The following is a 66,353-nucleotide window of genomic DNA, read 5'->3' on the forward strand; positions in this document are numbered from 1 at the left end:
TTATTTACTATCCAAAACCACCAGTGAAGCTACACGCGTCTTCTGCGTTTTATATGTAATGTTATATGTAATCTTTTATATGTAATAATAATATAATAATATAATATGTAATAATGGTAAAGTAGTCATGAATCTGAAAATAATCATTTTTCTCTGGAGTTTATTTGCCTTACAACGTACCCCTCTGCCATGAATGGATTAATATAAACTGATTAAAATACATTTTAAGCCACAATTTTATCACAAAACTATCATAAAACAAACCGAACAGATATCAAGCAGCACATATCTACGGAGCCCTGCTGGTGACATCCTCTATAAATAAAAATAATGCGTGGCCACACCTTCTTAACACGTGAGAACGAGATCCTAATGCGTGGCCACGACTTAGCAAGGCGTGTGAATGAGATGATTAAGTCGTGGCCATGACTTAGTACGGCGTGGGAACAAGATCACGGCTTACCAAGTCGTGGCCACGCATTAGGATCTCGTTCCCAAGCTTTACTAAGTCGTGGCCACGACTTAATCATCTCATTCTTACGCCTTACTAAGTCGTGGCCACGCATTATTTTTATTTATATGGGATGTCACCAGCGGGGCTCCGTACATATCGAACTACTTATGTAATAATTTTCTGTGAGGGAGCTTTTAGAGGTGGACGTCTGGTTCCTGAACAATTCTGACTGTGTAAGTTTCTCTAGAACGAGGCGTTTCACACCAAACCACTCTGGATGAGTCTGTTCACATCTCAACCATTTAATCATGCAGAATGTTCGTAAAATCGGTAGAGTTTCCCTTCAAAAATTGATCATCCGTTGTTTCCCACTAGCTGGCGCTGCAACGGACGCGCAACACAAACTCTCCAGCGGAAGTAAACGCGGCACCATTCAAATGCAGCAGGTGGGCTTTAAGAAAACTGTCAGTTAGTCGAGCTTCGCACCTGATTTAACATTTAAGAAGACGAAACTTTCTTTCGTCAGCGGTTTTAAAGAAGTGGCATCCGAACAACAGCTTAATTCAAAGCGAGCCGTCTGTAAACCCGCAGTATTTGAACAGCTCGACTGTTTCTGAAGAAGAAGCTGAGCTAGCTCACCGTTAGCTGACTTAGCTACCCGGCTAACTTACTGAAAATGAACGTGGCGCCGAACACAGACCTGTTTTCGCTTTTTCATGACGACGACGAGGCAGCCGAGGTGGAGACAGCCGTGCGGGCAGCGGTTATATCCATCATGAAGGTTTTCCTGGAGCTGAGCGACAAGAGAGCTAAGAGCTACCAGCTGAAGCTGGCGGAGGTGGAGAGGGAGAACCTGCAGCTCAGGCTCAAGTTAAAGGCGGCTGAACGGCAGCTTCACAGCGGCCAGCGCTCAGCATCCTCTGGGGAAAGCTACGAAATCTCAGCTAACCTGACCTTCTCACCAGAGTCCAGCCAGAGTTTCAGCACAGGCGTGGACGGAGAAGGAGAAGGAGAAGCAGGGTTTTCTCAACGTGTGTCCGAGCAGGAGGCTTGTCTGGAGGGTTCAGACTGCAGGCTGTACAAGGAAGAGCCCGCTTATGAAGACACGTTTTGGATCAAGAATGAAATTACAGAAGAGAACCCTGCAGTGGACTTTGAGTACCATGTTCTAGCACACGTGGGCAGGACAGTTAGTGGTCAACCACAGCAGCAGACCATGCCTGTGGAGAGATGTGGGGCATGCAACAGCTTCAACCACTGTGTTCAGGAGGGTGATGCAGCCCTGACAAGCCTGGAGAGAAGTATGCAGTTGGATTGTTTTGGAAAAAAACAAACAAAACCAAAAAAAAAAACATATATGTACACATATGTACACCGATCAGGCATAACATTGTGACCACCTCCTTGTTTCTACGCTCATTGTCCATTTTATCAGCTCCACTTACTATATAGGTGCACTTTGTAGTTCTACAGTTACAGACTGTGGTCCATCTGTTTCTCTGCATACTTTGTTAGCCCCCTTTTACCCTGTTCTTCAGTGGTCAGGACCCCCATGGACCCTCATAGAGCAGGTACTATTTGGGTGGTGGATCATTCTCAGCACTGCAGTAACACTGACGTGGTGGTGGTGTGTTAGTGTGTGTTGCGCTGGTCTGAGTGGATCAGACACAGCAGTGCTGCTGGAGTTTTTAAACACCTCAGTGTCACTGCTGGACTGAGAATAGTCCACCAACCAAAATATCCAGCCAACAGCGTCCTGTGGGCAGCGTCCTGTGACCACTGATGAAGGACTGGAGGATGACCAACACAAACTGTGCAGCAGCAGATGAGCTATCGTCTCTGACGTTATGTGGACTGACAAGGTAGAAGTGTCTAATAGAGTGGACAGTGAGTGGACACAGTGTTTAAAAACTCCAGCAGCACTGTGTGTGTGTGTGTGTGTAAGTATATATGCATATATGTATGTATATTTTTCTATCACCCAGACAATTTATGTGAATTAATTTTACATTAAAATACCAAAGGTTCTGACATTAATTGAAAAATTACAGTTAGGGATGCATCAGTCATAAATTTTATGGCCGAGTCCAGTTTCACAGTCAAATTGGCATTACAGCCAAATTCTATTAGCCTTTTAAACCCAGAGCTCCTGTTTCCGTGACTTTTTTATATTTAGATATGCCATTCTTTGCATGGGCTATTCAGCAAAATAAGCACAACTATGCTGTAACTTTTTGGTACAATTGTAGCAGCAGCATCGAAATACAGCACGAGCGCACTTACCTTCTTCAGGTCATTAACAGCATTAAAAAGCAACAAAATCAAATTAATACAGTCAATTACTTGTTTGGGGGAAAAATAATCTGCCTGTTTAAAAATCTTGGCCGATTTCGAATCGTGCATCCCTGTTGGAAATGTCTTGGTGAAATTGCTCGCCGTTCTGGTTGGACAGCAGCAGTCTGAGGGAAGAAATCCAGCAAACGTCTTTTTAGTGACCCGTTATTTCTCACAGCACTGTAGGATTCCAATAGGTCACTCACTACTTTATGGTTCTGCTCTATGGCTTCCCAAAGGGTCAGCCGTGCTGCCTTTTCTGCTTGACTTGCCTTGTTTTCAAAACGCCACATATTATTTTACTTCTCTAATCCGAGGGCCATCAAACATCCATTCTTTGATCTTAGCATTACTCATCTTGGGAAATGTATTCTACTGATAGATAAATCTAAATCCAGTGCTAATTTGATCCATCATCTTGACAACGTTCTTCATCAGGAAAAATGTAAACGCACATTCTCCTGACCAAAGGCACACTTAAGTATAAATGGATTAGCATAAGATAAAATAAAAACAAAACCACCACTCAAAATCTGACTGTACATTTATATTTGTGGGTATATGAATTCAGCAGCCATATAGACTGAAATATGCTTGCTAATGTAGTTTCTGACACACACAAAAATGACAAAATACAGTTTTCTGAATGGCTGCTATTACTGTTTCAAACAATCTGATATTTTTTGTGAACTTTAGATACCAAACATGCCTTAGCTGAATTATTCCTTTGACCTGTACACTGTAAAATGTGGAACAGGCCAGAAGTTGGTTTGAAGTGTTTTTGAGTTTTGAATTGATGTAAAATATATATTTTTTTTAATCTGAACTTAAATCTTGCTCTGCATTGTTTCATTCAAAGTAACTGAGTTGAAGAAAAAATCAGTTAAATTGTTTGTTACCACATTCATTTTTTCAGGTTGAATGCACACACCATTTTTTTTTACTTTCCGTTTTTTAACTTTTTCCGATTTCATGCTTCACTTTCGCAGTCACCCAGCTTTATATGTTCAGAGCAACCTGTGTCACAACCTGAAGGTGACTGGAACATACTAAGCTTGGGGATTGCAGTGAGAAGGCAGTCCCAGTCCTTTTTTGATCAAAGTACAAACGAGGGTGACCATAACAAAACACACTGGTAGTTTTTGTAATTCCTGTAATGAAGGTTCAACTGTAAGTGAATTTAATGATGATTTGTGATTGTGCTCACAGGGAGGCTGAACAGCAGCGAGAGAGTGAGGCAGTATAGAGCACGGATCCGTGCCGACCCCGAGAGGTACCTTATCTTGAAGGAGAAGGAGCGCTTGAGGTATTGATGTCATTACATAACACCAGTGGTTCTCAGTCTTGGTCCTGGAGGTGGGCCTGTCACCATCATGATATCTCAGCTGATAATTAACTGACATAGAAATAATTTAACCATTTAATTGTCTCTTTTTTGTTTTTTATTAGAGTACAAGCCAGTAGAGGCCAGATTGTCTTGCTTCCTAGCTATGGATACTGCCCTCTAAAGGCGTTATTAACAAACATTACTCACTACTGCTCTCTAAAGGCATTAGAGCACCAGTCAGAAATGAGAAGTTTGTTTTTGTAAAACCCTTGATGAGTCTCCATGTATGTGTTTTCTGTCTTTAATTTGCATGTATATCGTTGCTGTTGGGACAAAACCTTGTATCTCTTTTTGTCATTTGTCCTTTACATTGTGTGTAAATTTTATGATGAATGGACCAGAAGAAATGGCCCAAAATTATGTGAAATAAAAGTCTGGTTCCTTTGACTTACTTTAAAAGTAAAGTACGTTTTTTTCCTTCTGTAAAGTTACCATTTTGGAGATATGAGGTTTTGTTTCGACAGCAGTGATATGTTTATATGTATTTGTGTCAAACCACCTAATGCACACAGTTCACATTCTGTGACGTAGACATATAATTTCTGTATAACAACTGTGGAAAATAATTGCGAACAGGCAGTGATGTAATAATTGTAACAAACCTACCTAGAGTGCTACAGCCCTGAAAGACCCCCTGCAGTCCTCCTCTAAGAGTGCACGCAAGTGACATCATCATTGTGCAGATACATGCATATGACTGGATAAACTAACACAGGACTGTTCCAGAAGCCACGCTACTATGCATATAGTGCTCGGTTTCGCCAGATGACGACCCTCTGCTCTTTAGCTTTGCGCAAATGAGGACTGTAAGACCACGTGAGCCGATTGAGACAGGCCTTTGTAGTGTTTTTCCTGTTCTAACTCATTTGGTTCACCTCAAGAACGGCTTTATAATTAGTTCATTGGTTGCATCAGGTGTGTTTGGAGCAGGACAATCTGTAGAACGTGCAGGGCAGAGTTACTCTGTTACTCCAGCACCAGGACTGAGAACCATAGATTTGAACGAGAGTCATGGCAAACTGGCATGTTCAATCACATTTTAAGTAAACTAAACAACAACAAAAATCTATTATACTTTGTGGAAAAATAATTGATGCCAAGTGTCAAAAAGTAAGTAGTGGCTCTGTGATGTGCTGGGTGTTTGATGGTCTGCTTACTGTCCAGATATCTACAACGGAGAAAGACCATTGCAGATCTGTCTGAACCCATGAAGAAGCTGAAGAGGAAGGCTTGGAGAGAGGCTGCAAGGCGGCACCGTGCCAGGAAGCTAGCCCAGGCTACTCTCACTCATACCCATGTGACAGTGCAAAACAATATGTGACAGAGACACTTTATTTATTAACACTTTTTCTACACTGTAAAGACGAACTGTGCTTAATATGTCCAGGAATACAAACGAACAAGGTCAGTTTTTATTTCAGGTTGACTTCAGTGTGTTTCAGATGCTGCAGTGTAGACTGTTTTTGTGGAGTCTGTACCCTTTGGGCAAAAGTGCACAAGCATATTGTTGCTGTTGAGACAAAACCTTGTATCTTGTAGAACCATTCATAGGTAGGAAATGGTGAAATGAAGTGATTGAGGTGAAAGTCAAACAGTGAATCTCTTTCTCTGTCGCTCTCTCTCAAACAGTATTGACTAAACCGTGAAAACTTCAGTTTTAGCGCGAGACATTTCCAGTTGTTAATTTCAGTTCTTTGTCCATTTTAACACAACAGTAAGACACATGTAATCAGTATTATACAGAAGCACTTAATGGAACTAAATCTAGTACAAGATGATATGATGATATAGAACATTTGAATCTCGAAACATTCAAGATTGACTCGCTTGTTTCTAGCAACTGTTTACATTGACTTCCTTCATAATTTAGGGTTTCTTTTCTTTCTCCTTCCCCTGAGTAGTTTTGTTCCGACAGCAATGATAAATAAACTAGTAAAGATATTCCCAATAATTAGGTTGTACATAATCATTCATACTTGCTGTGTGAAACCTACCTGCATATGACATTGTTTAATGGAAGCCTTTGGACCCCCAACTCCCAACATGCATGATTTTCAAGCACAAACCTGTTTGATTTTGATACTGTGCTGTAGTTTGTGTCCTCTGACGAAAAAATGTTTCCTTATTTAAAATATATAGCAAATCATCCTTTTATTATTCCTGTTGGTATGATGAGAGGATTTATGATTTTGTTTGCCAGCACGTCGACAAGGTTTGTCAACTGGAACCGGAAATTAACACATTTTTCTTCCATGCCGTGATGTATTTCACAGTGAAACACAGTACACTGCAAAAAAATGATATCTTGTCAAGTAATTTCTTGTAAATATAGTCAATGAATCTTTCTCCTGTTGAGGTTGTTGTAAAGGTAAGATTATTTACCTTCTTACTAGACATTTTTACTTTTATTTTTATTAAGTAAAATTATCTCACTACAGAGTGATTTAGAAAAGATTCATCTGATTTCAAAATGATTTATTTCACTTGTAAATCATTACAGAACAATGCTGTAAATTGTAAATGGTTTAGTTTAGCATAAAGTTTATTATGTAATTTTATAAGTGCTCAGTATGAACCTCCTCCAGCTGTTCGGACAACATCAACACCATAGTCAAATTCATCCCTACTCAATTGAGCATGTCGGGTGTCGCTGTACTCACAGCTCTTTCAGTGCGATTTCGGAGATCATCCAGCGTTGTGGAACCAACGCTGAACGCTCTGAGCTGTTGGAGGTTCACTGCCAATGAAAATCACGTTGCACAGTTATGACGGATTCACTCTTATTGAAGTGGAGAACGCAAAATGCTTTCTGTTCAGGGGTCTCCATCTCCTTGCAGACTGAAGGGAACCATCTTGACAGTCAGAAATTCTATGACCCCCTCTTTCAATTGGTATGTGATTGGTTCCTAGGCGCATCACGGTTGTAAAAATATGGCACTTTGAAATCGGATGAATCTTTTTGAATCACCCTGTATAGTGGCAGGTAATATTGCTTGTTCTAAGAAATGTGCTTAAAACCAGCAAAATTATCTGCCAGTATAGTGAGGTAATTTTACTTAATACAATTACCTAAAACAAGTGAAAAATGACTAGAAATAAGCTAGATAATTTTATAATAAGTGCACAACCATCTCAAAATGGGAAATATTAGATATATTGACTAGATTTAAGATCATTTCACTTGACGATTCCATTTTTTGCAGTGTAATAACAAGGCTCTCTGAGATAGCTGATTGTCTTTTAATGATAGGGTGGGAAGGGAGCATGTAAAACATTTTACTGGTTAATATTATTTTACCCTGCCCGCTGCTGTATGGTGATGCAATCAAAACTCAGGAGGTATTTTTAAAGGCGGGACAAACACCATTACATTTTGTCTCAACTGATTCATGATGAGTTGTTAATCTAACCAGGGACTAAAAAGCTAAAAAGTCCACTTTGATTTTGGGTGTACATTTAATGTTTCAGATGATAGTTCTGCAGTGTAGACAGTGTGATAGTTTGGATAACATGCCAGTATCAGCAATGAAATTACCCAACACTGAACATGAAATAAAGCTTTATTGATAAGTTCTGATATCTTTGTTGTTGCTGTATGAAAACCTCATAACTGTTTTTAACACAATTTATAAGGTGCAATTGTGTGAATGAATGGACCTATATATATATATATATATATATATATATATATATATATATATAGGTCCATTCATTCACACAATATATATGTATGTATATATATATACACACACACACACACACCACCAATCAGGCATAACATTGTGACCACCTCCTTGTTTCTACGCTCACTGTCCATTTTATCAGCTCTACTTACTATATAGGAGCACTTTGTAGTTCTACAGTTACAGACTGTAGTCCATCTGTTTCTCTGCATACTTTGTTAGCCCCCGGGTATTATTAGAGCAGGTATTATTTGGGTGGTGGATTTTCAGCACTGCAGTGACACTGACGTGGTGGTGGTGTGTTAGTGTGTGTTGTGCTGGTACAAGTGGATCAGACACAGCAGTGCTGCTGGAGTTTTTAAACACTGTGTCCACTCACTGTCCACTCTAATAGACACTCCTACCTTGTCAGTCCACCTTGTAGATGTAAAGTCAGAGACGATAGCTCATCTGCTGCTGCACAGTTTGTGTTGGTCATCCTCCAGTCCTGGTCACAGGACACTGCCCACAGGACACTTGCTGGCTGGATATTTTTGGTTGGTAGACTATTCTCAGTCCAGCAGTGACACTGAGGTGTTTAAAAACTCCAGCAGCACTGCTGTGTCTGATCCACTCAGACCAGCACAACACACTAACACACCACCACCATGTCAGTGTTACTGCAGTGCTGAGAATGATCCACCACCCAAATAGTACCTGCTCTGTGAGGGTCCATGGGGGTCCTGACCACTGAAGAACAAGGTAAAAGGGGGCTAACAAAGTATGCAGAGAAACAGATGGACTACAGTCTGTAACTGTAGAACTACAAAGTGCACCTATATAGTAAGTGGAGCTGATAAAATGGACAATGAGCGTAGAAACAAGGAGGTGGTCATAATGTTATGCCTGATTGGTGTGTGTGTGTGTATATATATATATACACACACATACACACACAGATATTTAACAGTAACGTTCTCACTGTCTGTGCAGTTGTTTTGATCAAAATAAAGTACCAAACTGCACCATATAATGTTGCCTTCTGTCGTTCACCCAGTTTAACTTAATCTAACTTACTGTAGGTGGACAGTTTTTCCAGCATGTTTTATTTCAAAGATGCCGTCAAATACGTCTTAAAGACCACCTGTACAACCCCCAAATTAGTACTAAATAACTGTAATACTAAAGTAATTTGTGACATGATAAAAGTACAACCCAAAAGGCAAAACAAATGCAAATAGATGCCAACTTCGGTCCACTTTTTGCTGTGTAGAAAACTAAGCCACAAAAGTAAGTAGGTGCTACTCCCCAAAACTGTAGTTCTATATTGAGCTGCATGATGATACAATATGAGAAATACAGCTTCAGTTTCTAAATGTAGTTTTGTTATAACCGAAGTTTGGGAGGAGGGACATTCCTGAAACCCCTCCTTCTTCCAATCTAACACCCTATAAATTCACACGCTCACCTTCCGTTCCGTGACAAAGTGTTCACAGTCCCCAGTGCCACCCCCATCTTCTTGTTCCTCAGTCCTGCATCAGCTATGAGGGGGTCTGGCCTTCTAGCTACAGACAGAAGCGGCCCAGAACTCCTGTTCAAGTTCTCAGAGTTCTTCACCCTCCCTCAGTCAGTCTTCTCTCATACTACCACCACATGTAGAAGGCCTGGTCTGAACTCACAAATGATCATTTTACCTGAACCCACTGCACCTCAAAGTGACCGTCAGTCAAATCTCTCTTTTTAGGTACCTGAATGCAAATGAAATAAGAAAGAAATGGCTCAACACGTCTCCTCCAACAACCTTTAAATCTGTGGTGTCCAGACTTTTTGTCTTGTGGTGAACTGAGGGCCAAAAGACAGAACAATGCACAAGGAAAGAAGGCAGGTAGGATTACGGGTATTTTATAACATTACACCACTGGTCACCAACCCTGGTCCTGGAGATCTGCCTTCCTGTGGGCTGCAGTTTAAACCACACCTGCTCCAGCTAATTAACTTCTTCAGAAGTCCTTGATCGGCTGGATCAGACCTAAGAGAGCAGGAATAGGGTGGAGCAGCATATTAAATACAGGTAGGAGCTAAACTTTGCAAGGAAACAGATTTACAGGAGGAGCATTGGTGACTTTGTTACTAAAATTTGTGACAAATACATTATTTAAAAGACAAATTTAATAAGTTACATACAGTATAGGAGAGGGTTGGGGTTAGGGCACATGTGTGAAGTTCCAGTCCTCACAGGCCAGCACTCTGCCTTATTAAACACACCTGATTCAGCTCATCTGCTAGTTAGCAAGACCTTTATGAACTGAATTCAGAGCGTTAGATAAGAGTAAATGTTAATCTCTGCAGCAGTTTGGCCCGGAAGGTGCCCAGTGTAACATGCCTGGGTTAGGGTAACTTTCTGGCAAAAGTTCAAGCATCCCCACAGGCCAGTTTTGACCCAGACAGTCCTGACTTAAAGTGTAGGTGGGATTTTAGTGATGTCAGCTTAATGAACTTCACCATAAATAATAGTCAATTTTAACATCTTGTCAAAAGTAAAAGCTAAAATCAAGACAGGTTTATTGTAGTGTGGATTCAAGCTATCTTTAATTATACACTGTCATTTGGATTTGATTTGAGCTTTAAAAATACAAAGCTGGTTTTTCACTGGGCAGTGTGATGCAGTGTGGTACAGTTACAAATCATGATTGCTTTTTAGACAAAAATTAAACATTTGATACTTGTGTAATTGAATTACATGTCAATCAGTAACAACCCTACCAGGCACTCTAGAGGCTACCCGTAAATACAGATTAAGAGTAACTTTACTTTGGTAATAGGATTGTATATTTTCCCTGAAGTGCATTTATAATATTTGTGTGGTTTTATGTACCAAAAAACATTTTTTTACACGACCATTGACAATCTTAACAGGCTGGTTTTGTTACTGTGCCTGTATGACTGGTGTATGTAAAATAGCTCTGTTCTATTTTTATTTTTCTATTTTTCAATTTATATTATATTTACAGTGTCTGTGCATGACTTCTATTCTAATTGTGAGTCTGAAACCCTCCTGCAGCACGAATGGGTGGAGTAAAGAAATTGCAGTTTTCCACGATATGGGCCCTTTAACTGTTCATAAACGCACAGTGAAGTGAACCCTGTTGAGATATGTTAATATGTGTAGCCACTCAAGTTCTATATTTTCCAGTTTTAAAACAAAACACTTCCACTTGTCATCATTTTACTTCCCTCTGGGCTGAAAATTCAAATCAGAAGTGTTAAAGCAGGAAAAACACAAGGACAAAGACTGGAAACAGTGTTCAAAACTGTGGTTTTATATGTCTTTGACTAATGTCATTTACAGTTTTATGCAAAATTTTAGGTGCTCCTTGTTGAATTACACCTTTTGTTGATTTTCTAAGTGAAATAACACGTTCTACAAAGAACACACTTCTGCACATTTTAATACACAATTACTCTGTATTTGCTGCATTTAACATACTGGAAAAAATATATAATATAGTCTGTGCAAACGTTATGACACATTCTGTATGTATTTTTTTAAGTTAATAAATAGAAATTGTGCACTAAAATATGTTCTCTGTAGAGGATGTGTGACTTATTCTCACTTAGAAAGCCAACAAAACGTCACTTAGCCCGGCGTGGTCAAACTTTGGCACACAACTGTACAGTGGCATTACTTATGACTGACCTACACATCTATACTAGAAATACACACATCCATGTCACCTTTCATGTCAAATGAAAGCAACACTGTTTAAAGCCCATATCTGAATAAATGGGTCAGTATACTTTATTTTGTGATTATTATTTTACCATTGAGAGCAGAATTCACAATCTTAATGGGACAAGTATACGAGGACAGATTTTATTTACATTTTTTTATTGAAAAAGTTGGAAGAAAAATACAAGCTCCACTTTCAAGATTCAAAAACATGTAGAAAAAAAGAGTTTTATATATATATAATCCAAATTATCTATATTTCAGTAATGCACATGTATGCATGTACAATCATGCATTTTTAATACATTTTTGAGAAAGTATTCATTTAATAAAATAAGCTGCTTATGGGAGATGTGGATTTGATTAAGTTTAAATGATAAAAATATATTTGTTGCATTTTTAGGCTGTAAAAATAAAAAATAAAATAGTAACAAATGGTTGTTTCATCAGTTTAATTATATATAAATACATAAATATATGTGTATGTATGTGTAAATGACAAGTATAATAATAATAATAATAATAATATAATAATAAAATAAATAGTTTAAAAAAACTAATCACTGTTAATAAAAACAATATACTAAACTATGTATGTGTGTATGTGTGTATACACATATGTATGTGTGTGTATATATATATATATATAATTTACATATGTATAGTTCATGTTGTTGATCCTGGTTGTTAAAGCTCTCTGCTCTGCTGCTGTTGATGTTAATGACAGTGGATGCTAACTGCTAATGGCGCAACTCTCCTGGTAATGCGCGTCTTACACAAGCCTTTATGGCTGAACGTAAACAGGGATTTGCGCTAAGCACAGGCAATGCAGCGCACCAGACCGGCGGGTGGGCGGGGGACCGTGTGGGGGGTGTTTTTCTGGGGACACATGTTTGCTGTGTAGCGTCTGGTCCTCTTTCTTTCAGTGAAACATGAGCCGCACGGTCAGTTAGTCAGGCTGCACACACAGCATCTGCTGTCAGCGGCGCTCAGAGCACCACCTGCCCGCCTGCTCATCGGTCTCTGCGCTCTGGGCTCCTTTGTGCTGAGGCACTGAGCGCCGCTATGGGACTCCATATGGACTGTGAGGATTACACCAGTCACGCATGTTGTTTTTAGCCTATTTTGCGCACGATAGCGTCCATTTGGCTGTATTTTTTGCCTGTGCACGACCACGAGCCTGGGTTTAAGGTGGGCTGAGCGCAGGGGGCGAAGAAGTGGAGGTGGACACGCTCAGACTCGCATCCCAGACTTGGGCCATTGCTTCTGGCATTTAAGTTGTTTTGCCTGCTGCCTTCTGAATTTTGAATTCAGAGAATCAGAATTGTGAGTTTTTTTTCTTTTCTTTTTTTTCCAAACATCAGGAAAAAGAGGTGTTAGATGAGGAAGTGTGTCATAATGTGTTAAGATAGCTGTTGAGCTGCTATGCTGTTTTCTGGCTCTATATTCATAAATAGCCCTCAGATGAATACAGATATCTGTCTATAACCTCTTAATCTGGGCTACAGAAATAGCCTGTAAAGTATATTATCCTAAAACACTTTATTACCATTGCAAGTAACAGGCAGGTGGTGCTCTGCTAGCTTTAAGTGCACTAACCTTGGCTGCAATATGACCACAATTGATCCAAACCTTCTGCTCTTTGGGCTTAAGTAAGCTTACCTAAGTACTGCTAGTTGGTATTTTATTAGAATATGACTAAATAATTTTTTTTCTGGCATAAAATTGTTTTTAAAATGTATTCAGAACGGCTTGCAGGGTGCACTCCATAGTGTGCCTTCAAAACTCAGACATTGCAAAATTGTCATATTTAAAACATTAATATATATAAATAATTTCGGTTTTGCACAGGTCAGCTCTGACTTGTAAATTTTCACAAATGTTGAATCCAAATGTACTTTCCTGTTATAAATGAGAGTCTTTGTTGCTCTAATGTAGTGCAATAATAAGCTCTTTTCCTATGGATACCCACCTGCACCCTTACAGAGTCCCTTTCGTTCAGTTAGACCCAGCACTCCCAGTGGATGCCTCATATTTTCAGTGCCTTTTTTTCCGTTTTTTTTGGTTTATTCCTACAGAATAATCTCAATTTTGACTCCAAATTGCCTTATAGTATAAATTCTGACCTTTTGGAGCAAGTGGCACTGTCTGGCAAGCTCTCAAAGGCTCTTTGGAGACTCTGTGCGCCTCCAGCTGTCTCCAGAGTGACAGTTGCCTTGCTGTATAGGCTATTTGACTGTTGGGAGGCTGGAATATTTGAATGTCATTGGGGGAGGACGAGGGTAGCTTGAGGAAGGGGCTGCTCAATAGAGGGTTGCATGCATACCATTTGACAGGAGCAAGTGGAGGCTTGTGCATAGTGTGGTGCCTAATGGGCCCTTTTTGAGCCACCAGGGCCTTCTATATGGCTCCAAAATGGTATGGTCCATTATGAACACCCCTGTTTTGAGAGCTAACATGGAAGTGGCCTTGTTGCAGGGATTGCTGGGAAGAAGAAGTACAGTCGAGATTGGGAATTTGGAGAGGGAGGTAGCTCTCTGAAGAGGTAAGAAAGGCTATGATGTCCAATGGCTAGGCTGCCAATGGATGGATGGGGTGCATTGTGAGACACTGTGGGTTACATCCATGCCAGTGGATGCATGTTTAGAGGTGGTATATTGGGTTTATACTGGGTTGAAAAAAGGATATTGAGCTGAGCATGAGTAAGGAAACATGGAGAGGCTGCTAGGGGGAGCTAGAGCTAAGCTGGCCAGGCAGGCTTGACTGTGATCTGCTTTAGAGGGGTTGTGGACCCTCTGAGATACTCACATTGTTAGATAAACACAGGAAAAGGTGTGCATTGTTGTCTTATGGCTGTAAGAAGTAGTTTTTCTGTTGTTGTGTCTTGGTCCCAGGGCTGCAGTCCAAGGGGAGTGCCAAGATTAGCAAGCAGGCTAAGATCTGTAGAAGAAAGACAGGAAACTGTTACAAAAGTGGAAAATGAGGAAGGAGAGCCATTCAAAGTAAATACATCTATGCAAATGAGCCCCTCTAGTATGTTTTTGTGTGCATTTTGTTAGTCAAATTGGACAGATTAACTCCCCCTATGTGTATTGACAGAGAGTTTTAAAGATGGCCGCTCCTCACGTAGAGTGAGTGCAGTTGAAGTTGCTCACTTCCTGACTCAAACCCCATTCTGCTGTGTTTACCACCGTACTGAACCTTTCTGACATGTAAACATGTTAAAAACATATATTTGATTGACAAATTTTTGATTTTTGTACATTTGTAAAGCTCATTAGCCAGTGGGAGGCTGTACTGTGGCCTAATCTGGCTCTTTTTTTAGAGTAGAAGCCTCAGCCCTCGTGGTTCACTTGTTGTGGAGGGATCGTGTGTGTGGATAGTCGGAGTAGGCAGAGCTGGAAGCAGTTTAACCGTTTAACCGTTTGATTGTGTGTAAACAAAGACTAGTTTACAGTGTCTCTTATCACCAGGACTACTGTTTTAGACTGCTGGTGGCTCATATGAGCTGACAGGATTATACTCAAGTATTATTCATTCCTAACAATGCCTTGTCGATGAAGGGGACGTGGGTGCGTTAGTCCGTTAACCCACCTAAAGGGTTAAAATAGGTTCACGATACTTATTATTACATACAAATTTAGGCTAAGTACTCTTTGTTTGCTTAATTGATTGAATTACCATCATTTAGAAATATTACTTTCATTTTCTACATTTATTTATTGTTCATCAATAAAATTTCACCTATTAACCCTTTCATTGCCTACAGTCCTAATTGTTTTAAAAAGGAGCCCATCTCTGGAAACTGGATGTACAATTGCAAAGAGGCCTCTGATTTAATTGAGCACATTTTCTGTTTACAAAAGTTCAGTTTAGCCTCCAATTCCACCATGAATACCACATTTCACATCCTGATGAATTCACTTCAAATGGAGCATCAAAATGATCTCTCATATATATAGTCTAAAGCAGATCTGATGTAATGAAAAGCCTAACCAGACATTGAAAATGCAGCTGTAAGAAGTAAATGAAGGAAAACATGAAAAACCTGAAAAACCTTCTTTTTAAAATATCCCATTTTGTAGCTTAGTATTTTATTATTCACACTTAAACAGAGTGCTTATAATGCTTTTAAAGGAATCACATCCCTAAAGGCTGTTGTGTACGCCTTTGAGGCTCAGTGCCTAAAAGTGTCTGGGATGTAAAGGGTTAAAATTGAACTCCTTTGGTGGCCTCCCAGTCAGGTTGTCTCAGCATTCAGTGTGACAGATTTTGGACATAAATGTAAAAAATGTAAATCACTGCCCCCTCTGGTGAGTTTAGGGAACAGGCGTGGTAATTTTGAAAGCTGCCAACATGTATGTTATTGCAAAGTACAGCTCTTGGCTACATAAACCCATAGAAAAGCCACAGGCCTGTTTGGAGCAGCCCTGAGGGGAGCTTTACTGTAGAAATCTCACTGCAGGCAGAGGCGCACTGTGGGTCAAAGGCCTACCCCAGTGGTATGTAAGTATGTGTGAACTACATGTGTCTGAGTTGGAGTCAAGTGCAAGTCCTGTGCGCTCAGTTTGGCATCTGTGATTTTTCTGCTTCACTTCCTGAGCCTTGGTTTGGATAGTGGGTTGATAAGACCTCTAGAAAGTATGACATATATATAGCCAACACTGTTATCTCTACAGTGCATGTTTGACAAGCATGGACGATATTTCAGGGTTTTCCTCCATGCTTGAATTAAATTTCTCTAGTATTTTTAATGTAGCTATGTAGAACTTCCTGATCTGTCAGTCTTTTTATAATTCTTTGTAAAAACTCTGAACACGCCCATCCCAAACATCTCGTTGCCTGACGTATCATTAATTCCATTCTCATATAGCATCCGCCTATAGTCCATAAACCCCTTCATAAGGGCTTAGGGTTTGTTTTTTCCTAGTAACAGTTGTTATCTTCACTGCTGGAGATCAGTAATGTGATGCCTGGTTAAATTTTAATGAGAACTGTTCCTGCATTCTTTAAGCACAGTTCAATATTGGCCCTGATCAAAGCTGTGTATCAAATTTACCATCTGTTTTCTTGAAGACGACTTCTTGTAGGTACTTCATGTGGGACGTACTGCAGTTAAACCTCATTGAGATCAAAGCTTTAGTGTTTGAAGCAATTACAGCCTGTTGTTCCTTAATTCAGAACAATGCCGCAGGACATATCCCCAATACCTTGCCTCAATAAATTTCAAGATCTAGACTGCTAAACTGAAATGCTTTTGGCCCGAAAGTGGCATTCTGTAAGGTTGCATTATTTCAATATATTTTAAAGCAAGATTTCCCTGATCATCAACTTGAACAAGAGGTCTCTGAGGCCCAAATGAAGCCTTAATTCTGCTCAACCTGCATCTTTTCACAAGTCTCACAAAGGAAAGCTAAAAAGGCAGTTGGGTGGGATTACACAACTTCTGTCGTCTCTCCGTCTTTTATGCTAGTTCATGGTACATAATGGAGGACAACTCTGATCTTCTCCTTTTTGTCTTAATGTAGTGTCAGACCACACTCAGCATGGTGGTTTGAAGGCTTTTATCCATTAACTCTGAAGTCTCATGAACTCCTAACCTCCTTGTTCCTCTTGCATTGAGAGGAACAGGAACTGAACTGCATTATTGAGACATGTATTGGTTTTAATTATGCTTTCATTTTGGAGAAACAAAGTGAAACATTGACCCAAAATCTGCCAGAAATAAGTTTGAGTTCTGTGCTGTTGCTTTTACCAACTAGTTGAGCTTATCCACCCTATGCTCTGGTCTCCACGGGAGAACTGATAAGAAACTACACTGCGCGTTGTTCTTCTTATATGGTCAAATGTTGTGCAGTTCTGTGAAGCATGTTTATGTTAATTAAAGGCCTTAAAGTGATTCCTTACAATCTCTTATTTTTCGCAGGAATTCTTGTGACCTCAGAAGTAAGATTTCCAGGGAAGCGCTTGGAGGAAGGTGTCCTGTGTACACGCCCCAGAGAGGACTGCAACGTAAGACTCAACTTTGCGCTAACCCTGTTTGAACCCATGCAACTGGTGGTGGTGACATCCACTTACGTTTAACAGAAACTGAAACTGTTCCCATGCAACAGCATGTAAAAACATCTGTGCCACTAGTTTGAAGATTACTGGTTCAAAAAAAACCAATAGTTTTTATGTGAATGTGTAGTGAGTAGGTGGTGCATATGCCTTATTGCAATCACAGTCTGGCTTTTTGTTCATTGAGTGTTTTTTTTGTTTTGTTTAAGAATTTCACGAAAGTCAGGCCAAGAAATGACTTCTAAAAAGCATCATTTATGATGATAAATGTCAGTCATTAACTCTTGTAGCAATTCCAAATATATTCTGATGAGGCTTTATGAATTTAATTCTCAACCCCCTGTACACTCTTATGGAAACAGTTCGGCAAAGAAAAACAAATTTACTCAATTTCCCATTTACGATGTAGTCGATCAGCCAAGACAGCCAAGAGTCCAAATTCTGCTTCTTTAGTTTACAGCTGGAGCTGCAAGTCTAATGTTGCTAACAAACACTAGAACTCAATAGTCACCCAAACAGCCCAAATCGTTTCTGTAAAAAATACATCCTCAAAAACATCTGCAGACTTGCTAGTGTTGGTTAGAGCACAGTAAGACTTAGTATGGGCTATAAAATGAAGAAAACCACACGGCTATAGGAAGCCATTTCAGGCAACGCCAGGGCTGCTATTCAAATGGCAGCACTGATCTTGGATCAGATTCCTGAATATTTATGACAGCCATTGTCACAAATACTGATTCCAGATCAGCATTCCTTCTCCTGAGGTGGTCTGCAAATACAGACCCTGTTGTCTAAAGTCGCTGCCCGCAGTTTTGTTCATTTTCATAGTTCACAAAAAAATATAGGTTAAAATAAGCTGTGGTGAAATTTTTTTTCTTTTTTTTGTGATCAACTATTAATTGCATTTTTCATCATGTTTTTCCACAAGGGTGGGGAGAGGTTAGGGGAGGGGAAGACAGGACACTGTCATACATTTATACACATCAATACACACGTCAAAAATAAAGCAAAGACATTATATAAACAACTACACAACTAAACAACATCACATAAATTAATTGAAACCTAAAGTTCTTGAATAGAGTCATATAAATTCTCCCAGTTTCTTATTGTTGACTGTTTTGCCTTGTTAAGCTTAGCTGTAAGATATTCCATCCAAACTATATTTTGAAAACTAGATATCCAGAATTTCATAGCTGAATGATATTTTTTTTAAAAAATGGTTAGAGCTATTTAGGTGACTGCTGAGTTCTAGTGTTTATTAGCAATGTTAGCCTCGCTGCTCCAATTCTAAACTAAAGAAGCAAAAGTTGGATTCCAAACTCCAACTAAATCTGGGGAAAGTGGAAAATTGAGTAAATTAGATTTTTCTAATTTAAAACACACTAATGATTCTTAACTTAAATGTATGGCTCTACAGAAAACCGTACATTAGTACAGAACCTTTACATTATGTGTAGGTTCTAAACTATAAAAAGGTTCTTCACATTCACATTTACAAAAATGATTATTTTAAAGAACCAGCAGTCAGAAGGTTCTTTAGGGAATCAAGTGTTCTTTTTGTATTGCTGCATCTTTATTTGTAAGTTTTGTTAGTCGACTCTTACTGGCGGTATCGCTGCCTTTCTTCTGACCTCTGCTGTGGCGCCTTTGCGGAAAGTATTTAACCACAAGCTCTTTGCTGCAACGTGGTCCCTTTTGTCACCTCTTAACACTCACCCAAACATAGCAACCTTGAAAAAGAGCAAGGGATGCTCAGTGGTTTCATTGTGATTAAGATTCAAAAAGCGGTATAATAATTGATCGTCTCGACACATGAATGAAGCAAAACTTGATTATCAAGCTCAGACATATTTTGTCTAGACTATGTAGCAAAACTTGACTGTCAGAACAGACCAGACGGTCAAAGAATGTGATGTCCCTCACAGCTGTTTAGGAAGCAGCTGAAAACAGTTGTATGACAGCTGCATAACACTTGCGAAAGCTTTAAAAACGCATTTCAGATTGCTAATGCTTTGTTTCCCAGTGGATCTTATACATGTCTTTACATTCTTTACATATCATTTAATCTGGAAATCATAGTTTCACTTAACTTCAATGTAAACACTTCAGACAGCAATGCTCTTCTTTGGACTGCTTGTTTCTTGTTGTGCCTAAATGTAATATTTGTGCTAATTAAGTAAGTACATACTCTGCAGTTGCTGATTTATGGCCAATTGAGGCAAAGCGCGTTGCAGCCATTTTCTGTGCAGTGAGAGGGATTGCGGAACAGCTGCATTTTTTTCCCTCCCTAACCCAATCAGCATTGCTCAGACATGAGTCACTCCCACACCCTGCCCTTATATGGCACAGCTTTCTCTCTAGCCGGAGACTGAAATGGTGGCTGCCTGTACAAAAACAGGAGCAGCACCATTAGGAAGGGAACAGCTACAGACGTAAAGCAGGTAAGATCCATAGATTAGCCCCCTTTTTTATACAGTTTCAATCAGCATGCCTCATGTGAAGTCATTTTGTGGTAATCTTGCTGTTTAATGTCGTTAGTTAGGCTGCATTTGGTTTGTTTTTCCTTTTAAGCTAACCAGTTTAGCCTGACAGCAGGCAGTGCTTCATTGCTTGCCCCACTCCCTACACTGTACAATGTATCGGCTGACTTATGTGAAGAAATACGTTGAGTCTTTTTTGTCTGTACACGTTTTCTGCTTCTAAATAAATGCAGTACCAGATTTTTGACTAATGTAAACACACTGGGTACAAAACAGAGAGAGTAGACTTTAGTTAAATTGGTTTAGTCTGGGAATAACAGGCAGTTTCATGTCTTTTGATACATGTTTGCTTGAAAATTGATCCTTACTGGCAACTGTAACAACAGCCACTGTGGGAATGGGAAATAAGTTCCTGCCTTTTTTCTGTTCCTCAACACTTCAGGAAATGGTACAAGCTTCCTCTCACAATTCAAAGCATTACTTAAATCCAGCATTTGAAGAGAACTTGTAGTGGTGAAACAGGTTAAGCTAAGATTGTTAATGGGTGAATTGCATTACTACCTCAACTTGAGTCCGATACAAGATGTAATCTATTCCGGGGAAAGTGTGGCCGTAACGATATTAGGAGGAGATAAACCTCTTTCAAAGGGACATACCATATTTCTCGTCTCCGCTAATTCAGAACTGGACAGCAACCTACTGCACCCATGGGGGGTGTGGGGTAGGCCAGGTTATACTGGACTGCTTTTCTTCTAAAGTGATGTTTAAGTGTTTGCTAATGGAAAACCCTAAGACAGCAAAAAAGAAGAGGAACCGAGATCAAACTAAAACATAGTGGCTCTGGAGAACATGGATAATGAATTTTCTTACTTTAGTGGTTGGGGATAAAGAAAAAATATCATTTCGTTTTTCTGATTTCTGAGTTGCAACAGACAAAAAAGACATTTAAAAAAAACCTTTACCAAAAACTATAAATGCAATTTCTATTCAGTGTTTGTATTGAAACATGCAGTTGGTTGGTTATATCCAACATATGCTCAGAAAAGTATATTGTGTAAGTAATTTATCACAATAAAAATAAATATTGTCATACTGCCCATATCTGCCTTATCACAGTGATGGCTCTGTTCATATATGTTTTTATTAACCATCTACTTTTCCTTCTTTCAGAATCGCAGGGGACCAAAGACTACCTGAATGAAAGGCCGCTGACCCTCTGCATTCATGGCGGACAAGGAGCAAATCAAACAGACTGCAGTCAAGGTGCTGGGCTATGTGGAGAAAATCTCCTCCTTCGCCTCCTCCATAGACCCCCTTTTCGGCATAGTCACCTCCCTGGTCGGGGTTGTGAGGAAGGGTCTGGTGGAAGAAGAAGTTCATGAAGTGGACAAGGACTTCCGTCAGATCCATGACAAGCTGGAGAGCATCTCGGAGAAGAACAAGCAGACCCTGCGACAGATCCGCATAGACGAGGTAAACGAGACCTTTGGCAAGTACGAGGAATACATCAAGCACCAGTATGGCGCCTTCAACACTATGGTGGAGAGGGTCAAGGTGGATCCTGAAAACGTAAGGCGTTACATGCAAGACTTTGAGAAGATCTACGAAAGGGACAAGAGCGACTTAAGCTTGGATGTCTACTATCGTGGCGTTATGGGAACTGGCACAGTGTTTGGGAGGCCCCTGCTGAATGTTTACTTGGAGAACTGCGACAAGAACAGGAAGGTGATGGAGGCCAGGTGCTCTCACCTGGCTCATCTCTTCCATATCGGCCTCATAGCGTTGATGGCCTACACCTCAGTCACTGAGGATGACGAGGATGAGGTCAGGGAGAAATGGGCCCAAAGGGTCATTGACATTCAGACCAAGATGCAAGAGATCCTGGACCAGTGTCAGGAGGAGGACTGATATCAAATGCACTGAACCATTACTGAAATATAATCATCTCATTTTCTGCAGGTTTGTAGTGAAACAAGCAATCAAAGAATGGAACAAGCAATCAAAGAAGCCAAAGTAACTTATATGGGTAATGAGGAACCTTCTGTTTTCTTTCTGTGGTCTTTCCTATACAGTTTGTGTCCTTTTTGTATAGCACTTACACATTCTTTACTTTTTTTTTATTTACTTTAAACAAGATTATGTGTGCAAAAAATCAAGTAGGCTGAAATGCTGAATCTTAAAGTGTGGCTGAATGTATAGTAAAGTTTGAAGCTTTGCTTTGACATATTTGTGTATTTTATTTCACATTGCTGTTACTCATTTTTGCTGAATATTGAGATTTTGCAACTGTGTACCACACTGTTTGACTTGTTTGCACAAAAATAAATATTTTCCGTTTCCAGTACATACTCTGATTTTAGCCTTTTTCGCTATTAGCTTTAGTTTGGAAATGAGATTTGCTACACTTATCTGATCAACATACAGTGTTGAAATAATTTTAAACATTATTATTTCAGACAACATCAGCTGTTATCAGTATGGCTGAAATCTCTGAATGCGTTCAGGTATCTTTTTAGCTTATTCCTAGTCGCTGGGCTACTCACCCTAGCTGCATATGCAAATAGGTATGCTTTGCATTCAGTTGGGAACCAACCACTGCAGGCACCACAGAGGATTAGACATTACCATATCAACTACTCCCACTTCGAAGTCTATGATAAACTGCCATGGGATTCTTCCAAGCAAAATGACATTGCTATGAATGGTATAATGTGGCTAACCTCTCCTCATAGTGATGGATTTGACCTCATACAAGGTGGCTATTCTCTTATTTGTAAATGAAAGAAGCCAGACTGGATTGTGTTAAGGTATACCAGTATTACTTTGTGCTTTTCCTATATGATTTAATGCATACAATATGATGTTTCTGCCAAAATTAAGTCATATATCTCATTACATGCTTTCAGATAAGATGGCTGACTTTATAATATGACTCAAATTATCCTTTTCTTCCATTTAAGGCCTTCATTTCTTTGAAAAGAGCCTCTGTCTGTTTGCCATGGCTGACATTGAGATCTTAGAGGACCGAGACAAGCTGAAGAGAGGACTGGTGAAAGTCCTGGAGTGTGTGGCTACAATCTCGTCAGCGGCCGCCGTGGTGAACCCCATCTTTGGTGTGGCAGGCTCGCTGATCCGCGTAGTCCTGCACCACGTTGACGACGAAGAGATCCAGACGCTGAAGCGCGAGTTCAGCAGTGTGAACCGGGCGCTGGACGAGATCTCCCAGCAGAACCGAAGCGCCCTACTGCAGATCAAGAAAGAGACGCTGGACGGCCAGTACTGCCGCGTGGAGGAGAACATCCGCAACCAGTTCCGCAAATTCATGGAGATCGTGGAGGCGCGGCCGGAGTACCAACAACGCAAAAAGGACGACTTTGAGGAGAGCTACGCCAACGACATGGGCGATCAGAACCTGCACACGCTCTACGACGGTGTCATGGGGAAGCCCAAGCTCTTCAGCAGGCCCATCTTGGAGGTCTACATGACCCATTCCCAGGGCGACCGGCGGGTGATGGAGCGCCTGTGCACCCGCCTCACCTACCTCTTCTGCATCGGGCTGATCGCCCTCATGGGTTACGCTGCCATCATCGGGGATGATGAGGAAGGCTTGAGCGAGGAATGGGCTGAGAAGATGGAAAATGTGCAGGAGAGGATGCAGGAGGTGCTGAGAAGATGCAAGTGATTCTTCCTCCTGTTCTACTCACCGGACTCCTTATGTTTTCCCTAGAGCAATGGTCACCAACCCTGATGCTGGAGATCTACCTAGTTTCAACCATAACCAGCTCCAGCTAATTAGCTTTTTCAGAAGTTCTTGATTGGCACGATCAGATCAGTTAGTGTTAAGTAAGTTGGGCAGCATGTTAGATGAAGGTTGGAATAAAAATGTGCATGAAAATAGATCTTCAAAAGGAGATTTGGTGACTGCTGCCCCTAGAGCATTGGTCACCATCCATCTTCCTGGAGGTCTAGCTGTTCTTGAAGATCCACTAACCACCAACCGTAATCTAACAGACCTGATCCAGCTGACTGAAGAAATCAAAAAACATTGCTTACAAAAATGAAAAAGAAACAGGCACCAATTTGCATAATGCTAATAACACTTACTTGGTGGTTAAAGGCTTCCATTTGCTGTTAGACAAATTTGCATATCTGGTCAAACTACTCCCTTAAAGTCTTCTGAAAAGACTGTTTAATTCGATCAGGTTAAGTAGACTTGGGTTCCAACTAAACTATTCAGGAACGTAGATCTCTACAAAGGGGATGGGTGACCACTGCCCTAAAGGCAGTGTCTCACTGCTGCCCCCTTTGGTTTAGATTTATCTTTACACTCTAACTGTTTTCTTCCTCTCTTTCTATCCTATTCCTTATTTCTCTCATTTGCTGTCTTGTATCGTGTCTGTGTTACAAATAGCCCTTTGTTTTTGGTTGTATGTACGCACACACTGTGATTCCGTCGCCCTCCACCTACCTGAAGTCTCCAGAGCTTAAAAACAGTCCCCTGGTGAACATCTGTTAGGATACCCATTATGAAAAAAGAATGTTTAAATATTTAGTAGGGCTGGCCCGAACACCATTTTACAGGATTTCAATACTTGCTGGTGTTTCTAAATGAGTACCTGGACATTCGTTCTAAAAACCAGTCAAACAGAATAATAATTATGTTTCATCATTAACCAAAAATATCAAGTATGGTTGTTACTGGAGTTCAAAACATATACAATAGGCACCAATTATATACAGTATAGTGCAGAGCCTGGGATGTACTTTTTTTGTTTTGTTTTGTTTTTTTTACATTTTTATATTCCCATATATTAGCTGTTCTATCTTCCAAAGACTTTTGCTGATGACATTGATTGTAGTTTTTTGTGGCTTAACAAAGATAAAGTTTCCGAATAATCAAATGAGAAACAAACATGACCCATGTAACAAACAAATACTCAACTGTTCAGATTATTCGGGCCAGCCCTAATGTTTAGTAATGTTAAACATTACAGGTGGATTCCAATTTGACATTTTGCCCTTGATAGCTTTGGTAATGGTTATTTTTGAGGGGGTCTTAAAATGCCAGTGGACAAAAAAACACTAATTTCTGTACATTAAACTGTATTTAGCTCTTTCAAACTGTGTAGCAATTTAAACCACATATTAGTGCACCAAAACAAAAGCAGAGGGCGTAATGATCCCTGTCCATACTTGCAGATTTCAGAATGGCTAGTCTTTCTTTCAGGTGCACGGTATCACTACGTCACATTCACACCCAACAGCCTGTCTGGGATTGGTCTTATGAAATCCAGTTATTCAACATCCTTTCTTGCACTGCAGGTGGTTCTGCTACAAAATCTGAACAGTTTCAGGCCAAACCCTGACTCTGTGAGGCTACTTCAAGCCTAATACGATGCTGTCTTTCATACACCAAACGCACGGAATGTATTAGTACATGGTGTATTTGGTGTTTTGTAACACTAAGTAAGTACCCGGTATACACTACAGATTTTTTTTTTTTGGTGAGGTTGGAACACTACATCTTCTATTTGAAAACATAATACTGCTCCACTGAAATTAAATTAGTGATGTTATTCACACAGAACTGAAACTACAAGCCACTTTCCTGAACATGTATTTAAGCCTAGTCTTGGACTAAACTGCGGTGCCAATGGTGAATCACCATTGGGAACTTTTTTGTCTCTGTTTAGGTTTAATTGTTTTGAGAAAATATACATACATGTTTATAGGGCATGCATTTGCTAACATTGCCTTCAAATGCTTGAAAGGAAACACTAAAATCAACGAATATATATACATATTATAAGTCTCACACTACAGAAGCATCACTAATTCCTATTGGCCAAATTTTACTTTGCACTTAGTCCAGCCTTACTGTCCTAAACAGAGGTCCTGTAACAACATCATAACCAAATATGCTATTTATGAGAGCTCTATTACCTGCTTGTCTAAGTGCTATGATGGCTCATCCAGAAAAATCATGTGCATTTGTTTTAGCACAAAAGATCCTAGAACTTTAGTTTTTAATAGGAAAAATGTGAAGAAGAGCAGCTTTCTGTGAAAAGTCCATCACATAGGTCAATATGTTCAGTCAGAATGCTGCTTTGTTTTAGCATTGTGCACTTCTGTGGTTGTTTAACCTCCTAAAATGGGAATCCAACTGAATTTTTGAAATTTCTATATTATTCAATCATTAAAATGTAAAGAAAGCCATTCACAGTGGCTTGAAAATTGTTCACAGTGGTGGTGATAGGAGCCAGATGTCTACAGAGTTTCATCACCGAATGTTACGACATGACATGATTACAAATAACCTGCCTCATGCCTGATAAATGGTTTTATTTAGGATGAGATTTTGGCCTAAAATGCATTCCTTGAAGGCATGCAGATTGGAGTGGTACACGCAGAGTGCTTTAAGGCAAAATAGTACCCAAAGGAAACATGCGTCAAAAATATCCCATATAAAAAGTCATGGTTATTTTGGTTAATAAATAAAATGCCTATATTTGCACTGTAGACATCCCCATTTCTGGTCCCAATCACCACCACTACAAAAAAACGTGAGGTAAATTTTTCTAGCATGCCGCATTTTGCACCAAACCACTTTGAATGTCAGAATTACATTAGAATTTTGAAAAATGGGTGGAATTCCACTTTAATGCTGAAGCAGATAAGTATTTTTTTCTGAACATACACTGAAGTGCTTTTTTATTATATAATAGCTGTTTTCTTTGTACAGGGATAAAGAAACTGTCCTTATTGTTCCTGTCAAATAGTATCTTGTGCCATTTTATTTTATTTTATTTTATTTTATTTTTTTTTTGTTTTTGTCTAAAGTTTATTTTCTGCCTGTTCATGTTGGATAACAATACCTGGATCAAATAACTCGATTAATATTTGCGATATACTGCTTCAAGTGTACTCAGCTTTGGTGGGCCATTTACTAACCCATGCCACTAGTGCCTCTTGTGTACTTAAATCAGTTACTTTCTCTATTCCTTTGTCTGTGCAGTATCACGTAATGGGCTGTTTAGGCTATCTGTCATGGTTACAAATCACTTTAATGTATGTATATGCGCTTAAATTCAATTATTATGCACTTTCAAAATAAGATGAACAATAACATCCTTTTATGAGACGTCTCATTGCCTCTTGTGGCATCCTGACATTACTCGGTGTTTCAGGACAGAATGCAAATGAGTGAGGAGTGCAGTTTGCGTCAGGGACGGGAGGTTTACTGACAGTGAGGATGCTTTCATGTAAATCTATATATTTGTTATTTTTTGTTGCTGTTCAATATTGTATAAAGTACTATGCAGCACTACTATTAAAGATGACAAAAACCTAGTAAAATGTGCTGTTTCTTTGATTTTTTTTACAAGAAGATTATTTAACAATGAATGAAATGTGTTGCAATTCTTATGTAAACTGATATCACGGCTGTATTGTTTAATACAGGTAAGGAGCTCACATGAAATGGCATCATGGCTGAAAAGCAGTGCATTTAATTTACTTGATTCAGATATAAACACAATTTCCATAATAAAATAATGAAACCAACAGAGCTATTCTGTAAGAAAATTTAAAGATAAAGTAGTTTTGATTTAAAATGTAATATATTTATCACTCTGAAAGGATCTGTATTTATATTCTATGCATTCATTTTTTCAATGTGTTTTAAAAAGCCAAGGCCATTTCTAGACGAAAAGCTGCTTTTTCTTTTATGTTGTCAGATCTTCCAGAAGAGAATACGCAGTTACTGGGGTCTTACTGGGACAGAAAGTGGTAGGTGCTATAAATGGAAACACTGCAGTGCCAGATTGTGGTCATCAGACCTGTGACGTCAAATAGGCCCTATGCTGCCATTCCACTTACTGCCTCTAGATGGAGACATTCTCTTTACAACCCAAAGACAAATACCTGCCATGAGCTGGAACTGCACTTGATTAGCTTACGGCATTATTAAAACTGACTGTTTATTCATGAACCATTCAGGCAGGCCTAAGACAGAAGAGTTCATATGTGAATAGAATTGTTGGAATTATATATAGAAACACTGTTAGAATTATAAGCGAAATATTACATCCATTACTTCATTAAATACTTCATGTAATACCAGGATACAATAATTAATCAGTTTGTAAGCACCACTTAAGGCAGCTCTGTTGGTCTAAAGAGGATTAAATGTATTAATTAGTGTAATTGTGACCAGACTAACCCATTTAAATTCCATGTGTAAGTATAACTCATTAAATCCATATCTGACATTTTTTTAAGTTTCCTTTGGTGTATATGTATTCTCAACTTTGCCTGAGCACAAACCGTATGGCTAAAAGGTGAGTTTTATCACTTAATCTAGTTTTTTGGTCACATGGGACTATTGGATTTTAACAAAGTAATCAGAAATCCAAATTTGATTGTGAATAAAAGTATGAAAATTACATATTTCCAAAAATCCAGGGAATTCTACCACATTTAATCACTTCAGACCAATCAGAACAACTTCTGTGGTATTTTCCTTATAATACTAACTTGAGTTGTACGTGAAAGCGTTAAAAAAGGATACATTAACCCTCTGACTTGGTTCCCAGCTTTGAGCCAGCCTCTAATGCTGATGACACTGTCATAATTCCCTTCGCCACTAGAGGTCAGTAAGGACTGCAGGATTTCCTCTGCACTACTGTCTCTATATTTAAGTGAGTTGTTTCCTAGAACAGTACAAGTCATTTAAATCCATCCCATTAGGTTGCCATGAGTGTCATTTGTATTCATAAGCTTATTATTTTTAACCTGAAACATGGTGATCTGATCCAACTGTGAGCTAGTGAACATATTGATTTTACTGCTTTCAAACAATGCAAATTATTAAACTCTGCTGTTGAATTTTGGTTACTGTATTTAAAGCTCTGTCAGCAGATCTGTTAAGCATAACTTTGACTACCCTCAGGTGCGTCCTCAACAGCACATCTCCCTCCCCTGCTTACTTCAATGGCTGTAGTGACTAAAAATAGGACACAGTAATACTGTTATATAATAACACAGTCTGATGGGTTGTATAAATGTTATAAACGATTACCAACAATTTTCTGCCCTATACTAGTCTATTCACCGCTTAATGGAAAAATCTGTTTCCATGGAATCATGCAGCACGTTTTCAACCACCAATCATAATGCAGCCACATACTCATAAATATTAATGGAAATTCCGCCGATTTTTTAAAATGTCTGCACATTTTAATTGCTGAGATGTAAACAAAGTCATTCAGAGTGGTTTGATGTGAAACGGTTCATTGTAGAGAAACATACTGGACGTCTTTACAGTGGTGGTCATAGTAACCAGGGGTCTTGATGTTTACAACACATATATACCCATTTTATCAACTATCCAAAACCACTAGTGAACCTACGCGTGTCTTCTGAGTTTTAACAAGCAATGTTGATAATAGTAAAACAGTGGTAAATCCAATAATATGTTTTTTTGGGCAACTATTTTGCCTTATAATGCCTTGCATGTACCCCTTTGCCATGATTTGTTTTTTAAATATGTTTGGGTCCAAAATTTTATCTCAAAATTATTGTAAAACAGTGTCTCGGACATCAGGCAGTGTATTCACAACCATGCAACGTAATAATTTTCTGTGAGGGAGCTTCTGGTGGCCTTTTAAGGCCAAACAATTCTGACTCTTTTCTCTAGAATGAGAATGTATTTTATATCAATCCACCAATGACTTTGTTTATATTTTAAACATTGAGTTATGCTGATATTTCCAAAATAGGTGGAATTCCCCTTTAATTCAGATTACTAGCACTAGAATGTAGCTTGACAACAGCAGCTGGATAGATGAATCAGGGATGTACAACAGTCTAACTGTAATATGTTTTACTGTAACATCACTATGCTTATATTTACAGTACTGGACTATATCATGATAAGGATGATTAAAATGTGAAGTATATTTATACTTTTCTCAGTTCTTCACAAAGTCCTTCTGTTGGTTACGTTAATACCCAGCTATTCTGTCTTGTTCTCTAAAATGTACTTTCTATTTTGTATCTCAGTAAAGCTTCAGCCTCTGATCGTTATGTGATGGCAGATTTAACTCATTTTAAAGGGACATCCAATGTTTTGAATTGCTAAAATGATTTTGATGAATGAGTTCTTTAAAATGGATTTGGCATACTTCTAAGGTCAGACACAAAAATGTCCTCCCATAGGCTTCCACAGGGCATAGAACTGATTTGCTGCATCTAATTAAGCACATAAGCAGTTTAGTATCACATTCCTGCAGGCTTGTGTGAATAATGAGTGACTATTTTTAATTTTGACATTTGAATATCACCCAAATTTATTTTAGTTAGTATCCTGGCTAAATGCTAACAACTGTTTCTTCACCTGAGAAAGTGGAAAGCGACTATGTAGAAAAATGTATCACAATCTACAACATAAAAAATATTGCCTTCATTCAGTGCTTTATTAGATTCTCAACATGGAAATAGTATAACTATTGGAGAATACTGTGTTGCTGTAGTAGCAGTTTTACTCAGTTTAACCCTGTGGAAGACTTCTGGGAAAAAAAAAAACATTGTGAAGTAATAAATCCAAAAAAAATAAAAAAATAAAAAATAAATCAAAAACAAAAAACTCAAAATTGTGTTAAAATGTTGTATTATTCCTTTTATAAATAGACTTTAGCATGACAAACTAATTGTTATTACTATTAGTGTTATTAGTGTTACAGTATTAGTTTATCCAAGTGAAGACATCCATCACCAGCCCTCATGCTAAAATGCTTTTGGACTGCTCCACATTATCTGTTCACTTAATTTGCTGAAGTCAATAGGATTTGGAAATCATAACGCTTTTTCCTTCTATAACATGACGTACTTCTGAGTGAAACACGGCATCAGAGAGGGTTTCTGAGTTAGCTGAGGCTTTCATCCCAATGACAGATGGGAGAGGGAGGAGGTGAAACATTATTACTGGTTAACATTATTGGGTATGTGGTGATGTAACCAAAAATCAGAAAGTCGCTACATGCAAAATGATATATGACATGATATGATTAATCAAGCTTAAGATGATCAGGCACACAAAGTATCAAAGTAAATAAAGGTACATTTTAAATTCAGATTGACTTTAAATCATACATCACAGAGCTTCAAAATGGTAATGCTTTGACAGGCCTTATGATTTTGTTGTATTGTTTTCTTGCTTTAGTCCATCAGTGTTCTCTCACTACAATACCCAGCTTGCATCCCCTGCAAATACATCATTCAACCACTAGAAAAACCCTGCAGTGCTTAGCAAATCCTGACAGCTAGCCACTGAAACAGAGGCTAATAAATCTGAGGAGCTAGCAAGCATTAGTGACACAGCATCTGGTCATCAAACAATTTTCTTTGTTAAAGGATTAATTCAGCCGAAGAATTAGCCAGTTAGGGAAAAAAGTGAAAAAGTATCCACCCTAAAATCTTTCAAAATTCACTACTACCTTCAAGATACATCATCATAAGGGGGCTTACCTAGCCTTCAAACTAAGTAATCTTACTTTAGAGAGTACTGTGGCATCACTTAAAGAGGCGACTAGATATGTTTACAAGAGGTGTAGTGATGGTTTAAATTTTTTATTTTGGCTGGAGTGTTGCTTTAAGTAACCTACTGAGTAACTTCAACATGCAGAACCTCTTAGAACATTCAGCATCTATAAGCATAGAAACTGAAGTTTGTTAGACATTTCTTTTGTCTTTTGGAGCCTAAAATAAAATGATAAACCTCAGTAGTCAGAGTTCCTGTCACCAACATAACAGAATACAATACATAAAAAATAAATAAAAAGTAACTAAATGTTAATCACTTAAAGGTACACACACTGATCAGGCATAAAATTATAACCACCTCCTTGTTTCTACGCTCACTGTCCATTTTGGATGGATCATTCTCAGCACTGCAGTAACACTGACGTGGTGGTGGTGTTAGAGTGTGTGTTGTGCTGGTCTGAGTGGATCAGACACAGCAGTGCTGCTGGGGGTTTTAAACACCTCAGTGTCACTGCTGGACTGAGAATAGTCCACTAACCAAAAATATCCAGCCAACAGTGTCCTGTGGGCAGCGTCCTGTGACCACTGATGAAGGACTAGAGGATGACCAACACAAACTGTGCAGCAGCAGATGAGCTATCGTCCCTGACTTTATATCTACAAGGTGGACCAACAAGGTAGGAGTGTCTAATAGAGTGGACAGTGAGTGGACACAGTTTTTAAAAAACTTCAGCAACACTGCTGTGTCTGATCTACTCGTACCAGCACAACACACACTAACACACCACCACATCTGTGTGTTACTGCAGTGCTGAGAATGACCCACCACCCAAATAGTACCTGCTCTGTGAGGGTCCATGGGGTCCTGACCACTGAAGAACAGGGTAAAAGGGGGCTAACAAAGTATGCAGAGAAACAGATGGACTACAGTCTGTAACTGTAGAACTACAAAGTGCACCTATATAGTAAGTGGAGCTGATAAAATGGACAATGAGTGTAGAAACAAGGAGGTGGTCACAATGTTATGCCTGATCTGTGTATTTGTGAGTAGAAAATTACTACCATTTGAATATACTCTAGAAAGTACCACTACCACTTCTGGTTAGTATTTCATGACAGTGTCAGATTTAAAAAAAAACAAAAAAAAAAAACTGGCTAATTCTTCAGGTGAAAGTATGAGATATTTAGGCCCATGTAGAGCACAGTAAAGCAGAAATGCTAGCTAAGTGTAAAATAAAGTAAAATCTTGTCCATCCTCCCCAACATTCTCACATGTCAGGACTCAAACTTAAGCCCCTCTAACATTCTTTAAAATCGAGTAAAACTGGTTTGTAGACCTCACCTCAAGGAAATGGAGGACAGAGTCGTTATTTTAAGAAGCCACAGCTTTAGTTTCAGTCATGGAAAAGAAGAAAATAACGTTTGGTTCTTTGATCAGTCTGTTTTTTTTCTTTAAAGTAGGATGCTAAGCTAACCTGAGGTACGTCGCCCTGTCTGCCTGGTCTTTTCCATTTTTTGGCATATAACCCTGAAAAAGAGTCGGATTTTAAAGCTGTTTTCTAAATATATTATTTAAACGATGCTAAAAAGCATTTTTAAAAGTATTTTTCATCGGTTTTCAGGGTCAAAAACGGCCAGCTTTTCCTCACAAGTGCAGACACAACACCAACATCAAGCTAGCATCAACAAATCTATCCACCATGTAACTGTGTGTGTGTGTGTGTGTGTGTGTGTGTGTGTGTGTAAATCCATTTAGCTCACTCATGTTGTTAAATAAATAAAAGGACATAATGGACCAAGGTCACTCCTTAGTCCTTTTCAGTCCACTGAAACAATAAGACGCCTTTATATTACAGTTTTTGGAGATATTTCACATACATATAAGGTCATATTCCTCACAGATAACTGGCGCAGGTTAAATAACTGGTGCTCACCACAACACACCAATTGCCTCAGATCAATTCTCATCAGCAGAGGAGAAAAAAGGTAAAGCCTCTCATCTTCTCCATCCGTGAGAATGTGCCCTCTCCAAATATTAGACCAGAAAAACACATATTAGGACCCCACCATAAGCCCCATGAGTACGAAGAAGCACTTACCTTTTTTTATTAAAGTGATCCAGTCGCAGCGCACGGGCTGGTTTGGATGCGGATGGTTGTGGCGCACCGCGCGCAATCCCTGCGCTCTGCGGAGATCACGAAGCGCCTGTACGCGGAGCAGCTCGACAAATGAAGCAAAAGTCTGCGGTAAAAACGTGGCATTTCTATCTCGTCAGCTATCAGACAGCAGCAGGTTTTGGCCGACTGGTGCCAAGAGCGCTCATGGCTCAGGGCGCGCAACTCTCTCTCTCTCTCTCTCTCTCTCTCTCTCACTCTCTCTCTCTCTCTCTCTCTAGATGCATCGTGCCTCGGTCTGGCGTGTCATCATCAGAGCTGAACAGCAGAACTTGAGGGAATTTTGTGGAGCAGCTGTTCGTCCTGACAACCGTGAAGGGGATCTGCGCTTCTCTGAGGGCGAAGCCTGCTGACCGTGTCGTTTAGGGAGGGGGTGCCGATACATTTTCACACTCCCTCTGCTAGTTTCAGAGGCTGAAGCTTTTTCAAGGTGTGTCCTTTGGACGCCCCTGCATTTTTTTTTCTTTAACCAGTCAGGATAAACAACCCATCCAGACTCAGTAAGTGTGAGCTTTTTTCAGTGGATTTGACTGGAACTTCTAATACTGGCTGTATAATAAAAGAAAGCAGAGGGGAATGAGCTGTTATAGGGAGAATATTTAAGGTGACACTTTCGTGCGTCATGATTGTGCCTGCTGGAAATATCAATTATTCATTCAGGTGTTAAAAATAAGGAGTTATGTGTTTTATTTTGGGGTCAGTTATTGGATGTTTTTGCTGTGGCTTTTTAAAATTTTCTATGTGGTTATTTCTTATTTATTTTTAAAGGGCAGTTATGTTACATTACACTATATCATTTGAGCACATCTATATCACTATTATGAGAGCCAGTAGGCCTTATGTCCAGGCCCATTGTTGAGTATTAAGTTTTCTGTTTTATGGCATCAAATGTTACGCTAAATTAAACTAAAAAACTCATTTCTGTTTTATCAGCTCCACTTACTATATATATATATAGGTGCACTGTAGTTCTACAATTACAGACTGTAGTCCATCTGTTTCTCTGAATACTTTGTTAGCCCCCTTTCACCCTGTTCTTCAGTGGTCAGGACCCTCACCGGACCACCCCAGAGCAAGTATTGTTTGGATGGTAGATCATTTTCAGCACTGCAGTGACAATGATGTGGTGGTGGTTAGTTAGTGTGTGTTATGCTGGTACGAGTGGATCAGACACAACAGTGCTGCTGGGTTTTTTAAACACTGTGTCCACTCACTGTCCACTCTATTAGACACTCCTACCTTGTTGGTCCTCCCTGTAGATGTAAAGTCAGAGATGATAGCTCATCTGTTGCTACAGTTTGTGTTGGTCATCCTCTAGTCCTTCATCAGTGGTCACAAGATGCTGCCCACAGGACACTGTTGTCTGGATATTTTTGGTTGGTGGACTATTCTCAGTGATTGTCTGATCTACTTGTACTAGTGCAACAGGCACTAACACACCACCACTACATCAGTGTCACTTCAGTGCTAAGAATGATCCACCACCCAAATGATACCTGCTCTGTGGTGTTCCTGTGGGAGACCTGACAGGGTAGAAGGACAGGGTAAAGTATCCAGAGAAACAGATGGACAACAGTCTGGTGAATGTTTCTTACTCAAAAATTCCTATCCTATTTGCTCAATATTGATTTATGAATTTTTATTATGTTGTATTCTCCGGTCATGACAGCTGTTGTTTTTAGGCCTAGGCTACATGTTCCTAATAGAGTTTGCTCTGTCGTTCCTTTTGTAGCCATGCCAAGTCCACTGGAGAAAGTCGTGGCACAGAAGAAGGAGGCCATTGAGGCCGTTATGGAGGTCTTTGAGAGAGGGGCGGAAGTGCTGGCCAGCACAGTTGGGGAGCTTTTCCCGCTGTGTGAAGCCGCTGCTCCGGTCCTGAGGCTAGCCCTGGACAACGTGCAGAGCAAAGAAGTGTTCTATGTCAAAGAACAGTTTCTAGCTGTGAGAAACCGGCTTGATATAATTTCATCTCAGTTAGAGGACATTGACTGTGAGATTAAGAAGGGACGCCTGGACTCACAGTACTTTTCCGTGGAGGAGAACCTATGCAATCAGTTTCGCAAGTACCTGGACATCTTGGAGGCCAAGCCCCAGTTCCGTGAGGTCAAAACGCGGTTGTTCTTGGAGCATTTTAGCAAGACAGGAGGTGAGAGAAACCTCTATGTTCTGTATGACGCTTTAATGGGGAACAACACATTCGGAGAATCCATCCTGGAGGTGGTGGAGAAATATGAGGCTAGAAACAGGAGGGTCCTGGAGGATTTCTGTGTCAGGATGAAGGAACTCTTCTGCTTGGGGTTGATTGCCTTGCTGGGCCATTGTGCTCTTACCCAGGGGGAAGACTTAGAGCAAGAGAAGATCCGAGAATGGAGTGAGAAGATTCAAGAGGTGGAGAGCAAGATGAAGGCCGCCATTGAAGAATGTGTGACACTTTTCGCTGAGCAGGCTAGGCTGGACGTCCAGAGGCTGGTCCAGGGGAGAGAAGGCAAGAGTCTCCAGGACACTGCCCAGGAGCTGCTCAGTTTTCTGGTCAGGAAGTACGATTGGGTCAGGTGGTCAGTCCGTGTCGTCAACCATTCAGGAAGCAGCTACCGCAACTGGAGAGCCGGGGACAACTTCCAGTACATGTCAGGACAAGGCTGGTTTGATGTTTTGCAGGTGAATGACACTAACGTGGTGGTGTCCTACTGCAGCAACCCCCAGCCTCTTCCCAAGGAGAGCATCCAGCAGATCATGGATGGTCCCGCTAAGAAGGGAGATGCCAAAGCTGTGGTGGAAACTTTGGAGAAGCAACTGCCTGGGCTCGTGGTCCATGCTGTAAGCCGTCATAAGGAGAGTTATGCAGCATGGAACTTTCCAGAAGACTGCCATCACTGGGAGAGACATAAAAATGTGGCCTTGTGCGTGCATTCAGATTAGCATAGAGGTTAAAGAAATGGTAATGTGGAATATATAGTAACATACATGAAACTTGAACAACCCTTCAGTTAAATGTTTATTAGGAAATACTTTATTGTATTTTCATCCCTATGTATGATGTTCTAGCAGCTACTTGTATTCTGTACTCGTATGTATCATACTAATCACTGTCTGATCTCAATGTTCATTCCTCAGGCCTTGATAACGGAATATAACCTGTATGTGTATCATTAACCACAGCATGTATGTTGATATTCATTGTATTATTTATTTACATTATCTACATTGTCTTGTTGGGCTGTCACTCTTTACTATGTTAGCATTTGTTTAGATTATTATTTTGGTGAATCATCGAGTTATCAGGGTTTAAAAAAAAGTCATAAACAGGGGGCGTAACTATGGAGTCCTACGCTACCACTGATCATGTAAAATGGCAAGAAAAGACGTATTTTATAAAACACCAATATGTAAACGCAGCATTAGCTTACTTCACTGTTTCTCCTGACGATGACAACTGTGAAAAGGCAACAACATCATCACAATCTTTAGCCATTCGGCCTAGATGTCTACGTCTAATGCTGTGAAAGGTAGGACTCTGGTTAATTATCCTATACCCGTCATAGCCTGCTGTCAGTGGTTATAGTAACTAATGTTAACGAGTTAAATGCAAGGTCAACTATACTATGTTGTGTTTAATATTCATAAAAGTTTGTCCCCTCTGATTAATGGGTAGGTAATTTTTTAACAATTTGGTCGTCATCCTCACTATAGTGATGTTTCCAGGCCTTAAGACTTGCCAACTGCCCTCTAATCACCACACCCCCCCAAATTGAATTTCTGGCTACACCACTGGCCCAAACAATAAAAATGATCTTAACTTAAGAATTAGAAATATGCGTAGGATTTCAAAGATTAAAAAATGCTTTATTGGAAAAGGATAACCAATATCAATGTAAAATATGCATTATCACTGCTAACAAATCATTGCCGATTCACCAAGATTATAAATTTTAATTGATGAGTAATAGTGACAGCCCTAGTGTCCTGTAGCATTTCAAGTTATTCTGTAAATGCATGAAGCTGTGTTGTTCTGAATCCATCTCTTCAATATAAAACACTGTCTTGTAAGGCAAATACTGAATACTGGTTTTGCTAAACGGCTTTGTGAGCAAGAGTAAGACACATGGCGTTAGACTGTACACTGGCCATTCTCATTGTGTCAGGACTGCCAAAGTGCTGCCCCATTTTTGTCTGTGCAGGTCTGCTGTCTTAGCCTGGCCTACATAGACCTGAAAGTGGGCATGAAAGATGTCTTGTCAACCATGAAAAGGACAGCCAAAGTGAAAAGAGTGGGCAGCTCAGGAGTCCAACCCAGATGCCTGGTTCTCCAAGCTCCCTTTGTACTGTAAACCCTGCTGACTGCAAAAATAAAACAAACTCATTAGAAACTCTATGGTCAATGGGTGTTTTTTTTTCATTATATCCCAGAAAAAATGTATGCTGTAATCTAGGACTGAACGATATTAACAAAATACCGTTTAATTATTTTAAATAAAAAATAAGTTTATATTGCTTCATATTTCAGTAAAACTTTATTTGAATAGTGCCTGAATAAAGACTTCATTACACATTCATTTATGCATTGATTAATGCATTTATGAAGAAATACTTCAATATTTATAAACAGCTTGTGACAGAAATCAGAAATAAACTAGTCCTCTGACTTACAAGTTTCAGTACTTGGGAATGATGCGTCATAACAGCGTTATAAATTGACCAAATGTCTGTCATTTTAGTTTAAGAGCCCCCTATGTCAGTCTACTTCTATAAGCTATTTATAAATATTCTACTACTTTATAGATATGCTTTTCAAATATGTTATTCAATTCAATGTCACCCTTCAAATAAAGTGTGACTCATATTGTGATATGCCTTTCAATATATTAATACCATATAGATCAACCATTAATGTAACATGGTTTAAGACCTGCACTGTTTTGGCCAAAATACTTGTATTTGTTGGATAACATCTGGAACTGTGACTGGTCAGTATGTTCACACTAAGCATTTAGTGATTTCTTCAAGGGTTTACGTACAAACTGTAACCTACACTGGCAACATCACTGTTGCAAATGTCTCTATTGCAATAGACCTTAACAAATATTGTGCAGCCCTACTGTGATTTATTGTCTTTGCTGTAGATAACAGCTACAGCTACCAATCAGAGTTATATATGGCACGCATAATGCAATTCTCGTTTCCTGTTATTGTTTCACAATACCGTGATTAACAAACCTTTGTTGACGTGGATTGCTGTTAAATCTATGCGGCGGACACATACACCACTCAAAGCTGCGTTTAATTTAATTACAGCATTTACACATAAGTCAGCATTTCCCACCATCCAGGCCTGCTTTAATAGATGGAGAGTAACTCTGTCAGTACAGGGCAGCTGAGGCCTAGAATGCTGAACTCAGCTCGTTGGAGCTGGTCATTAAGGCTGCTGAGGTGGAGAGCTGGGGAACGATCCATCATTTCTTTGTCAGTCAAGAGAGGTAGAATAAGGGCTTAAGGTAGTATGCTGCCCTACTGTAAATCTATACAGCCGAAACAAATGGGCTTGTGGTCTTTGAGCCATGTGTCATGTAAACCGTCCTTGGGTGCAGTTATCTGTATATTAAAATATTCTGATGTAGGCAAATTGATATGGACAGGACATGTAGTCGTCTCTCATTTGAGGTAATTCTTCTTTCAGCGCCCTGGCTAGTTATAACAAATGTAATAAATAAAACAAGCATAAGTTCATTAAAAAGGTATATATATATAGCAGTTCACTGTGACCAGTTGTCCCAATTATATGCCATAGCTTTTAGGGGCCCATATTCTATACTTTCTCTATGTTGTATTTTTTCCCACTGAAATCCCTGTGAATTTGTGTGGATTAATATAACTAAAACCTCCTCATTTTCACATGACCATTTTCCAACTTCTCTTTAACCCTTTGAATTGACACATTAATTTTTATTTAAAAGTGTCCTTTGGTCATGTCGTCTGACCTTGCCTAAGCATGAAACCAGAAGAAAATGTTCAAATTGTTCAAGGTATATGGTTAGAAAGTATGTTTTTATCACTTATTTTATTCTTTGGCCACATGGGACAACTGATTATTAACTAAACAATGGAACATTTGACGTGAATATAAATATTTATGAAATTTAACATGTAATCAGAAACATTCAAATATGTACTATTAGATGTCCATCCATATTGTAACTACAGTGTCAGTGTCTCAAAAAGAGCATACAGATCTGGAGGTGAAGAATGGGGAAGAAAAAGAGAAGATGCAAAGAAAAAGCTTAAAGATAAAGGAAATGTTTTTTGTGGTGTTATTGTTATTGTGTTATTGGTGTTATTGAAATGTTTTGTCTCAAAGTTGGACAACAAGAAGTAGCCAATCTGTCTAACAAAGCAGTTTCACCTTAGACAGGCTTTCTAATTGAGTTTCAGCATCACAAAATCTAACAAACACAGTCACGGTTAGCCTGATTTACAACGGCGGTTAACAACTTTCTCTGTTATTCCAGGTTTAGATACTTAGGCCATGATTAATCCTCATGAATGTGCACATGAAAGCATAATGTTTATGACAAGCAGCCAATCGTGTGAAACAAATTTAATTTGAACACTTTCTCAGTGTTTATGTAAGTGCACACCAAGTTTTGCTGCATCCTCAAATGCAAGAGTGTACTGTGCACAATGGAATCAACATTGTTGAGAAACGCTGCCAAGTTCTCTGGGCTTGAACTCATCTGAAATTGGCTGATGCATAGCAGAAACGTATATTGTGGTCTGTAGAGTCAACCTTTCGGATTGTTTATTGAAACAATGGAAGTCATGTTCTCCAGGGCATAGAAGCCAAGGACCATCCAGATTGTTACCAGTGTAAAGTTCAATCATTTTACAGGGGTTTTAGGGGTAGCTATCACACATCTGTGAAAGCACCATTAAGGCTAAAAGAGATATACAAATTTTGGAGCAATATGCTGCCTTTTAGACACCGTTTTTAAGGGACATCCATGCTTATTTCAGCATGACAGCACCAACCAACATTATGCATGTGTTACAACAGCATGGCTGCGTAATTAGACAGTGCAGGTACTAGACTGACTGAAAATGCGTGGTGCATTATGAAGTGCAAAATATGACAACAATGGCCCTGTACGGTTGAGCAGCTGAGGACTTATACAACAGAAGAATGGCTAAAATTCCACTTTCAATACTGGATCAGTTTGTGTCTTCAGTCCCCAAATGTTTATTAAGTGTAGTTAAAAGAAAAGGTGATGCAACACGGTGGTAAACATGCTGCTGTCCCAGCTTTTTAGGAATGGGTGGCTGGCATCAAATTAAAAATGAGTGTATATTATATACAGTATGTATTGATACTGAAATATTGATCCTTCCTATTCTGACATTTCTTGATCCTCACAGGACAAAATTGATACTAGGTGTTTTCTTGAAGTAGCAAATTGAATATATATTGGTGTTATTAAACTGATGGTAAAAAGTAAAAGATCACAGCAAAAAAATGTGTAGAAACTAAAAAACATAGAGCTATGTCCCTAAAAAGGCAGTTTATGCATCAGTGTATTTAATACTAATGCAAAAACTTTCAAATATAATTTTAATGTTTTACTTTTCACTGCAGAAATCACAACAAATTCCTTCTTCTAAAAGTATTGGGATCAGTATTAGCGTCAGGATTACTTGGTATAAGATCAAAAAGAAAATTAGTGGGATTGCTGATCCCTAAACAACAGTGGACTGGTAACTGATGCACAAAATACCATCATGGTTGGGAAAGTTGTATTTAAATGTAATAATAATAATAACATGTTACAACAAAAAGACTCTTGTGAAGTGAACTGTTGGCAGAAAAAATAACAGCAAATTAACAAAAACTAACAAAACCACAACCACCCAATGCTGGGAAACTCCACCCCCAGCAATTGCCATAAATATTGACTGGAAACTAACTCTTTGCAAGAGCAAGGTTACACCCTCCTAAAACACGAGGCTCTGGGTTTTATTACCACCAAAATCAAAACTTTTTAACAACGTAATATTTGCTGTGTACTACATTTAGTTGTTAGACATAAACGGGTTAAACAGGTTTTATTGTGCATTTAAGAATAAATAATATATGTAAATAAGAATAAAAATATATGTAAATAACCTCTGCTCTCATTGGCAGCTCTGCATTGTGACAGCAAAGCCCATGTTAAATTAACAAGGCTACACTGGTGTTAGCTTTGGTTCACCTTATTGTTACTAGCACTTTAAAATACTTGTGTTATTTTATTCTTGAAATATTTTCTCAGTGAGCTCTACTTCACTGGACAGACCGACTCATTGTATTAGCAACAACCTGGAGCCTGTCTCAGTGTTCCTTTTGTAGTTTTACAGACTGGAGGCTCAGCCTATGGAAAAACTCTTGTATTCATTAGCGGTTGAGTGGCTTCTGCTCTGGTTGGTGCTATTGATTTGCAAAGCTCTCATCTCTGATAAAGGTTTTCCTGCGGCTTAGCTTCAACCCCAGCTGTAGCTGCAAGCTAACCAGTGTTTTTCTGACCCATCTGATCAACCATTTCCTCCCTTATGAACACTGACGGCTGGTCATAATACTGGACGGGACTGTTGCTCTTTTTATCAGCTACAGCATGAGTCGAACATGACAAGATTTATATTCAAATAAATATGGAAGGACTTTGAAAACAGCAATATTAAAATTATATAAAAAAAAACTTTCCTAAATGTCACTTACAAGCAGTTACAGGCTTTAAATGTTCATGTTATAGGTCCAAATCTGTGTACTGGTGCTATTAGAAGGAAACCCCCAGGACCTTCTAGGCCTTCAGAGAAGGCCTAATGATTTCAGGGAACTAAAAAATGCATGTTTGTAATTTTTCGTTCATTTTTATTCAGTAGAATCATGCTTGCATTTAAACTCCACAAGTATTACAGCGCTAGTGTTGTTTTGTTGTAAAGTTTTGGAGGGAAACAAAATCATCAGCATAAGTATGAACTGACAGTTTAATCAGCCAATCACGTTTTGATTTCCAATGGGTGGGACCAATTTTGTGAGAGAAAACGTCACTCTAGGCCTTCTGGAAGTTCCAGATACATCACTGACTGTGAATATGAGTGGCAGCTGCAACAGTGGCGGCTCTATTCCAGCCTCTTTACTGATGGAGTCTCTGTGAAACTGCATAAATGCTAATATGTCGGTCAGAATCTTCAAGTAAAACATGGAATGTCTTTTAGAAGCCTCAACTGTCTGTGTTTGATCTGGAACTGCCTTTTCAAATTTTCTGTCCCACCTAAATTTGGTCAGCACTTACATTCAGGTGCTGAAATGTGTTAATGTCTAAATGAAGCTAACTTCAGCCTCATCAGAAGGTGTTCATGCAAATCGCTGTTAGCTTAGTGCTAACAAACCACTAGAATCCTGTAGGAACACTAGCAGACGTTCGCCATAGCATCCCAGTTAGCATGGCGCTAACATAATAGTGAGCATCTCATAATGTGACTTTTTGAAATTAGCATTATTGCGGTGGTGTAGAGCAGATCAATACAGGCTTCATTGAAGCAATTTTAAACTGTTTCTGCATTAAACATTGCACTGTAATATATTCATTGTATTTGATTCAGTGTAAGCAACATTATTTTACAATGACTTCAAGTATTTTAAGCCATTTAGATTTTAGAACTGACCTACCTGCCCCAAGGAGTACTGACTACAGATTATGGAATGGTGAACTGGACATTGTGGGCTTTAAAAATTAGCCCAATGGACGTTAGGGAGCATTTTATTCTGTGTAATACATCACAACGAACTTGACACAGAATCTGTAGTGAATCTACAGCCTGGGCTAAATGTAAATCAGCCTCTTCTTATCCAGTTCTTGTTTTTCTTATGAGCAGTTACTTCTGGCAGTGCTGTTTTTAGTTGTATAGCTTCTCGTTAAATATTAGGCAATAATTAACTGCAAATAAAAAATGTGGATGCCAAAAACCTTATTTTCTTTCTTTGAAAGAGAGGTCTTAGCCCCACTTCCCCATTCATACTGGCCGCCCCTGTTATGAATGATATGCTGTAACTGTGTCTGCGCCTGCTCTGGTGACAGATGGCGCTAGCAACACATATATTGCCTGAATGCTGAAAGTGCTTCTTGTGTGTATGTCTGGGTGTGTGTGTGTGTGTGTGTGTGTTGTGTCTTCTTCACTGACTTCACTCGTTCCTGTAAGAGTGTGCAGATGCTGTAGTTAAAATATTTTGACAAGATATGAAGGTAACACTGAGCAGAGATTTTCCATTGTGTTAGCATGTTAGCTTGTATTAGCTTCTACGTTTTAATCAGCTCTGTTAGAAAAGGCCTCCTCTCTAAGTCCATCCTTCTCCAGGAAGAGATATCAGCCAATATCAATATTTCATAAATGAGTGATTTTACGAAGGCCAGCATTAGAGCCGTGGGCCTGAGGCGGTCGATCAATCCCAGGATGCCTCGGTGCGGCTGCATCTGCCAATCGCAGTCTGAGCTAATGACATTATCCATCCGTCAGAGTGGACCATCGACCCACTCGCTGCTCCCTAAGTGGCCTGATCTGATAAAAAGCATTAAAACATTTGTTCGGTGACACACGGCAGCTCACCCTGACCAGGCGTATAGATTGGGCGAACTTTTTTTTTTTTTTGCCAGAGGTTCTATAGCATTGGTTTAAAGGATTTTATTGTGTTTTATTATTACACATTTCGTAAGTTTGTGTGATTTTATGTACCAAGATTCATTCTCTTTATCCCTGTTTTTTGTTACCTTAAAGGCTGATATATATGTAAATTTCCTGTGTTGCCTCGCATTGTTCAAAAAACTTGAAACGTACAAAACAAGCTGTTAAGTTCAGACCAAAATCCTCAGGGACACCTGATAAAATAAGCTTCAGTCTCTCCTTTCGGATGTGTGGAGTCTTTGGAAGGCTGCAATGATCAATTTGCTTCCTGACAGCCAGGAACAGCACAACGTTTAATCATTTTCCCAACACATTCCACTCCAAAAACTCAGACTCTCAGCAGTGACAACACCACAAATCCATATCCCCTACATGAATGGCTGGGGTTAAATTCCTGTATTCAGATTAGGTGTTCATATGCAAACATTTTCATGGTTGTGACATCACAACCAAGAAAATTTTAGAATGGACTGTGTTTTTCATCTGTTGATTGTATGAGAGTGAGCGTGTTTTGAAACTTTGAAAGCACTGATATAGTACATTAACCTCTTTTATTTAAATAAGCTAAAAAAGCAATGCAAAAGTGATTTTCCATAATAAAAAATTGAAATACAAAAAAAGTTTTAACTACTGCATTTGGGAGAACAGCAGCTTAGCAGTCCAAAAATGATGGCCTACACTGAAGGCTCTGTTTGTCAGTGTGTGGCCTGTACATGCGAATTAGCACTGCTGGTTCATTGTAGTCGCCTCTCTCAGCACAGCAGTAATCCTTTTCACTATCTTTCACCGTCTGTCTCCTAGAAACACGTCAGCACTGAGGAATCTGCCTCTCAATCTCTCTCCTCTCTCTCTCTCTCTCTCTCTCTCTCTTTGCCTTTAACTCCCTTTTTCTCTCTCTCTCTCTCTCTCTCTCTCTCTCTCTCTCTATCTCTCTCTCTCTCTCTCTCTCTCTCTCTCTCTCTCTCTCTCTCTCTCTCTCTCGTTGCCTTTAACTCCCTTATTCTCTCTCTCTCTCTCTCTCTCTCTCTCTCTCTCTATCTCTCTCTCTCTCTCTCCCTCTCTCTCTCTCTCTCGCTTTGTGTCTCTTACACCCACCCACCCACACATACACTCTCTCACGGTGAGATAAGCCCACCCCTCCCCTGTGTTGGCTCTAAATACAGTCTTCCCAGCACTGCAGTATATCAGCCTGTTTCTCTCCACACAACGTCAGTGTTATCTCTCTCATTCCATCTTTATGTATCAAGTACAGCCAGAGAACTGGATGCTAATCCCAACATGTATGCATTTATGTGAATTTGGAATCATATATGCGCACAAACACGCCCTGACATTTTCAGAAAATGTCATCACGTAGGAGCTTGGAAAGATCTTCAAATACAACGATTTGTCATCAGATCAGAACTGTACACCCAGGCTGTGGCCTTCTCTGTGGTTCTTTAAGATGGACAATAAAAAAAGCATGACAGGAAAAATATAGACGCCTTTGGATTTTGGTGTTGGTAAAGACATTCGAGAGTTCCTTCCAAGGTAAAGAAAACAAACAAGTGGATCCTCAACCAAATCAAGCCTCACCTCTCACTCTAAGCTCAGATAACCAAACTGAAGCTCTTATTTTGGACACATTATGAGAAGAACCAAACCCACTAGCATCAAGATCAACAAGCCACTAAAAAGCCTAAAGGCCCACACAGAAGACAGAATATTCTGGAGAAACATGGTCCATATGGTCACCAGCAACCGGAAACAACTTGATGGCAAAAAAATACAACAGCAACAACAGCAACAACAACAACAACAACAATAATAATAATAATAATAATAATAATAATAATAATAGTAATAATAATAATAATAATAATAAGAAGAAGAAGAAGAAGAAGAAGAAGTACCTTTATGTAATAATAGTGTGTCCCATGTGTATTATATATATATATATAGATAGATAGATAGATAGATAGATAGATAGATATAGATATAGATAGATATATAGATATATAGATAGATTGATAAATATATATATACACACACACTGGAAGCACAGCACTGTATATAACACTTTTAAAAGCTATCATTGTTACACACACACACACACACAAACAAACACACACTCTTGCTGAAATCAGAAATACTCTTTATAGGTTCATCATAAAAACAGTCAGTTTTGGTTTCAGTGTAATTACAGTTAACCTGAGAGTGAACTGCAGCCAAATGAGGCAGTAAATTACAGATTCTGTTCCAGGGACATTTAATTAAGACAGCTCTGCTCCCGGAGGCCCAGAGCCAGAGTGCACAGTGAAAGGGCACAGGACTGGCTGGAGTTTCATTCAGCCCTTAGCTAGAGAGAGAGAGAGAGAGAGAGAGAGAGAGAGAGAGAAAGTGAGAGCGTGAGAAAGGAAGGAAGTGAAAGTCAGGAAACAACCCACCAGTCGGTTTTAGGACATGCAACATAATTGTCAGTAATCTTGACCTTGTAAGTAATATTGATCTGAACTCCTGTCTTTATTAGGGCTGTCAAGAACTTTAACTCCGATACCGATACTAAGTGCACTAAATATATCACAGTGCTCACTGCAAAAATAATACCATAGCGACACGCTATGAACACATAAAGATTGAACATAAAAAGAAATATAATATTTAATATATATTAAAATTGTTACAGTTTAATCAACCTCTCTGACTGTCGATTTCAATAAATTAATATAGATTTTCTCAATACATCAAATAACTAAATCCTTTAATCAAGGCCTCATTTAACATTTTCTGAAGTGAAGATTACCTTTTACTGACTGAATTATGAGCCAACTAGGGGTATTTTGCATTTTGGGCTATGTGACAATGAAACAGCAATATGCAATGCACACAATGGGAGTAAATCAATGCATTGCCATAGGACACAAGCATTTAAAAATACAGTCGTATGCAAAATTTCAGGATTTTTTAACTTTTTTTGTGCAAAAGTTATGACACGTTTTATATTTTATGTTTGTTTTTTTCCAATATGTTTTAACTTAGCAAAAAAAAAAAATAGAAATTGTGTGCTAAAAGTTTCAGAAAAGTATTACATTTAGGTGTGTTCCCTTAAAAACAACAATTTGGTTTTACTAATTGCATTGCTCATAAATGTAAAATGACTTTGATTTCTGAAAAAGAAATTGTGACCTCCCACAGATTGTATTTGCATTTTTTATTGAATTTGTTGTGGATGAGTATTACATTATGTACACACACTTAAAGAGGCCTTTAGAGGCCAGTGACTGGTTGCATAAAACATCTTAAGATTGTCCCTTGAGTATGAACCCTAATGGGGGGTTTCCCTTACCGAAGGGGATTTGTTATGGTTGCATAAAATCCCTCAGACAATTATCTTAGCTAAGGGAAAACACTGAGGGGTTTACCACAGTGACTGGAGTTTTGCTGTAGTGAAATTCCATTGTATCCATGACAGCCTTATTAACGGAGCTCACTATTAGCAGCTAACCTAGGTAAATACTGAAACTGACCAACTCTCTGAAAACCAGCTTCGATAACCTGTTGCTCCTACCAAGATGAAAAAAAATAAATTAATTATTCGCTTTAAACATTTAACAATGATCCAATTTGCATTTATTTTTTTTGTTATCACTGAGGATGTTCTCTATCTGGAACAGGTCCATTCTTTTCTTCAGACACCTCCAAAACTCTGTCATATCTTCAGCTTCTCACATTGACCAATCATCTCAAGGGAGTGTTTTCCTTACCTTACATTATCCTAAGAGAAATGACATGTACTTTATGCAATGCTTAAGGGAAATTCAATATTTCAGAGAAAATGTAAGGTTTAAGATGATTTCACTTTGGGAAACCCTTAAGTACCACCTAAGTTTTTTTTGCGTGAAACTTAACCTTAGGAAATACTTAAGGGTAATTTTAAAGAAAAATTCAACTTAAGGTTCTTTATGCAACTGAGCAGAGGCCTCAAGATGTTATATGTGTGTGAAAAAAGAAGTGTAGACTGCAACAGGAAGGCATGTGATCAGATAAACTTTCATGTTCCTCACAAAGCCTTCAGTTTGCCAAGAGAAAAGAAATGTTGTAGACAGGCTAAAGAATAAAATAAAAGTAATTGTTGCCTCAAGGCAACGTCATGCAGTAGGACTAAAAGACAAGGAAATACAGCACAGCATAACATTCATCACCCTGAGATTAAAGCAAACACAAAATGAGTTGTAAGACAAAAAGATTAATTTATTATAAATAATAAGCGAAATAAACAATTCAAGCAATGTAGTTTGTTAACAGAGGGCTATAAGAGAGCATGAAGGTGCATAACTTACAGTTAGTAAAAAATAAATATAGCATATATATGTGTATATATATATATATATATATATATATATATATATATATATATATAATACGTAAATATAGCATATATATATAACATATATAAAACATAAAGTTTATATTAATAAAAAGAAAAAACTGAAAACTTTGAAAATTAGAATATTGAATTTACCACAATACAGCACTTTTTAAATTCTTTTTTTAGCAATCTGAAACATTTGAGCAAGATTATAAATTTTTTTTTACTTATTAAATTTTTTTTTAAGACAATAAACATTCAGACAGCAGCACGTGGGTCATGAGGTAAAAATGCCAGGATGAAAAGGTTCACATATAAAGTGGACTGTCCACTGTCCAGAGAGCATGAACTAATGGCTTTTACATGTAGTGCACTATATGGCAGCCATTCTGGATCCAGCCCATGAGTATTAACTGGAGGCGTATTTGTCAGTCCGCTGAACCATTAGCGTATTAAAAGTGTAATCTGTATATTGATCTTGCCTTGGCTTCTATTGTTAGAGTGCTCTTCTATTTCCCAGACCCCCCCATCTCTAAAAAAGAACAGTTACAAAGCTGAAAGCCTGTAGTTGGTTTTAGTTTCTGTGTGTGTGTATATCAATGACCTTGATGTTGTGTTTAAGTTAAAGGGGAATTCCACAGATTTTTCAAAGTTCCTGCATAATTCAATAACTGAGAATCAAAGTTATTCCGAGTGATCTGATGTGAAATGGTCCAAATTAAAAAATCTTTAGGACTCTGATTTTTTTACAGTGGTGGTGATAGTAAACCTACACACGTCTTCTGAGTTTTACACGTCCTGCATGTTCCTCTCCACATTGGGAAACCCTCAGGGTCAATTCTGCAGGTATTACAGTGTTGCTTTCAATTTACTGTTAAGTTTTAGATGGAAAATAAGGGTTAAATGACTGAAATGCTAAGAGGAAAACTGGCCAATCAGAAACTGTATTTCTCTGTGGTATCTGGGTGGATTGTCAGCATAATAACTAAATGATAGAGGAATCATCCAGTCACATTTTGATTACCAATAGTTGGGACCAATTTCTTGAGTAAAAACACTACTTTGTGTATTTGTTAAGAAAATCATTATTAAGTCAAGAGAAATTCTGTTCTTCTTTTCTTAATACTGTATATCGCCATTTCATCATTATATGTTTTATGTTCTGTTAACAACATATTTATTTAAATTTAACTCAATGCAAACTAGTTTACTGCCTTCTGGCTCCTCCCACACATTTAGATGGAACTTCTTTGGAATTGTTTTTTTTAGAGCTTAGGCGGAATGACAATGGTTGCACAACTGGTTTCAGGTCACTGCGTCACCACAGCACTCTGAAAATGACCGTGCAAAAAGTGCTGGAAAAAGGAGCTTTACTAAAGCCAAGCATTAGAACATGTAGGTGTACTGGGGCCAGCAGGCCTCAAAACCAAAGCAGACAGTTTCAACTTGTCTGACAGAAACCAGCTGGATTAATGATGTCAGAAGCACAGAGCATGTAGAACTGCTCAGTCAAGCTAAAGGCCTCATAGCAGTTAATGTTTATCACCTTTTATTACCTCCGCCTACCACTGTAAATGATTGCTAATACGTAGGATTCCCAAAGTCAGTCCTGGGGAGCCCACACTATGCAGTTCTACAATGCTTTCCCAGATTTAACTCATTAATTTACCCCTTAAATGGCCAGGGGGCCCAAAGCTTTAACTCACACTACTTAACCTAAGAATAAAGAAGCTAGTTTGCATTGTTGCCCATGTAATTAATGAATTATACGTCTTAGTATGTCATAAGCCTCTGATTTTAAAGGGTTGATGGACAAGCCCCTCATGTACTGGGCCACAAGACTTAGGCTGGCATTTACATGGTGAAACTTTTATGCAACTAGTTGCATGTTGTGAGTTACATGCAACGCCCATGCAACAAAGCAATTCAAAAACAAATAAAGATGCATGCAACCTATTTGATTACTTCACTAGTTGGCCAAAATAGCAGCTGTTTTATTTTTAAATACATTTTATCAAAGAAGAATAAATGCTGGAACTATTAACATTAATGTTAACGTTAGCTGGCTATAGAAGCCAGCTGTTCAAAAAAATTTTGAGAAACTACCAACCTTGCATACCAGGATGTCTCACTGTCAACCGCCTAATACACCATCTTCTGTTCTACTTTCTTGTCCATTACTCCAGTGAAATCAATCTTTTGAAATGAAGTTGGCTGACATGATCATGTGATGCATTATTACCAATTTGATTGGCTGCTTCATGAAATTGGTTTCATTAGAGAGGACCTAAGATATCTTAATATTTTACTAATATCTAATTATTTTAAAATTGAGTTCTAATTTTATCTTATAATATTTTGCCAATCAACATCTAAACAAATACAAATCTAAGCAAATAAATCCTTCAAACCTGCCTATTCAATTTGTATTAGCATATGAAGGGTTAAATAAGCCCCTTTGTCTCCCCCTATCAGAATTTTGCTACATCTGCTGTTGCTGGAAAGAATGTTAGTGATTGGGGATTTGCATTTTGCTTAATAAATTAGCTATTTTGTTTAGACGATAACCCTCTCTGTGCTGTTTGCTGGTTGCATTTCTAAGGATGAACTGTTGTCTTAATTTTTGTTTCTTATCTTCTGCAATACTTTAGGAGGGGACACAGTAAATTAGGCCGGGGTTTTTTTCAGACGTAAGAAGGAGGGTCAGAGCGTCGAGGTATAAGAGTTACAGTTCGCTACCGCATTTCATGAAGCTGAAACATTTGCAACTGTTGCAGCTAAGTTTCAAGTGAGTTGCAGAATGTTCAGAACATCGTGTGAAAATTAGTGTCATGCAAGTTTCACAGCATAAAGCCAGTTTAGGAGTGAGTTTAGGAACAATTAACACTGGGGAGTCCGATGTGTTGGGAGTTACGATGCAGCAAATATAATGTAAAATCTAAGTGTGTTATTTATTGTGGTAGTCAAGCGAAAACCTGGTTGGAAGATTTGTTGGTTAGCCTCCTTGATAGCTCTTCTTTATTTATTTTTTTTTGTAAATAAAATTGCCATTGGATTGGTTTCGACGCTTCCAAGCTGGTGTCCTGTACCTACAAATCACACACAACATTAGTTTCCAAATCATCCCAAAACCACAACCATGAACACATTTACATATGCCCATTCAGTCTACAGCAGGTTATCTTTGCCTGTTCACATTGAAGTATTAAGCAGTGTTGTTACTGCAGGCAGTCTGTAGAGTTATTGGAGTAGAATGGGTGGGAAACAATTAAATGTTGTGCGGTTCCTGGCTGTCGGGAGGAAAATGGATCATTGTAGTCTTCCAATGGATCCACATGTTTGACAGGAGGGACAGATGTTTGTTCTTTTATCTTCTTTTCATCCAAAATTAACTACATTTTAGTATAGACTGCTTTTTGATTGAGGGGCAATATAAGCCAGCCAATCACAACACAGGTTGTTTACATAAAATCTTAAAGGAATGGAAACAAAACAGTTTGGGGTATGGTCATGTAAACATGAATTAAGAATGTTTTTGGTAGATAAAACCACTCAAACATTGTAATTAAAATACAAGAGTATTATAGACTATAGGCCTTCTAAAGGGAGTGAATGTTTGGTCTGGTACTTTTCTAGACGTACGCAGTAACATCCCTGCAGATGATCTGACCTTGGCCTACGACTAAACCCAAATAAAACTGACAAGAAACGTCCTTCAGAGGGAAGTACACAGTCATACCTGCCAGGCTGAATGCCTCTGCAGATAGATGCACAAGCATCCTGTTTGATATCATGGGAATTGGCTGGTGAATTTCCTTCACCACTGCTGAGGACATTAAGGTGACCAGCTTGGACAGTTGATCATAAATAAACCACAGTGACCTACACCGCACAAAGCAAGTATGGCATTTAATTAAGCACTGGAAAGCACCGGCCTTCACCTTCAATCAGAGTCTGCATTGTAATCACGTTAGCGATTTGCAGGGGCACTGTGGGTGGAGGTTCCTCCGGTCATTTTGTTTTTTTGTTTTTGCCCAGGCAGCTGAAAGACATGCTGAGGTGAACCTGAGCGAAATCAATGGTCAGCCTATCACGCCTCAGAATGCTTAGCATTTTCCTGAGGCCTACATTGATCCTGTAAGTCTGACTGATGGACTCCGTCAGTGTTGGAGGGCTGTCTGTGTTCTGTAACTCACCACAGAGGTGTGAAGCATACCGATGAAGACTTGACCCAATGGTTTCTGGAATTGTAAACAAGGACAGATTAAAGGAATAGTTCAGAGAAAAATCTACTTTCCTCTTAGCGTAAATGTAATCAATCAGCCAAGACAGATTTGTGGTCTGAACTTTGCTTTATTAGCTCTGCAGCAGAGCTACAAGGCTGGTGTAGCTAACAAGTCAAAATATTTACTTGTAGTTCATTGTACAGTCTTTATCATTCAATATCATTCATTTATTAATGTATATGGATCATATTGGTCATATTGCACTCCCGCAGTAAAAAAAAAGCTATTAAAAACAATTATTCTGTTATACAAGTATTTAGACCTATAATATTTACAAGGACAATGTTTTGGTCTATTTAAACCTAAGGCATTAATTGAGGAAGTACTAAGCTATAATACAGAATCATAATTCATAGGGTACTTTCTTTTGGGGGGTGTCTGGTGTAGTCGGTAGTGCTGTCGCCTCACATCAAGAAGGACCTGGGCTCAATTCCCTGGCCAGGTGACCAGAGTCATTTCTGTGTGTTTGCATGTTCTCCCCATGTCTGTGAGGGTTTTCTCCCACAGTCTGGAGACACATAGTGAGGCTAATTGGAGCTACTAAATTACCCCTAGGTGTGTGTGAATGTGTATGCCTGTGTATCTGCCCTGTGATGGACTGGCAACCTGTCCAGGGTGTTTCCTGCTTCAACACCCTTTGCAACCCAGGAGGATAATACTATATTTATATGGTCTTAGTCCAACTTTGCATTGTAACTTTTGGAAGTAAATGATGGTGACATTCTTCTCTGACCTTTCTTCTCTAAAATTTACTCAGTCACTACCTAAAGTCAACTGAATATAAACCAAATGACGTACACATACACGCACACATTATCTAGGCTGCTTGTCCTCTTAGGTTGCGGGGGGGGGGTGGGGTGGGGGGGGGTCCTGGAGCCTATGTCAGCACTCGCTGGGCAGAAGGCAGGAAACACCCTGGACAGATCACCAGGGCAGACAGACAGACATACACACTCACACCTCAGGGCAGTTCAGTATGTCTGGTTCGCATGACTGCATGTCTTTGGTCTGTGGGAGGAAACCAGAGCACCCGGAGGAAACCCACACTGACATGGGGAATACAGATTTAACAGCGTTAACAGATTTCTTTTAAACGTGTAGAATAAGGAATTTTTATTCTGTTTAGAGGTTTTGTTGACATTCAATATTTTTTTACATTTTGTAAACCATTTATCCTTCCGGGTCGCGGCAGGGTGCTGGACCCTATCCCAGCGGCCATTGGGCAGAAGGTCGTCAGTGGCTGCTGGGTCACCAGTCCATCGCAGGGCAGACAGACAGACACCCCCCCCACACCTAGGGGCAATTTAGCGAGTCCAATTAGCCTGACTGCATGTCTTTGGACTGTGGGAGGAAACTGGTCACCTGGCCAGGAAATTGAGCCCAGGCTCTTCTTGCTGTGAGGAGACAGCGCTACCCACTACGCCACCGTGCTGCTCCACATTCAATAATAATGGAAAAAATGTACAGTTAGCTCAGATGGAGTCATTGCACTTGGCTGGTCTCAAGGACAAAAAACTGCTCATGTCCAGTTCTACCTTAATTTGCTTTCTATAACAAAGCACGTTGAAGAAATAAAGTAGAAATACAATTTACCATGTTCAAAAAACAGTTAAAACTAGCTTTTCCTCCATGTTGAATTAGTGACTAGGAATCCTCAATCTTGATTGGTCAGCTGTAGAAGACATATGGAGCTGTTTTGTGGGCACTCAAGACAGAAGTGGACAATTTTTGTAACTTAAACACACGTTTAAAACATAAAGCGTGTTGTGCGGATTAGAGGAGTGCTTTTCAGTCCTGGTGCGCTTTGCTTCATGCACAACAATGAAAAGCACCACAGTTGAGACAGTTTGAAAAGGCCCCATAACTCATGTAAGACAAACACCCACATTCCTAAGTTCAGACCCTTTTGACATTTTGTTAAACTTAACATTTCGAAATTGAAGAGCAAGACTTGGAAATCACTGCAAAAACATTTCAGACTGAAAGTGAAATTAAGCAAATTTCATAAAGAGTGACCTTCTGATGTTTCCACTGTTGTTGATTAATCGTGTGAAAGTTATAGTTTCCCACTGTAGAGTAAGAAAGCATAAAGCTTTAGAAACATGCAAAATTGTTTTAGTGAAACTGTAATATCTTTTTCCTTTGAGGGCTTTTTTTCGTCAAAGGAAGCAGAAAATTCCGATCTGTCATCAAAGCAGTATTCTTTTGGTGTGCATCATGACCCGCTCTTCCCCTGATTCACTGAGAGCAATCTTTGGACATTCACTGGGCTGGAAACAGCTGCTCGCTCATGCTGCCTGTTTGTAAGTGACAAATTCAAAACCCTTTCAGGCCAGACAAGTAATTAGTTGAACACAGTTGACTTTAAAGGGCCCAATTTTACCCCTTTGTGAAATAAAAGAGTTTGATGTGATATGCAAACATTTTTAACCCTTGTGTGGTGCTGATGTTGTTGTTACTCAGTGGTCTGGTGGACCCACCACATTATTGTTTTTTTTAAATCAATTCAGCCATAACAATTTATGTAATAATACCGGATGTTTAAAATATCACAGTGGCCAGCGTTGGGTTCTTCTTTAGCAGCTGTAGCCAGTCAGCAGCCTGTCCATGTTGTCCACCCTCACACGCACACATACAAACACAGACACACACACACTAACAGCAGGCCATGTAGGAGGAGAACAGAGTGAAGGGACACAGCACCTCCACACTTTTAATCACGCATGTTCACTCAACACCACATGCATAATATAAACGTGTAGGGGGTGAACAGTGTTTTCAGACACTTAAAATGTGTTATTCTATATGTTTTTCACAGAAAATAAGCAAAGGCCAAGAAATCTGGGGTTGAAATAATAATAAATCGCATCATTTTTTCTTTTGGTAAACAGTGAAAATGGGTCCCACAGATCTGAACACCACACAAGGGTTGAAGCTTCAAAATGAATTTATTCTCCTGACTATGCAGTCCATGTATAGAAACTGTGCTGCAAAAACAGCCTGTTTTGAACTCATTGTTTTTCATAATGTCATGAAAACCAGTTCATTTACATACATACACCTTTTCAGCCAACAGCAGTTTAACTCTGGCCATTCATCTTAATGTTATAAGGTGTGTTTCAGCTTGAACATCTTTGTGAATGAGGCACAATGCAGGCAGTGTCAGCCTGTGAATGTGCTTTCTAACACATCAAAACAGAGAACGGACCAGAGAATCCGCTTCTAGGGGACTGGAATCTTGGGGATTATTTTTTGGGGAAGACCATCAGTATATTAGGCAGGTGGTCATAATGTTTTGGCTCATCGGTGTGGTCTTGTTTCATATCATTTAATGCTTCTGCAGACTTTTAGCAGCTGGAGAGACTGAAAAATAATTTAATTGTGATCGTAAAATGATGAGTTAGTGCCTATAGTGACAATAAAAATGATACAATACTTTTGCTATCATTTCATATTAAACAGCACCATTTTATTACAATACTTAAGATTTACAGCAATGCTGGAAAAGTGTCAACAACTGAATTTTCTTGCATTATAAATATTTGCAACTCATGACCAACAGGGATCTTCCACCGCAGAATGTATATTTCTACATGAAAATGAAATGAAAGAATAAACTGACCGAAATAGACGTAAGGAGGGGAGTACCCACATCCTGTTGTGATGACTTCCTTATTGAAAAAAAAAGCATAAAATACTTCAAAGACTTCTCAGTAATTTCCACCAAACATGACTAATTGTGTCTGTTAGATGATGAACCTGTCTCAAGGATGGTTTGGAATAGGCCTGAAGCTAATTCCCACACTTATGTCTACAATTACAAAGTCAGACTTCACTCATGTCAGGCCTGTTCATGCTTGTAAAGTGCTGGATGTTGTCCAGGATTAAATTACAGCTCTGTTCTATCTGAATACAGGTAGTAATACAGCACACAGACAAAGAAACAACTGCTGTAGCATGTGCCAGCCGGATGATCACTACACGGTCACTTTCGGCTAAACTGTTCAGCATCAAGACGCTTAATAAGCTGGTTTATCTGACAGCTCATTAGAATTGAGGATGCCATTTGCTGTGAACTAAAGTGACATCTTGTGGTAATGGGTGCATTAAAGTTCAAGAGAGACCAAGGTCAAGTGCTGTTCGTCACCATTTGTGGTCAACAGATTTAGCATCAGCTAATGGGGATCCTCTTACAACAGTGCTAATATATGCTGCATGCTAACTATAGGATTAATTTACAACACTCAAAATGCCAGAAATGTTTGGACATTGATTTTTTTTTTTTTTATTACCAAGAAGCTGTTATCTCCTCTGCAATGTAGTGACCTAATTGTTTAGATTGCTTTTTGTTGTAATACTAAAACATAAGGATTTAGCCTAGAATCTTTTTCCCCACTTTTTCCATGGTGTCCAATTCCATTAGCTAGGTCTCCCCATCACACAGTATTACCAAGCTAGGAGGCTGAAAGCTACCTGAAAGAGCCACCGCATCTTTTTAAACTGCTGCTGACACATCACTGGACAGCCAAACAAGCTTAGCAATCTCATCTTATCCACCCAGAGACACTGAGGACTATTATTGCTGTCTTGGACACTCGCCCCCGAATGGATGTGGCATCACTGGGGATCAAACCTGCTGTCTCCTGACATTAGGTACACTCTAAATAAAAGTGCCAAAAAGAGTTCTTTCAAAGAATGACATAAAGAACTTTCAACTGAGTGGTTTCAGTTGAGTTTTTCAAAGAGCCACCTATTGAAAAGTTCAATAGGGAACCAAAAGTGGTTCTGCTATGGCATCACTTCAAATAACCTATTGTAAGAACTTAGTAGTTCTACAATTACAGACTGCAAGGCCGGTCATCCCACACCACATAATAATCTAGGAGAAAAATCATTTAACACCTTCTTGAAATCAGAACACCTTTGGCGATAGTTGGGAAGAGCAAATCAGCCTCAAATTCGGGTATTATTCTTAAGCATGTACAACACACGAACAAATTACTAACTGCATGGCTTTTTAATAACACTGTGGGAAAATAGGGGCACAAACATCCAAAATATGGGCAAACTACTAGCTTGTCTGGCACACCTTTCTCATCTGGTAGCCATTAGAGCAATGTTTTTTCCATTGCTCAGCTTCGCAAAAGATGAATAGCTGGGCCGCTCTATAAAACCTGTTATGGGTCCAAAGCATTTTTCTTTTTAGCTTACAAAAAGCAACAGAGCATTTGACGTTATGCGAGTTATATTGTAACTAAAATAGTCAGTGTAGTTAGATAGCAACTGACCACCATGTCTGTGCAATTTATGGTCAGTTTCTCAGACCCAGATAAGGTTAGGCTAATATGGCTTTTTATGATGAAACCCCACAGAAATATCAGTTTAGTCCAACACTAGGCTTGTATCATGTCTATGAGACCAAACAATAATATAGCAACTGTTTGTTTACATGTATAGAGTCCATATCATTTTAAAGGAATGTGCTACAGTGTGTTAGCTTGTTTATGCTACTTTTGCTAAAGAAGATAAACTCTTTGGAAGAGAATCTGGTATAAAATTTCACAACCACAGTATGTCAGGGTGTCAGTCTGCAGCCCTAAGCTTGAACCACCCATCACAACAAATACCGTTATGCAGCTGCGAAGGCATATTCACATTTTGGACTGTAGCGAGTTAGCATGGTGCGACATATCGCAGTAACACGAAGATTCGAATGCTGATGTATCCACTGGTCCCTTCCACATCTCCCTGTTCAAGATACACCACAGCTTCCCTTTAAAGAGAAAAGTCAAAAATCAAACTTACATTCAAATCAACTTCCCCCTTACCCCAAATACAGTCCATCAGCCAAGATATTCTTGTAGTCTTGCCTCTTTAGTTTTGCATTGGAGTTACTGAGTAATGAAAGTGTATATCCCACCAATTGCATTGGAGTTACTGAGTAATGAAAGTGTATACCCCACCAATTGCATTGGAGTTACTGAGTAATAAAAGTGTACACCCCACCAATCATCATGGAAACCCACCAATAATAGGTGGAAAAGCGCAACAAATCCACTATCACCAAGAAAACACATTTATGGATGGACATTGCCTGACACTGAATAAAGTAGTAATCAGATTCAGAAATCAATACATTCATATCAACTTCCCCCTTACCCCAAATACGACTTATTAGCCAAGATTTTCTTGTAGTCTTGCCTCTTTAGTTTTGCATTGGAGTTACTGAGTAATGAAAGTGTATATCACACCAGTTAGCATCACGCAAACTGTACACCTAAATCACACTTGAAAAAAGAACAGAAAATCTGTTATAAAATCCAGTAAGCATGTGCATCAACTTCAGCAGCTGCAAACTGGCTTCTATTTTGAGCAAGCTTCAAGCCAACAAGTTTTCAGTTCCTGTTTAAGTACAAGGAAATGTCTAAGAATGATTGTCCGAAGTATTCAACCATACACTACATATGCTACAGACGCAGCAAGTAGAGATAAGCTGGAGTATTCCTTTAAGAAGTCTCAGGAAAGACTATGTGATTGTGGTTTCTGACACTGTATGACATACTGATATCTATGAACATATGAACAAAAATACAGACAAGATTCAGGTTTCAAGATAGCTGCTACTTTTTTTAGCTATTTTATATACTTTTATCCATATTTATTTTAAACCGTATGCCAAAGAAAGCAGTAGTGAACTATGACTATTAGTGCAAGGCCTTCAGTTGGGGCCATACATGTCAAAAACCAGTCAAAAAGGAGGAAAAAAAAACACCTCTATGATGATGCACTTCTATGAACGTCTGCTAGCGCCCCTGTAAAATTCTGGTAGTGTAAGCTAACAGTAAATCACATTAACATTTTTGGCCTTCTAGTTTAAACAAGGACACCTGAAGCTTGTAAAAGACGTCGATTTATTTGAAGCTTGTAACAGAGTGAAATGCACAGGTCAGGTTTTCACTCGTATTTACAGTCAGTGATGTATCACAGACTTACAGAAGGCCTAGATTGATCCCTTAGAAATCAAAATGTAGTTGATTCCACTTGATTCCAGATTATATTAGCGGTAATCTAACGTGTAAGGCCTTTAGTTCAGCTTCTGGAGTCCTAACCAATAGGAAAGCTGTTTCTAGATACCAAGGTGACAAAAAATGACTGGACATTTTTCTCTTGGGCATTTTAAGTTCTTAACATTTTCACTTTCAACTAAAACTTTACAATAATATAAGAATATTACTACAATACATATATCAAATAAGAATGAATTAAAAGTACACTTCCCCTCTGATAGAATGTGGAGGGAAAAATGTATAAATCTGATTTTTGGTGGAACCATTGCTTTAAATCCAGTGATTAGTCACTCTAGCTCAGCATGTCACAGTGAAAACACCCCAGCACAAAGGCTCTGGGTCAGCCTATCTGGCATGCTGTGGATGAGAAACAGAGGAGTCTTTCAGTGCATTGTCAAGCACTGTGACAGAAGTGACCCAGAAGCCGTAAGAACGGGGGGCTGGGGGTGGGCTAGCATTTTTACCACTCACACTGCTTACACTGATGATGCACAGCGGCTCAAAGCAGTCAGGTCAGTTTAGGCCGTTATCTGAAACTGCTGCAAGAAGCAACTGCTTACCATTTCTGTATGTGTTTCATAAAAACTGTGGACATGTTTTTACCGAAACCACTGTCGGTGAGGAAACACGTTCACAGATTGACGCTGAGTTTTGAATGACATTTGCATTTTGCTATTTGAAGCCTCAGGGGCCTGTTTGTGGATATAGATAACTGTGCAGAAATGCAATACGCTGAAAATGTAATATATATTGGATTTTGGAATACTTTGACAGTATATTGTGGCACATTCTTTTTAAAATGGGACTACAGGTCTTTTATATTAGCTTAATGGAAGTTACTGAACAGCAGTGACTAAATAATAGGTGCAAAAGCTCAACAAATCCATTATCAACAAGAAAACACATTCATGGATGGACATTGCCTGATACTGGATAGACATTTTTTTAGATTTAAGTAGTAATCAGTTTCAGAAATCACCTGAAAAGTGTTCAAGGCTAGGCAACCCCCACAAAACATTAAGTAAGGATTTTCTCTTTTTTTGTGTGTGGAAAACAACCTTGTGGCTTGTGTTATATCTTACATATTAGTTTAATACTAGCTATTGAATGAGTCTTCAGCTTAATTGATAAACAGGGGGTTCAAATGGGTCAAGCACTGTTAAACCTTTTCAGCAAATCATCCGCATGAAAGCACATTCATAGTTTGACACTGTCTGCCTTTGAATGACAGCGTTTCATGATATTAAAGCAGTAATGAGTTTCAAAAATCATCTCGAGGGCTGACGGCTGCGGCAACCCCTGCAGAATAACAAGTAGGGGCTTTTTTGTGTGGCGATAAACAGCCCCCTGGCTTGTTGCTCAGGACTGCTGGTGCTCTCTTTTTTCAGTTTCTTCTTGCTGAATGAATGTGGATGCCTTTGAGAAGAAGGGAATGTTTACAGGATGTTATCCGTCTCTGCTGCCTGCCCCTCGTCCCTCTCTCCGAGTGGGCTCGTAGGAATGTTCGCAAGGGGGATGGAGCCGATCCAAAGGGGGAGTGCCACTAGGCGAGAGGCTATATATACATGCGGACCCTGGGAGGCTGGTGCTTTGACACAGCTGGCCGCTGCTGGAACACTAGAGAGAGCACCTCAGTACACTTTACCCAAGTAACGGTAAGCTCTTCTCTCTTTTTCCAGCCTTTGTCTATTTCTTTTTGATGTCTTTTTTTTTCCTTTTTTTGTTTTGTCTGCTTTTGTGATTTTATTTGCTTTGCCTTTTTTTAAACACAAAACACATGAAAGAAAGTTCACAGAACATAAAAGCAAGTCTTTTGACATACAATTCTGAAAAAAAAATCTTTGAAATACATACATTACTGTCTGTTTTGGCTTAGAAGAGGCAAAGGTTCCTCAGAAGTAATGCGAGATGGCCGGATGTCGAGCTTAAGCAAATATTGACTGGCATAAGACTTTGTCTAACATTGTAAATATGGCTGGATTAGTAACCAAGGATGTGGTTTTGAGCTGTAAAGGTTAGTTGCTGAAAAAAGATTGTGCCTACAACAATGATCAAAGGCAATGCATTTTTTTTTCTTTTTTTTGGCCAAGATCTCAAAGATTCTGGTGCAGACAGTTACGTCTGACTGAATTCAGTAAATCATAACAATTGAGGTGAGAAATATCTTGGAATTTGCGCTTTTTTTTCTTTTAAATTGGATACACACCCTGGAGTGGCAATATTGTTGCAAGGGAGGATTTGATCAGAGCCTCATTAAGGATCATTTTTAAGTAAGTATATTTTTTTAAATCCAGATTTTACTACAATGCTGTCATTAACGTTTATTGTTGAGTCATCAGTGGATTCCAAATGTGAAAATTCTTATTGTTCAGTGAAACAGAATGATCTTCAGCACATAATCTGGAAGTCATTATGTGAAACATTATTACATTAAGAATTGGTAAGTCCTTGAAAACATACATAGAGGTCAAGATTAGCTCAAATTCAAGCTGTACTTACTTTGATTTTAAGCAAATTTTGTGTGAGGACTGTTTATTTGTTGATTGGTTGAAAGATTGTGGCTTATATCACTGAACAAGTGTAATGGTTACACATTTTCTCAGATCTGGGTGTGCCTTTTTTTCTGTAGTATACGCAGGGTCTTGGGAAATGAGATATGTGTGAGCTCATCTCCCCTGTGTAATCAAAGTACCCAGAAACGTCCTGAAATGCTCAGTGGCTCGGGCGTTTAAATGTCTTTCCCAGCAGCCCATGTTGAAAACAGATGTTCTATACTCTTTTTCTTGCTCTGGAACAGTAAATCACCCCCTTTCGTCCAGCATTATTTCACAACCCTCTTCGTCATAATGAGATGCACTCATAATTTGCCTTTTGATGTTTACTTTCAACCACAGTAAACTTTCAGTATGTTTGTTCTCATTCATGCATGGTAGACACCTGATCCTGCCCAAGCCTCAATTGGAGGGTGTGGTGTATTACAACTTCGGGCATGTCTCTACATGTCCAGAATTTTATTTTCCCACATTTTATTGGCCTCTGCTTATGAGAAACCTGCATAACCACGTCCACAGTGCAGCAGTTTGCAGAAATGATTGGTTCCTGTGATCTGCATGTCTCAGGTTACCTCAAAGATCTCATGTTGGGGAAATAAATATGACCCTTAGAGATGACCCGCATTGATTCTGGCATTGATTTTTGTATTGTGGGTATCACTTGGCAAAGAGGTTTTTACATGACTTATCTCGCTCTGTTACAGAGAGAGCACTTGCCTGGCCCTTAAAGGATTAAGACAGGGCCTCTTTTCCGGCATCTAAAATGAATCGTGTGGAAGAATGGGTTCTGGAGAACAAGGGCAAGATTGAGAAAGGAGTGGAGATAATGGGTCAAGGCTGCGAGATCCTGGCAGCCACCGTGGGCCAGTTCCATCCCATCCTGGAGGCGGTTTTCGTGGCGTCGGCTGAGATCCTCAGCAACCCAGAGGGCAAGGAGGCCAAGTACCTTGCGGAGCAGTTTGAAAGGGTCAATCAGAAGCTGGAAGGGATCCAGGACGAAATCGACAAAATAGCCCTGGAGCTGCAGCGAACATCGATGAACAAGCAGAACTTCGACCGCGAGGCGCAGATGATCAGCCAGTACGAGAAGTTTCAAGAGTTCGTCCTTGCCAAGCCCAAGTTCAAGGAGAAGAAGAAGGAGAAGTTCCTCAGCCACTTCGAGAACACCGATGGCGATCTCAACATTGACGCTCTGTACAACGCTGTCACCGGAGAGAACACGTCTGGAGACGCAATGCTGGACACGGTGGTGACCACGGAGCAGCGAAGCAGAAGGGCAGTGGAGGAATTCTGTGCCCAACTGAAGAAGCTGTTTCTGGTCGGGATCATAGCGGTGATGGGCCACGCCGCCCTGAAGGATGGGGCAGTTGGGGAGGCTATGGTAAAGAAATGGCAAGACCGCATGGAGGATGTGGAGAAACGCATGAAGGCAGCAGTGGATGAATGTATAAACAACTTTCCTGCACAAGCCAAGATGGATGTAGAGCACCAACTCCTGGAGAAGCCAGGCAGTGTCGACCCAGAGTTTGCCAAATTCCTGCTGGATGCTCTTGCCAAGAAGTATGACTGGGTCTTCTGGTCCATCAGGGTGTTTAATCATGGTGGCATATTTTTCTGGAATTGGTTGGCCGGCAAGAAGTATCATGGAAGTGGCGGAGGTGGCAATTTTTTTGACCTTTTGACCAAAAATAACATAAGAATCGTGGTGTCTTTCAGTGTGGACCCCAAACCGCTCAACAAAAGCCAACTGCACGATCAGATCGAGAAACAAAGGCTTAAGGGCAACATGGTATCTGTGGCACAGTCTCTGTGCAACAGTCTGCCCAACTGCCTGGTGCATGCTGTCAGCCGCTATAAGAGAATTGAGGAAACCAACAACTTCCAGCCAGAATGCTATTATTATGGGATGCACAAAAGGGCATACCTTTGCATCCATTCAGAGTAGTCGACTACAGATATGAGAAATATCAGAATGGCAATCACTTGTTTATCTTTTGTTTTTGTATCAGATTTTATTAAAGATCTCAGCACTAAGAAAGGTGGGAAGTGCATGAAGAAATCTAGTTTCTCTATGGCTTCTTTTTCACTGTACAATGTATAAGCGCTCATGTGACTTTATGAATTTTAACATGTTTAATCAAGATTGTCTAAGAGAATTGTGTATGTCTCTGTGTCTGGGCAAATACTGTATTCTGTCAAACTCAGAAAACAAAGCATGGTAGTGTGAAACGTGCAAATATAAACAGCATTTGTTGACTGAATGAAAATCTGTGATGCTGGCAGCCTCAACATTGTGGAATATTATTTTTAGCAATGATATTTAGGGTGGGAAGAAAAAACATTCCAAACTTTGTCAATGTATTACCAGTTTTGTAAGTCCATACTGTCTCTTTTCATGTGTATGATGTCATTTAGCCTGTATAAATAATATACTGGATATGCAAAAATTGTTATCTGGACTTTTGTTTGCAAAGATAAGCAGTTTAGGCCTTACATGATCCAATCTAACAGCAGAAGGGACTCTCGGAAAATAATGCTTAAAAGTGTAACTGCGGCCTACTTTCACTAGTCAAACCTCAAAAAGTGTTAAAGGAGAATTTCACTGATTTTCCAAGATTTCTATGCTTAAATTGTTAGGAGTCAGAACTGTTCACAGCGGTTGTAATGGGAACCAGACGTCGAAAGCTATTACATGAAATGATCAGAAATACACCTCAGACATTGTTTTACAATAGTTTTGAAATAAGGTTTTGACCTACAAATAATTTTTCAAAAGCCATTCATGGCAAAGACATACATGCAGGGTGTTGTAAGGAGTTATTATTTCAGATTTACCACTATTTTATCACTATCAACACTATACTGAAAACCCAGAAATATGTACAGGTATATTTCATTCTGGATTGTAAATAAAATGGCCATATTTGCAAAGGAGACATCACGACCCCCTGGTTCCTATCACCACCACTGTAAAGAAATCAAAGGTATTAAGTTTCTCTGCAATCCACTATTTCATTTCAGACCACACTGAATAACTTTGTTTACATCTGAAAGGGTCAATTTTACAGACATTTTGAAAAACTAGTGAAATTCCCCTTTAAAGGCTGGGCATTTTAACAGGCTAAGGCAAGCTCTTCTCTCAGGATCATGGGGTGTGCCTCAAGTTAAGCTCTAACAGGGAAGGGAAACTACATGGTGGGAAGGCGTGCTAAACCGGACTGCGTAAAACTGCTGTGTTTATCTAATTCTCGAAGGTTTCAAGGTGAGTTTTTGGTTTGCAAGGACACTAATTCATCTAATAAACCTCAGTAGCCCATACGCCGTCCTTCAGTGCAGACTGTAATGATATGAGGAGCATATTCTTCTGAAGGACAGAAGTTGAGTAAGTTAGTTCAGGGCGTTGTTCCGTCTGAAACCACGTAGGTTAATTCTCACACAGTTTAAGCAGAATATAAGTGTGTGCCGTTTTCATGGTGGAATGTGTGAACAGTTAACTGTACTTAACCTTTAGTCAGTCATTAGCTTATGAACATCTCGTGAATCCTTGAAAACGACTATGTTGTGCCTGTAG

At 39.2% G+C, this 66,353-nt stretch overlaps 5 protein-coding genes across 8 annotated transcripts in view; all 5 read left to right on the plus strand.

Annotated features, from left to right (window-relative positions):
- Positions 1–871: 871 nt before the first annotated feature.
- Positions 872–6,525, plus strand: LOC118798823. Its single transcript, XM_036558389.1, has 3 exons — positions 872–1,755; positions 3,998–4,094; positions 5,340–6,525. The coding sequence occupies exons 1-3, from the start codon at positions 1,131–1,133 to the stop codon at positions 5,494–5,496; spliced, it is 879 nt and encodes a 292-aa protein (XP_036414282.1). The 5' UTR covers positions 872–1,130; the 3' UTR covers positions 5,497–6,525.
- Positions 6,526–14,022: 7,497 nt separating this feature from the next.
- rpz (rapunzel) lies at positions 14,023–27,460 on the plus strand. 3 transcript variants are annotated; one of them, XM_036558066.1, is made up of 3 exons: positions 14,023–14,112; positions 17,494–17,579; positions 23,071–27,460. In XM_036558066.1, exon 3 carries the CDS (start codon positions 23,109–23,111, stop codon positions 23,790–23,792), a length of 684 nt encoding a protein of 227 aa, XP_036413959.1. In that variant the 5' UTR covers positions 14,023–14,112; positions 17,494–17,579; positions 23,071–23,108; the 3' UTR covers positions 23,793–27,460. The 3 variants fall into 3 exon arrangements, with proteins under 3 accessions (XP_036413959.1, XP_036413960.1, XP_036413961.1); XM_036558067.1 differs by lacking the exon at positions 23,071–27,460 and adding an exon at positions 21,281–22,454; XM_036558068.1 differs by lacking the exons at positions 14,023–14,112; positions 17,494–17,579; positions 23,071–27,460 and adding exons at positions 19,832–20,071; positions 21,281–22,454.
- A 6,596-nt stretch (positions 27,461–34,056) lies between these two features.
- Positions 34,057–36,916, plus strand: LOC118798630 (protein rapunzel-like). Its single transcript, XM_036558064.1, has 2 exons — positions 34,057–34,325; positions 35,558–36,916. The coding sequence occupies exon 2, from the start codon at positions 35,560–35,562 to the stop codon at positions 36,742–36,744; it is 1,185 nt and encodes a 394-aa protein (XP_036413957.1). The 5' UTR covers positions 34,057–34,325; positions 35,558–35,559; the 3' UTR covers positions 36,745–36,916.
- Positions 36,917–61,778: 24,862 nt separating this feature from the next.
- Positions 61,779–65,229, plus strand: rpz5 (rapunzel 5). 2 transcript variants are annotated; one of them, XM_036558196.1, is made up of 3 exons: positions 61,812–61,885; positions 62,321–62,500; positions 63,487–65,229. In XM_036558196.1, the coding sequence occupies exon 3, from the start codon at positions 63,546–63,548 to the stop codon at positions 64,725–64,727; it is 1,182 nt and encodes a 393-aa protein (XP_036414089.1). In that variant the 5' UTR covers positions 61,812–61,885; positions 62,321–62,500; positions 63,487–63,545; the 3' UTR covers positions 64,728–65,229. The 2 variants fall into 2 exon arrangements, with proteins under 2 accessions (XP_036414088.1, XP_036414089.1); XM_036558195.1 differs by lacking the exon at positions 62,321–62,500 and having other exon boundaries at positions 61,779–61,885.
- A 207-nt stretch (positions 65,230–65,436) lies between these two features.
- rpz4 (rapunzel 4) overlaps positions 65,437–66,353 on the plus strand; it is a 7,837-nt gene continuing 6,920 nt past the window's right edge. The window contains exon 1 of the mRNA XM_036558198.1: positions 65,437–66,044. The gene's annotated coding sequence lies outside the window, so the exon portion shown is untranslated. The remainder of the gene's footprint in view (positions 66,045–66,353) is intronic.

The sequence above is a fragment of the Colossoma macropomum genome, unplaced genomic scaffold, assembly GCF_904425465.1.
Source record: "Colossoma macropomum unplaced genomic scaffold, Colossoma_macropomum, whole genome shotgun sequence".
Taxonomy (NCBI): Eukaryota; Metazoa; Chordata; class Actinopteri; order Characiformes; family Serrasalmidae; genus Colossoma; species Colossoma macropomum.

Bases quoted from the DNA above. Each gene is read 5' to 3' on its own strand.
- LOC118798823 (XM_036558389.1), top strand. From the start codon at position 1,131: ATGAACGTGGCGCCGAACACAGACCTGTTTTCGCTTTTTCATGACGAC. The intron at 1,756-3,997 runs GTATGCAGTTGG...TTGTGCTCACAG, and splicing joins CCTGACAAGCCTGGAGAGAA to GGAGGCTGAACAGCAGCGAG. The intron at 4,095-5,339 runs GTATTGATGTCA...CTTACTGTCCAG, and splicing joins AAGGAGAAGGAGCGCTTGAG to ATATCTACAACGGAGAAAGA.
- rpz (XM_036558066.1), top strand. From the start codon at position 23,109: ATGGCTGACATTGAGATCTTAGAGGACCGAGACAAGCTGAAGAGAGGA.
- LOC118798630 (XM_036558064.1), top strand. From the start codon at position 35,560: ATGCCAAGTCCACTGGAGAAAGTCGTGGCACAGAAGAAGGAGGCCATT.
- rpz5 (XM_036558195.1), top strand. From the start codon at position 63,546: ATGAATCGTGTGGAAGAATGGGTTCTGGAGAACAAGGGCAAGATTGAG.